General features: G+C 38.6%; 1 protein-coding gene across 1 annotated transcript; it reads left to right on the top strand.

Annotated features, from left to right (window-relative positions):
• Positions 1-16,915: 16,915 nt before the first annotated feature.
• On the top strand, positions 16,916-70,867 carry fat1b (FAT atypical cadherin 1b). The gene is made up of 30 exons (XM_037540698.1): positions 16,916-17,052; positions 17,653-20,942; positions 22,819-23,133; positions 25,666-25,727; positions 26,190-26,504; positions 27,954-28,164; positions 28,416-28,484; positions 28,745-28,884; positions 32,854-33,129; positions 33,299-33,509; positions 34,635-35,039; positions 35,217-38,693; positions 42,822-43,018; positions 43,226-43,379; positions 44,175-44,408; positions 48,918-49,307; positions 51,803-52,017; positions 52,796-52,933; positions 53,135-53,278; positions 53,438-53,635; positions 56,834-57,330; positions 58,260-58,585; positions 58,766-58,897; positions 60,370-60,524; positions 61,852-62,320; positions 64,133-64,286; positions 64,395-64,505; positions 66,287-66,873; positions 67,908-68,015; positions 69,911-70,867. Exons 2-30 carry the CDS (start codon positions 17,660-17,662, stop codon positions 70,153-70,155), a joined length of 13,218 nt encoding a protein of 4,405 aa, XP_037396595.1. The 5' UTR covers positions 16,916-17,052; positions 17,653-17,659; the 3' UTR covers positions 70,156-70,867.
• Positions 70,868-72,089: the final 1,222 nt, after the last annotated feature.

Raw genomic sequence — 72,089 nt, 5'->3', positions numbered from 1 at the left:
CTACATTAACACCCTCTCACTTTTTCATATATTTTTAACCTCCTTGTCAAAATCCATTCCTGTGTTATTTAGGACAGAAATATATACAAGTGACAGAAATTTCAAGCTATGTTTGACATGGAGAAGCTCTGCCTAAGTTGACGTACAGGCACTGGAAAAAGGATCGGCAAGCAGTTCAGATCCAGACTGATTGGACAGGTGCCCGAGGCCACACGAAACCTTGCTGCAAAAAAGAGGTACCCTTAGTCCCAATGAGGCAACAGCGGTGGAAGCTGCAGTCAGCAAGATTAAATGATAGATTGACTGCAAATCAATGGCAAACTGGTGCTTTTTTTGCCTCCCAGATAAATCTTCCCTAATCTACTCTTTGCAGGTGTCCCAGGCTACCCAGGTACTGAGTCAAAACGACATCCCAGCAAATTACATAGCAAATTACATAGGAGATAACCCAGCAATGATGCACAGCACACAGCACAGCGTCCAGTATTAAGGCTTAGGTTCATACCTTCACTGCTACACCATGGGTGGTGTTTGGAAATAAAGAGAGTTGTAAGAGGCATGAGAAAAAAAGCTTTAAGAGAGCATGAAAAAGTACGTTCACATAACAGGCACAAAAAGCGGACTGTGCAAAACTGGGTCCTGTGTATTAATCCCTAAGCGTGGCTAATGTGAAGATGACTCACGGTGTCTCCTTAATTCAAACCTAAGAAAAAATCCACCATAAATAGTTTCTCCAATGCCGTCACATTTCCAAAGCATTCACTGAAGTGTAATCATATTTTCCCCCTTTTACAGAGAAACGGAATCCGCTGAATATGTGAGTGGCACCTCATTGACTTTCAGTTTAACCCTTTTTAGCTGCTGAGATGTGATTCAGTCAGTGGCAGTGTGCATTCTCACTGCTTTCATTACTACAAATGCTGGTCTAACATTACCCAGTCATCTAACAAAGCATGTGCTGTACTAAGCCTGTGAACAGGAAAGGATACCATTAAGGCTTATTCCAGGCGTTTTTGATAGGAAATCATTGTGTCATATTCAGGACAGATAGTTTTTTTTTTTGTATTAAATGAGTTGATGTGGAGGTTTGGCACAGTAAAAGTGGGCCAGGATTGAATGACTGAAACTTATCATCTGAAAACTATGCAAGCAATGGTTAATAAAGTCAGATGGTGTAATACAACTCTTGTCTTGCCTTGCATATCATAACCTGTAAAACCCCTGTTTCAAAAGATTGAATAAATAATTGAAACTATTCATATGCTCCTCTGCAGAGTTGCCTCCGCCCACACGCTTCAATCCTCACCTTCATTCAACACCTTCACTCTCAGTCTCTGAAGATAAAACAGCCAAGCTTTCTGCAGGAACAGATAATTGACGCTTAAATCTGATACTTCAGATTTTTTTTTGGTTTCCAAGATGCTTTTCATAGATGTGCTAACATGGTGTTTAATTCATTAATGAAGAGCACATTACTGGAAATAGTTCCTCTGATTTATGCACTCTGGCTGGAACAAGCAGAGCTGCAGCTGTGCATGTTAGATCCCCCAGATGTATATCATAAAATATAAAAACATAAATGGAGCATTTCAACTGAACTAGTTCAAACTGCAGTCCCACACTAAAAAACGTATTTACAGTGAAGCTTTCAGAGCTTAGTTAATCTGTTTAACTCAGTGCATTAATGGAGATAGTAGTAAGTGAAATAGATACAAAATAATCATTTATTAGCTGCTTCTTATTAAGAAGTGTTTACCTTTTTAAAATAACACTTTTTTTCAATGTGAGTTTTGAAAAGATTTTTTAAAATGTATTTTAAAGTTAGACTGAAAGATTTTGATTTATTTTATTTCATAATTTTTTATTTAAATCATTTTTAAAATGCTGTGACACATTTTCATGTCACTACTTAATCACCAAGAATTTTACTCCATGGGTGGAGCTTTATTTTAGTGAAACCCTGGGTTTTAGAGCAGGAAAGGAGCTGCATCCTTGTCCCTCATGGCCAGACAGTGAGTACTTTGATCCTGTTTTGAAGCAAATGTGACCCAATGTCTGAAAATAAGTGCACATATTTTCTGTGGTTAAGCACGGGAGTGACAAGGATGGACAAGATTAGAAATGAGCAGATCAGAGGGACAGTGAAGGTGGAGCAGTTTGGAGATAAAGCCAGAGAGGCCAGGTTGAGATGGTTTGGACACGTGTTGAGGAGGAATAGTGGATATATTGGTCAAAGAATGTTGAAGATGGAGCTGCCGGGTAGAAGGAGAAGAGATAGACCTCAGAAGGTTTATGGATGTAGTGAAGGTGGACATGGAGATGGTTGGTGTAAAAGTAATGGAGGCAGTAGATAGGGCAAGATGGAGGCAGATGATCCGCTGTGGCGACCCCTAAAGGGAGCAGCCGAAAGAAGAAGATTTTCTGTGGTTAAGCAAACTTTTTTCTTTTTTGCATTTGAATGAAAATCATCATTTTTATGTGTGTACAAATGTTCAAAACATTGCAGACTCAGCGGTGTGGTTAGAGTTAATAAAACAGTGTACAAATTACAGTGTTTCTGATTAGGGGCTTTGATCGTGTATGCGTGTGTCTTCACAAAGACAAAAACTTTGCTGTCTTTATTAATCCACCGCCATGACCGCATCATCTAATGATATGTGTCTTTAAACAGTGTAACAGCTTCTAAACTGTACAATCTCTCTGTGCTAAGACTTCCAGTAAATATCTAAAAGTGATGCATGATCTACCCACTGGATTTTGTTCCAGACAAGCATTCAGCAACTCACCAATTAATCATATTTATTTTCTGTGTTGTAACTGATGTAAACAACATGAGACAGGTCAGTGCATTCATGCTGTATTGGAATGCTACTGGTACACCTACATCCCAATATTGTAGCAAAGCTATACAAGGCATTGTGCTAAAGAATCAGTTGCCTCTTGCTTTTAATGTAGCCGTTTAGATAATTAATATCACCTAAAGCTGCACTATGTAAGATAGAGAGACCGCTCTAGTGGAAATCAGTAATTATACACAACATTTTGTAACATTCTATGTCAGTTGTGCTTCAGTTGGTATTTATGAAAGAAATGTCCAATAATAAGTCATCAGGCTGAAAAGAAATTGGGATTCCTCATCAGTGCACCTCGCAGATCAAATAAGGGTGTAATTGTGTGCAAAATGTAAAATTGTATTTGTTTTAATATAGCAGGGTCTCAAAACAATACATTATTGATGCAGCAAAATTGAGGAGTGCCTGAACATGCGCCTTGCATTCATATGTTAGTGTTAATATGTATGTTAACATGTTATACGTATGTGCACCTGCTGCACCAGCCTCTAACAAAACGAACCTTAAAAAATGTGTAAAGTGGTTCATAAAAAGCCCATTTGACTATAATGGTGTATAACATAAGCCCCTGCCCCTCCCTGCCCATTTTACTATGTTCTAAATATGGTGTTTTAGGCATCAGGTAGATGGTAACTTGCACTTTAGCACACTTTTTTATGAAGGCCATTTCAGATGATATTTTCCATCCTCAGAGTCTCAGTTCTGCAACTCCCAGTGTCCTTCATCCTCCTTGTTGCTTTCGAGATTGGTGCTTTCATCACTCTGCTGGACAGGTGAAGAGCTTAGCTTCACCACTTAGCTGCACCAATTGCATGGCATCAGGTGGATGAACCACAGCCAACCGTTCAGCACTCTTGGCCTGCTGGCTGTTTGACTAGGACTTGGCTGAAGGATGGGAGATGGAGGAGGAGCCAGGGGGATCTGCATATCTTTCATCTCTAGTGCGACTGAAATAGACCATTGTAATGAATACATCTTGTATTTTAATGTCTGGTGAGCTCACTTGTAGTCTATACAAGTTTCCAGCTACATTCTTCATATGCTTCAAGCAGTAGTGGAAACTTTGCAGACCTTGAATGTCTTGAAAGCTTATTCTTTGGTTTGTGCTCTTTTTCCCAAATGTCAAGGATAAAAGAACCTTAGCCACACAGTAGGTTGACACACAGTCTGAATGCCATCACAACCCATCTCACCGTTAGTAGCTACAGAAAAGTCTGTTATTCCATTATTAGGAAAAATGTATAAGTTCCAAAGAAGTTGGGACAGTAGATAATATGTAAAAAGAAAGCAATGATTTATACATTTTCTTTGATCTGTCTTCGAATAAAAGTTGCACAAAGACAAGGTATGTAAGGTTAACATAATTACTTTTTATAGAAATATAAATTTTAAAGCAATTAAATTGGGGCAATTTAAGACCAGAAATATATTGTGTGTGTGGATGTATATGTCTGTCTGTCTGTCTGTCTGCCCTGCAAAGGGCTGGTGATCTGTCCAGTTTGTATCCTGACTTCTGCCCCATGACAGCTGGGATAGGCTCCAGCACCCCCTCATGACCCAGAAGGAGAAGCAGTTTAGATGATGTGTGTGTGAGACCAGAAACATTGTAAAATGCTCAAAACGTCTTTAAACAGGTGGTGCAATCATGTCGGGCTATAAAAGAATCATCCAGAAAAGATTTAGACAAGGATTTCTCAAGCTGTGGGCCACAGACCACCAAAAAGAGATCTTGAGGCCAAACCATTGCTCTTGTGAGAAAGACAGTGGAAACAGAATGGAGTTTCTATCTACATCTACCTCATACATTTCTTTCGTTTTTCTCCTTTTTTAACATTGCTGCAAATGGTTTCTGTGATTGTCAATTTTAGTTTAATCTCAAACCCTTCTCTCAGCTTTTCAGTGGCAGCACTTAAGAAATGGAAAATACATTTTTATTTTTAAATGTTGATTTGAGTTTTTCTGTGGGCTGCCATGCTTTGTAGCTATAAACAGGTGGACCTTGATTTTAGATATTTCACACTCTACAGTGCATAATATCATCAAAAGATTCATGGAACCTAAAGAAATCTTTGTGTGTAAAGCTGAAAGCCACAAATGAATACCTGAGACCTTCAACATCTCTGGTAGCACTGCATTACCAACAGGTATATTTCTGTGCTGGAAATCACTTCATGGCTGAAGGATACTTTTGAAAGAACATTAAATGTCACTAAACACTGTTCATTGCTGCATCCATAAATGCAAATAAAGACTGTACCATGCAGAGTAGAAGTCATATGTCAACACTGTCCAGAAATGCTGCCGACTTCTCTGAGCTCGTCTGAAACAGACTGAAGCACAGTGTACTGGTCTGACGAGTGAGCCTTTCAGACTTTCAGACATCCAGATTGTTACCAGCATGAAGTTTAAAAGCCTGACAGCACCTGTCATGGTGTGAGGGGCTGTTAGTAAGTAGTTTTCACATATGTGAATGCACTAATAACACTGAACATATTTAAGCAATAGAACATGAAAGAGAGAGTGTTATCGTGAAATTACATCACAAGCCGAAGACAAATGCTGTACATCATCACAGCCATGATATTATAGAGATAATACATGACCTTAAGTGTTCTATTGCTTTTATACAACAGTTAAATAAATAAAGAAATTAATAAATTGGGCCGTGATAGTGTCATTTAATATGTTTTAATATTAGCAAATTATAGTTCCTTAACGACCAAATCATAGTTCCTTAACAGTCAGTTTGTTGCTACGTCACAGTAATGAGCTCCACTCACTCCTGCACAGCCAGCAGTTCGCTCTCCTGCTCCTTATAGTAAATTCCGAAACTGTCATGACCCCTGAGCAGCTTTTTTGTTTTTTATTGCGGCAGTTTTAATGCTCAGTCCGATTTGGTCAGGCTCTGAAGATGAAACTACAGGTTTGGTGAATGGTACTTGGTTCATTTCTGGCTAATTCTGGGTTGTTTATTTGTTCTTCTGTCACAGCTGCTGACTAAATAGCTGTTCAGCAGTTTGGGAATTTAGTGTAGTCTCATCTTCAGAATCTGACCAAATCAGCTGTCAGTCAAATGTGATCTTAAAAGTATCAATTTTCTGTTTGCGCACAAAGTAAGAAGTAAAAAACGTCAAATGTTTTGAGCATCTCATACAGCTGGCAAACACGTTGCTTAGCAACGGCATCTGATACAGTGGAATGATAGAGTTTTTGTGAAAAAAACATGATGTTATGGTGAAATGTCAGTACGGTTAGAACGCCTCTCAATGAAGCAGCTTGTGAACTAACTGTTGTATAATGTGTAGCAACACATGCGATGCTTCTTGGCGTTGTCTTATTCAGAGACTTCATACTTTTTTCAACACGTCAACACTTGTATACATCCTGCACGTATTCCAACTGTGCTAGACTGGCCTACCTGAAGTCCAGAACTGCCTCTCACTGAAATGAGTGTCTTATTAAGCTCACAATACAACAACAGCCCCGTACAGTTGCACGGCTAAAGATGTGTATTACAGAAGAAAGGCAAAAAATTCTGCTTTAAGAACTGGATCAGTTTGTGCCTGTAATCTCCAAGCAATTATTAAGAGTTGTTAAAAGTAAAGGTGATTTAACACAATGGTAAACATGCTTCTGTGCCAACCTTTTGGATAATGTTGCAGGCATCAAATTTAGTGTGTGTTTTATTTCAAAATAGTTAATAAGTTAAAACATAATATAGCATATTTATGTATCTTTTCCAATTTAGTTGAAGTGTATTAAAGGTGTTTCTATTATCATTTCACATATTGCCTTCCTTTTTTGGAATATAATTTGTATTTCGATTCTAATTTTAAAAGAAGAAAAATCAGTAAAAAACAAAAACAAAATATGCAACAGAAACCAGCAACAGCTGTTCAGTCTGATGAAAATTCAAATGTACAACCCATCTAGTTGTAATCATTGACCATGATTTCAATGAAAGATGATGACGGAAAGCCTATCAAATAAGAGCAGTGGTGGACAGTAACTAAGTAAATGTAATTCGTTACTGTACTTACTGTTTTTTTAAGTATCTGTACTTTGCTGAAGTGTTTCCGTTTTGACTTTTTACTTTCACTCCATTACATTTCCAGATTACAGTATGCAGTTTGTTTTGAGCTTGTTTTGACCTGTTGGACATACCGACCTACCATACTGTTCCACGATGGCCTTTTAGGGCCACTGTTTATAAAAATAAAAATAGTTTTTATTTGAGAACTTTGAGAATAAAGTCATAATATTTAGAAAAGAAAAGTCATAGTATTTGGGGACAAAGTGGGCTAACTGTAGAGGGACTCTTTCATTTTGATCGTCATTCTCATTGTCTGTGAAACTTCATGCCCTCTTTGAATGGTGCGGAGATGTAGCCACTGATAGCTGTGTAGACGACCCTGCCTGTGGTTCTCCTTCAACAAAACAGACAGGCAGGCTCTTTATTCTGAATGAACACAGATTCCTGCACAGCCGCTTCACCCATTTCTTATATTAATAACAGGCTGGTGCTGATGTGCAGGAGAGACAGAGAGACTGAATATATGAAAGTAGAACTCCACCAACTCGACGCCCCTCATTTAACACAAGGAGGTGCTGCTTTCCCTTTGCAAAGCCTTTGGCTACAATATTGCGACCTTTCCTGATATTAATGCTACAACTTTTTTTCTCAAAATATTACAACTTTATTTTCAAAGTCTACTATTTTTATATTTATTAACAGTGGCCCTAAAACACCATCATATGGTTTAATGTCGATGCAGCAGTGTAACATTTTGGGAGTGTCTATTCCAACATACATACATGATGGAACTAACCTAACTTTGTGTAAATAGACCACAATATAGAAATATGTACACATATGCAGTTGTGATTGACATGTCTTTTTTCTGAATTTATACCAATATTATTTCATTTTGTAGTAAATTTGTTTTTTGTTAGTTTATGTTTATGAACAGAGACCTAGAGTAAAGGAAACTCATTTGTGAACCTGTATTTAAAGCAAGTTTTTCTAAAATATACATGTTTAAGTTGAGAATGAGCTGGAGGAAGTTGCGGGGGACAGGGTCATCTGGGATTCTCTGCTCTCCCAACTGCTACCACGACCCTGTTTGGACTAGCGGTCAACGATGATGGATGGATGATGGATGGAAGTTGCAAATAGATCTTAAACTGAAACTTTGCTTGTTTGCAAAAGGATATTTCATGGCCACTTAGTTCTACCTAATGGAAATTGTCAGTGTTTTGTGGTAATGATAATGATCATTTTAATAGGCATCAATGAAATATTAATTAATGACATTCTATTAAAAGATTGGCTTAACAAGAGTGACACTGGAGTATTTTAACTTAAAATGAGTTAATGATGGAAGCTTCTTGCTACAAAAATGATAATAGGACATTAGAGTCATAATTAATCTTTTAGTACTTTTACTTTTGATACTTAAGTACATTTGAAGGCAAATACTTTTGTGCTTTTACTCAAGTGGATGTCTAAATGGAGGAACTTCTACTTTACTGGAGTATTTAACTTGGGTATCTCTACTTTAACTCAAGTATATGATTTGTGTACTTTGTTCACCACTGAATAAGAGTGTTGTGTCCATGATAGTTTTAAATGTCAACACATTGTTTCAGTTTCGATGTTTTGATACGTATTGAAATCAGTACACCCTCAATGTCAGAGCATTCAGTGCTGAAACTCCTTTTTGAAGTGTTGTTAACAGGATTTGCTGGTTAAACTGCAACACTACGCATGGCACCAAAGGCCGCGACTCGATTAACAAATGAACTTTGTGTAGTGATTAATGAGACGAATCAGTCTCTTAGACACTGAATGCATCATATGGGGAGGTTTTATGTGTTTACAGGCTCAAGGCCAATCACAGCCAAATCATATTTTCAATTTAACCCTTAATGCTGTACAGAGAATACAGAGTGCTCAATTCAGCCTGAAATATAATTTGCAGGAATGGGATGAAAAGATTGAAGAGATGCTCGAATTGCCGTAATCCCCTGCGCCATCCTGCTTTGTGCTCAAAATTTTCCAGCCAAGCTTTCGGATCATCTTCAGCTGTGCTTAAGCAGAGCGGGCAGAGGTATCAGGAGAGGATATTGGATTGTGTGGAGGATGCTCAATGGCACATTTGATCTCTAAAATGAGAGGGGGGGCACACATGGAAAAGATGTGCTTTTCTGCCATCTCCCTGTGGAGATGAATGCAAATGGCATATTAGAACATGAGAGAAAGGCAACTGAGAACTCTAAATTGGGAGCATTTGCTTAGTGGCTTATTCAGCTTCATCCCACTTATATAAACAGAGAGCAAAGATCCTGCCATGTTGGCTGCATCAGTTCAGAATGCCAATGTCAACAAAATTAGAGTTCATGATATGTTAACTGCAAGTACTGATGTGTAATTCAACCAAAAACACACTACGGATAACACCCCACAATAGTTTGAAAGGTTAAATGTATTTTTCAAAATAAGTCACATAATCCTGTGACACACAACATGTCTAAAAGTATCCAGACATACAGCTTGCATAATCTCCATGGAGATGCATTGTCAACACAATAAGATGATCTTAAGCAGCTGCACATGAGTTAAAAGTCATCATTTCCAATGCCCAGCATTGGCTACAGGGGTATAAAGCCCATCACAATTGGGGTGTAGTAATGTAACTGTGTTATCTGAAGTGATGGAGCTCCATTGAAATGAGTTGGAGTTAGACTTACTCATCCAACATCAGTGCCTGACCTCACTAATGATCTTCTGGCTGAAAGCAATCAAATCTTCACAACAATGTTCCAACATCTAATGTAAAGTCGTCCTAGAAGAGTAGAGGTTGTTACTGCAGCAAAGGTTGACAAACTCTTATTAATACGTTACTCTTATTAATTCCAGAGGAAATGCTAAATGAGTACAAACATTTGGAAATACCATGAATAACATCGTAGACCACAAAATACTTTAGACCAGTACTTGGTGGAGTGAAATGTTGGCATATAATGTGCCTTTCCTACACGTTTGTTAGACCCTCTTGAAAGTAAATCTTCCTTAAATAGTGGAAAAGCCCGGTATAGATTCTTTACAGTATGTGAAGGTTCCCTACATTTCAAGAAAGTTCTTCGTGCTCATTTAAAAAAGCGATTTTGCTATGAAACTGGACCCACATGTAGAAGTACTGTTTGCACTGCTGACCATTTTTTGGAAACTGAAATGAGCAAAAAAATCAGTCCATTTTTACTCAGTATTATTTTTCAATTTCAATGAACAAATGCAATAGCATAGCATGATAAACGAATAAACCATGCATGGGTCTACTCTGGTGAGTGTGGATGCAAAAAATAATCATGAGGACACGTATTTGTCCCTTATCTGCATGTGATCTCCATTCATCTTAAATAACCATGTCAGGATGTTGTTTAGTAATATAACAGTGTTATATTATCATTACTGGTAATTGTCATGACAAATGTTATAATGATTGAATTTATTACAGCTTGTGTCGCATGCTCGTTTTTGCAAATTGTGCTCTAGGTAGTCTGATTTTTCTATAAACAGTAAAATAACATGCACGAAGCTTGGAGCCGCTCACATAACACTCACTGGCCACGCTTCAAATGACCATGCCGGTTAAAGGCTGCACCGATAACACAAGTTTGATAGTGTCAGTGTTGTAGTGCAGAAATGGCATGGTCACCACTTCAGATTTGCTATTATAAAATGTATTGCTGTTGTCGGAACAAAACCTCGAAACTCCAAAATAGTTATTTTACATAAGGTAAAAAACATACTTTACCTTTAATACACGTCAGCGGAACCAGACTATTTTCCAAGTTATTCTGAGACGTTTCTGTTGGTTCAATCACCATGAAATTTGGGATTTTAAGGGGCTTAATATGTTATTTTATAAAATGTGCACAGGCCATTTTATGTATTACATCATATGTTTAATTGTGCATTAAAATGTACAGAAATGTCTTCTCTGTTAAGCATGTGTAACTTATTTTCACATAGAAAATTGTAGCTTCCTCTTGACCAAATCGTCCCCACAAGGTGACCCACCAGTGGGTTGTGGTCCACAATTTGAAAAACAATGCTATTATGAACCGTTCTAGTGAGGCTCTTCAGGGAACCAAAAGTGGTTGTTTTGTGAAAGAACCACTGTTGGCAGAGTGTAGCTGTGCTTATTGCATTACCATATGCTGTGTTGAACACCTTAAATTACCTGGTGTCTTTCTCAAATGGCAGTAAAAGCATGCCAATTCCTGCTAAGGGACATAAAGAAATGGAGGGGTTTAGAGCAGGTGGCATGTAAGCTGCAAACAAAAAGCAATGAGCCCTTTCCAACATTATTTCCACAGAGAGGAGCTTACACACAGCAGGAATTCTGTCTCACACTGTTAACCTCACCATTCTATAATTGACAACAATGAGAAGCTCTGATCTACTATTAGGACTGTGAGGTTACATTGCATTTTCATACATTGTCATTGCATGTGAAATCATCTAGTGATGTGGAAGACAGATGGTGCATAATTTAAGGCAAACTTAAAATAAGGTCAGTCATATTCATTAACTTTACTGCTCTATGCCTGAAGAAACACCCATTTAAAACAAAGAACTGAAACAAGATCAAGAACAACAGTTAAAACTGGAATGGTTTGGGAGAGATCATGAGCTTCAAAGTTCATCTAATCAGATATGACTCTCCAAAACTTTCAAAGCAAGTTCAAAGCAAAACAAATTGGATATTCGAATGCATATTTGTTTCGATATCAGTTGTTCAGTTTTTGGGGGTAGGAGAAAATGAAAATAAAAAAAAAATCTCATCACATGAACACTATACACAAAGTGTAGGCTCCTGTATCACATTCTGAGAGATGCAAATGAGCAGACGTTTGGGCTTTGTTGTTAGGAAGGAATTGTTGAAGTTGAACAGATAGTACCTCCTTCAGCATCTGTTACCCCCAGATAGAGAGTCCAAATAGAATTTCAGAGCAGAAATATTCTGGCACGTGCACCTCGCTAAAATTGCTAAATCTCTATCTGAAATAGGATCTCCTTCTCAGATTCTTTTGACTATGCAGGCATGACTGAGCTTTTCTGCAAACACTAGTCTTTATTACATGGCTTTACAAACCTAAACATGTAAATCCCTTTTGTAAATGTAATAAAGCGTTTGCTTTCTTGCTTTTTATCTCCACTGGATTTCCAAGAGATTTACATGATCCCGTGGCAGGTAGTTTGGCCACCTAAAAACCAGTATGGCAGCCTTATGGCAGATGGTACACGCTGAAACGCAAGCGCAAAATACGCTGATAGGCTTAACTAGGATCGTATTAATTGATTTTATTGCTCTGTGCCTTAATCCACATTGAAAAACATCCATTCAACAGCAAGTTCAACACAGCATTCTTCTCCTCCCACCAGGGTCTGGTCTAAAACTGGACATTATTTAGAGCGCCTGAATTGCATTGTTTTTCCCTTTATGCATCACTAGAGCATAATTAGACATCAAACCGGCCATTAGGGGTGTACTTTGTGTACTTCTGGTGCCGGTCCCAAGCCCGGATAAATGGTGAGGGTTGCGTCAGGAAGGGCATCCGGCGTAAAACTTGTGCCAAAACTATCATGCAGATCACGAATATGATTACCATACCTGATCGGTCGAGGCCCGGGTTAACAACGACCGCCTCCGGTGTGTTGACCAGCAGGGTGCCGGTGGAAATTGGACTACTGTAGGTCGAAGACCATCAAAGAGGAGAAGAGGAAGGTGGGTTAGAAGGCAGCGAGAGAGAAGGAAAGGCAGGAGTGTGGATGTTAGAGCAGGGACTCTGAACATAGGGACAATGACTGGTAAAGGCAGAGAGCTTGCAGACATGATGGAGAGAAGGAAGGTAGATATTCTGTGTGTCCAGGAGACCAGATGGAAAGGAAGCAAGGCCAGGAACATTGGAGGTGGATTCAAACTGTTCTATCATGGTGTAGAGAGGAAGAGAAATGGAGTAGGGATAACAGCTTGGGAAAAGTGTTCTGGATGTAAAGAGAGTGTCAGACAGGATCATGAGCCTGAAGTTGGAGGTTGATGATGTGATTTTGAATGTGGTCAGTTCATATGCACCACAGGTTGGTTGTCAGTTAGAGGAGAAAGAGGAATTTTGGCGTAAGATGGATGAAGTGGTAGATGGTGTCCCTAGAGAGGAGAGATTAGTGATTGGTGCAGACTTCATTGGACATGTTGGTGAAGGGAACAGAGGGGATGAAGAGGTGCTGGGTATGTATGGTGTGAAAGACAGAAATGCAGAAGATCAGATGGTTGTAGATTTTGCAAAGAGAATGGAAATGGCTGTGGTGAACACGTATTTTCAGAAGAGGGAAGAACACAGGGTGACATACAAGAGGGGAGGGAGGTGGACACAGGTGGATTATATCCTTAGCAGGAGATGCCACTTAAAGGAGATTGGAGATTGTAAAGTGGTAGCAGGGGAAAGTGTAGCAAGGCAGCATAGGGTGGTTGTCTGTAGAATGAGATTAGAAACAAAGAAGAGGAAGAGAGTGAAGACAGAGCTAAAGATTAGATGGTGGAAGCTGAAGGAGGAGGATGCTTGCAGGCAGTTCAAAAACTGAGCTACCTGAGGACTGGGAAACTACAGCTAAGGTGGTGATAGAAATGGGCAAAAATGTGTTGGGTGTTTCGTCTGGTCAGAGGAAAGAAGATAAGGAAAGTTGGTGGTGGAATGAGGAAGTCCAGGAGAGTATTCAGAAGAAGGAGGCAGCTAAGAAAAAGTGGGACAACCAGAGAGATGAAGGAAGTAGGCAGGAGTACTGTGAGGCTAGTCGCATAGCGAAAAGAATGGTGGCAACGCAAAGGCTCAGGCCTATGATGAGCTGTATGAGAGGCTGGACAGTAAAGAAGGAGTAAAGGACTTGTATCGTTTGGCTAAACAGAGAGATAGAGCTGGAAAGGATGTACAGCAGGTTAGGCTGATAAAGGATAGAGAGGGAAACGTACTAGTGAGTGAACAGAGAGTGTTGAGTCGATGGAAGGAGTACTTTGAAGAACTAATGAATGAGGAAAACGAGAGAGAGAGGAGGACAACGGGGGGAGAGATAGTGGATCAGGAAGTGCAGAGAATTGGTAAGGTGGAAGTGAGGGCAGCTTTAAAAAGGATGAAGAATGGAAAGGCAGTTGGTCCAGATGACATACCTGTGGAGGTATGGAGATGTTTAGGAGAGAAGGCAAAGTGAACTTTTTAACCAGGTTGTTTAACAAAATCCTGGAGAGTGAGAGGATGCCTGATGAGTGGAGAAGCAGTGTACTGGTCCCCATTTTTAGGAACAAGGGTGATGTGCAGAGCTGCAGTAACTACAGAGGTATAAAGTTGATGAGCCACACCATGAAGGTATGGGAAAGAGTTGTTGAAGCAAGGCTAAGGCGAGAGCTCCAGATTGGAGTGACAAATGGTTTCAAGGTGAAGGTAGGGTTACATCAGGGATCAGCTTTGAGCCCCTTCTTGTTTGCAATGGTGATGGACAGGTTGGCAGGTGAGGTCAGGCAGGAGGCTCCATGGACCATGATGTTTGCAGATGACATTGTAATCTGTGGTGAGAGTAGAGAGCAGGTGGAAGAGAATCTGGAGAGGTGGAGGTTTGCACTGGAGAGGAGAGGAATAAAGGTCAGTAGAGACAAGATGGAATACATGTGTGTGAATGAGAGGGAGGCAGGTGGAAAGGTGAAGATGCAAGGAGTAGAGGTCGTAAAGGTGGATGACTTCAAATATCTTGGGTCAACCATCCAGAGCAATGGACAGTGCAAAAAAGAGGTGAGGAAGAGGGTGCAGGCAGGATGGAGTGGGTGGAGACGGATGTCAGGGCTGATGTGTGACAGAAGGATAGCAGCAAGAGTGAAAGGGAAGGTTTACAAAACAGTAGTGCATCCTGCTATGATGTACGGTTTGGAGACTGTGGCTCTGTCTAAAAGACAGGAGGCTGAGCTGGAGGTGGCGGAGATGAAGATGGGAGTGACAAGGATGGACAAGATTAGAAATGAGCAGATCAGAGGGACAGTGAAGGTGGAGCAGTTTGGAGATAAAGCCAGAGAGGCCAGGTTGAGATGGTTTGGACATGTGTTGAGGAGGAATAGTGGATATATTGGGCAAAGAATGTTGGAGATGGAGCTGCCGGGTAGAAGGAGAAGAGGTAGACCTCAGAGAAGGTTTATGGATGTAGTGAAGGTGGACATGGAGATGGTTGGTGTGAAAGTAGAGGAGGCAATGGATAGGGCAAGATGGAGGCAGATGATCCACTGTGGCGACCCCTAAAGGGAACAGCCAAAAGAAGAAGAAGAGCATAATTAGACATCATTCACTTTACTACAGAATACCCTTATTAAGGTAAAGAGTAAAATCCAGTTAAAGTAAAACCAGAGATTCTCTCATTACCTATATGTATAAGTAAGAGTATAGATATTCCAAGAATAATATGCATGCTTTAAAGGCTGAATTTACATATCAACATTAAAATTGATAAGGTATAAAAATTCTTAGGCTTTTTGTTCTTGTTCAATGTACAGTGTACACTTGACTTGCACAATGCTATGTTGTATGAGAAATCTGCCTCATAAACTTTTGTTGAATGTCTGATTAAAATAGTCATTTTTATGCAAACATTTATATATATATATATATATATATATATATATATATATATATATATATATATATATACTTAAATCCCTTTCAATAAACCTGCCAAATTAAAAATAGAGACCTCCAAAACTCCAATATATATATAAAGCCTGAGTAGACTGATTAATTTCAGTGTTACTGAGCTATTTTAAAAGAATGATAACTAATAATCTCCTCAGCAGTGGACATGCAAATGATAGGTTCAGCATCTGTGTTGTACTGGACTTCTGCTATGGGATTGTGGGAGTAGCAGTGGAAAGTTAACAGTTTTCATGAAATGTTTTAACAGAAGAATTACATGAAAAAAACTGCCAAGCAGCAACAGCATGGAACAGTGTGAATTAAATAAAAAGAAAATCTTATTTTTTTAAATCTGCCTTATTAATATGTATTGTATGTGTGTTGTAAATATATTGTGAACATGTTACTTTATTAAATATGATTTTTGAAAAACACAAAAAGCGTTTCTGAGTTCTGCTCAAAATCAGCTAAAACTGTCACTAATAATCACTACTGAAACATGTGGTAAAGTTTTGGTAGTGTTCTGACTGTGTTGTTAGTGACACCATGGAATGTTCATAGTTTAATAAAATAATCATAATTAAGGTAGTCACTCAAAGCCAAAGAATTTCAGTCTATAATCTAAGTCAGTTGAAAGTCTAGTGTGGTTTGAACTCGCTAGAACTCAGTGGAATGATCCAAGAACTGTGGCAATTCAAAGAACCAATTGAATGTTTGCATGGTTTAACGGCTATAGAATCATTTTTGCTGAGAGTGTATTAGCAGAGTAATGTTTTGCATTAGACTTGATTATTTAATGTGCAAATTGCTGATGCTTCTTTAGAAAAACGTATAAATTCTGTAGATCTGCAAGGTTTGCAGTAGACCTGCGCATACAGTATGCAGACTAACCAGTTTGGTCGTGCACTAGTTTAGTTAATCTCGCTCTTCCATCAGCAGAATCTTTCCAAAAGGTACAGGAATCAACAGGAATAACAGTCGTTTTTCTAGATATTCGTCGCTTCTTTCTTCAATGGAATGTTAAGGTTCAGGATTTACAAGAGCTTCAGAGATTGATCACATCACATAACTGCAGTCGGCGTGATTTCCTTTCCCACCTGTATTCCGACAAGACCTGCCTCCAGCGCGAGTTTCGTTACTTCTGCGCCAGGATTGGCTAACGTGGCTTACTCTTGCGATGGGATTGGCTGGAAGGATTTACTCCTGCGCTCGGATTGGCTGGTGGTTCTCACTCTCAAACAACGGATTATTCATTAGCCAGTCCCAGCGCAAGAGGCAGGTACTGTCGGAATATGGGTGCAGAAAAAAATAACGTTGTGAGTCCACTAGTCCACGGAGAAACAGTGCACGGGAGTGAAGACAGAGGAAAGACAGCAAAGCACTTGCAGGGAATTTATACGCTGGAACTACTGGCTGTTTTGTGTCCTGAGTGAAAGTCTGGGCGGAATACAGTGTTGTTTCGCCTGATAAGGTGAGTAAGTTTAAATTAAAACAAAATCCCTGAAGTACGCTTCAGTACAGCATTTTCAAATTGAGCTTTTTTTTTAAGAGTGCACCCGTGTCTACTTCATATTTTATGCGTGTTATTCCAACGTAAAGCACACTGTGTGATGGGAATGTCTTGTAAATTGCCACAGCTGATTGTGAGACGGTCCCACCTGCACCTTCTTCTCATTATACCAGCTTTAAAGTTGTTCAGTTCAGAAAATGCTTTGGGAGCATGGGGGTGTCAGATCATTAATGTTGCATAACCCACATCTGTGGAGTGAGTCACTGAAGATTTAAACTAGAAACAGATAAACTTAGGAGTCTATCATTGCTCATCTGCATCAGTGCAGTGATCTAAGTGGAGGTGCTTGGACCCACTGCAATACAGAATGGCTATTGCTGGAAAACTCTGACTCTGACAAATATATGTTATTCAAATCAATGAATACCTTTATAAACATCTGATTCACAAAATAAATGAACTTATCTGTGACAATAGAACGCACATAGGAGAACAGTATGTTCTGTGTAATTGATTGTGTCTTGGATATTTCTTTCACATTCCTTGTTTTTTTTTTTTCAGTGCATTCATGTCTTCCTGTGCCACAATGGGTAAATGCTGGAGTCAGCATCTCCACATCATGCTCCTTATTTGGACTTGTGTAGTAAGCCAGCAAAAGATGGACATGATCCCCTTAAAGTTTACGCACTCACTCTACAATGCAACAATATACGAGAATTCTGCTGCAAGAACCTTTGTTGAATGCCCAGTTAAAATGGGCATTTTCATACAGGACAGATCTTGGGATATATGGTACAGAATAGAAGCTGGGGACCATGAAAAAATATTCAAAGCAGAAAAGTATGCTTTGGGTGACTTCAGTTTCCTGCGAATAAGAACCAAAGGGGGCAGCTCAGCCACACTGAACAGGGAGGTAAAAGATAAGTATTTGTTCACTGTACAAGCAATTGAAAGACACTCAGGAGCAGAGGCACAAACCCAAGTTCAGCTTGAAGTTTTGGATGCAAATGATCTCAGACCGCTTTTTTCACCAACCTCCTATAGCATCTCCATTCCTGAAAACACTCCCATAAGAGCCAGCATTGGAAGAGTCTCAGCAACAGATGCTGACACTGGCACCAATGGAGAGGTCTACTTCAGCTTCAAAGAGTGGACTGCTATGTTCTCCATCCATCCAACAAGCGGTGTCATAACTCTCACAGGCAAACTGGATTACCCCGAGATGCCACAGTATGAGATTGATGTGCTAGCTGTGGACAGAGGCTTGAAGCTCTCTGGAAGAAGTGATGTCAGTAGTACAGCAAAACTGACAGTGCAGATACTGCAGTCCAATGACCATGCACCTGTTGTCAAAGCAGTTCCATTAACTCCAAGGAACACCACCAAGGATCCTACTTATGCATTGGTATCTGTGGAGGATGATGATGAAGGGCAAAATGGGGAGATAGCCTCTCTGAGCATAGTGGCTGGAGATCCGCTCCAGCAGTTTAAGGCAATTAGAACAAGTCCTGGAAGCAAAGAGTATAAGATCAAGGCAAACAAAGAGGTGGTCTGGGAGGGACATGACTTTGGCTATAACCTTACCTTGCAGGCCAAAGATAAGGGAAACCCACCAAAGTTTTCTTCAGCAGTAGTAGTGAGGGTGAAACCTCCATATGAAAAAATGGAGGCTCTGCAATTTGAAAAAAGTATCTACAGAGTTACGCTCAGTGAGTTTGCACCACCACACTCTCCAGTAGTCATGGTCAGAGCTGTAACAAAACTTCCAAATTTGAAGTATTTATTACAGTATAAGATGCAACAGCACAGGAACCCATTCACTATTAATGAAAACACTGGCCTCATAACCACTGTGGAATCTGTTCAGGCAGAACATGTTAGCCAGTATGAGTTTGATGTAACTACTAGCAATGGACAATCTTCAACTAAGGTAGTTGTTAATGTCATTGACATGAACAACAATGCTCCAAAGTTTCAACAGTCTAAATATGAAGCTAGCATTGATGAGCATGTGCCTGTAGGGACTAGCATTTTAACAGTCAGTGCTAGCGATGATGATGAAGGAGAGAATGGCTATGTTACCTACAGTATTGTTAGCATGAACAAAAAGCCTTTTGCTATTGACTATTTTACTGGCATCATAAGCACATCTGAAGGGTTGGACTATGAAATGATGCCAAGCAAATTCTACCTAAGGGTTCGAGCTTCTGATTGGGGGTCCCCTTTCCGCCGTGAAGCAGAAGCTGTGGTCTTAATATCTCTCAACAACCTGAATGATAACCAGCCACTCTTTGAGAATATTGACTGTGAGGTAGCCTTACCAAGATCCTTTGGAGTTGGTGAGCAGATAATAGTGGTTTCTGCAATTGATGCAGATGATTTAGGAGTTGTGAGGTATCACATAAGTGCAGGTAATGAGAGGGATTTCTTTGAATTAGATCCACCGTCTGGTGTGCTAACACTTAAAAAGCCTTTAATTGATGGTGATGGCAAAGAACATCCTTTCCATGCTTTACACATAGAAGCAAATGATGGGGAGATATCCAGTTCACCCATGCTTTTGAATATCACAGTTGTTAGCAGTTTGAAAGAAATACGCTCAAAGTGTGTGGAAACTGAAGCCCTAAGACGTTTAGCTGAGATGCTTCTCTTTGGCTCTAAACTGCACACTGAAACGGAAATGGTGGGGGAATTTGGAGACATGCATTCTGTCAACAACAGTGTACCACAGTTTGCAGAATCCATTCCTAGTCAGATAGAGGTTAGAGAGGACCTTCCAGTGGGGAATAGTGTAGTGCTTCTCAAAGCAACAGATGCAGATAATGGCTTCAATGGGAAATTGCTTTATGTGATATCAGGAGGAAATGTTGACAGTTGTTTCATGATAGAAACAGATACTGGATGGCTTAAAGTTCTTGAACCTCTTGATAGAGAAACAACTGACCACTACACACTTAACATAACCGTATATGACCTTGGTTTACCTCAGAAGTCCTCATCACACATTTTAGAGATCAGTGTGTTGGATGTCAATGACAATGGCCCAGAGTTCCTAGAGCATGAGTATTCAGTGGACATTAGAGAAGACAGTGCTGCAGGAACAGATATCATTCAGCTTGAAGCTACGGATAAGGATTTAGGGATCAATGGAGAGGTCAGCTACTCCTTTCTGACCAAAACAGACAAATTTGACATAAATGAAGAGACAGGGATTGTAACAGTTAAAAGCCCATTGGACAGAGAAGTGAACCCATGCTTTGCTTTGAAGGTTGCTGCTTATGATAAGGCAACACATGATCCTCAGTTGATGTCAACAGTGATTCTGAATGTCATGTTAGAGGATGTAAATGACAATGCTCCTACTTTTTTTCCTTTGCACTACCGGGTGAGAGTGTGGGAGGATATACCAGTGGGTACCTTGATATTATGGCTGGAGGCCCATGACCCTGACTTGGGTCAGTCTGGACAAGTGAGGTACAGCTTGACCGATGATGCAGATGGAAGCTTTCAGGTGGATAAAGTGAGTGGAGCAGTGTACCTCTCTCAGCCCCTTGACTTTGAGAGGAAACAAGCATATAATCTGACAGCAAAAGCTAAAGACAGAGGAAAACCAATCTCTTTGTCCTCAGTGTGCTTCATTGAAGTGGAGATAGTGGACATCAATGAGAATTTGTATCGCCCTTCTTTTCCCTTTTTTGTGGACTGGGGAAGTGTGAGTGAGGACGCCCCAGTTGGATCTTCTGTAATGGAAGTTACTGCACATGACGAGGATGAGGGAAGAGATGGAGAGATACGCTATGCCATACATGATGGCTCAGGCCTTGGGGTTTTTACTATTGATGAAGTGACCGGTAAGTGGGTTGTTAGCTCACCCTGAGAACTCAAAAATTATGAAAATGAATCACACATTATAAAATGTGTGAGCTGACTATCATACCGTATTTTATATATCGTCACTGTTATAATAAAGCGTGTACCTGTGGAATCGAAACATTTTAGGAGAAGACATTTTATTCCAAGTAATTCTGCACTATTTCTGTTGGTTCATTCATTAGTAAATATTAACAAAATATAAAAAGGACAGCTGGCACATTAAAGTTTTGATATTATAGTGATGAAAATATGTGATAATGTATTGCTGCTGTTGTAACAAAACCATTACTGTTGTATGGTCACTTAATATGAGAAGCAAAAAAGTTCTCTTTAACATGTATTTATATAATGATATGATTTTTCAAAAACTTTTGGACCATTTCTATTGGTCTATTCATCATTAATTGTGAATTAAAAAGCAGGTACAACATTTTGATATGGCAATGACTATATGTTATGCTCCATTAATTACGGAATTTCATACAATGCTATGAAAAAGTCAGAGACCACCCTTCATTTATATAATTCCATTAATGTAAAGCCAGTCAAAACAGCTATTAAGAGCAAATTATTAATTTTTCAGCTTTAGATAATGCTGAAAACTTGTATATAACACATATTTACACAAAAGTCTGGTCAACAAAACATAATATCAGTGTTTTCAGTATTTATTGTGTCCACCCTTTGCCTTTATTACAGTCTCCATTCTTTTCAGGATATTTGCTTTTAGTGTGTCAAAGAAATCTGAAGAGATATTTTTCCACACCTGCAAAGTTCAGTCTTAGAAATTAGTTACATTTCCTGCTTCTCACTATCCAGGTAATCCCAAACACATTCAGTGATGTTGAGTTTTGGACTCTGGGGTGTAGTCTGTCCATTGATTTGCAAATGTTCTTTTTGTCTTTTTTTTTTTTCCAGAACAGCTTTTTGACAGCTACACATCCTTTCAGACTCATAGTGTTGAGTTGTCTTCTCACAACAGAAGGATGGACAGAAACACCTGTGGATTTTTTCAGATTTGAAGCAAGAGTAGAGCTGATTTTCTCCTCTCTCTCAAAGATGAAAGCTTTAAGTACTGTTTATATGATAATGACAGTACTGGTGGTCTACCAGGTCTTGCATGCTTCTTTTTCTTTTTTTTTTCTTTGACATTCCCCTTCCTAATGCAAATGGATTATCTTTTATCTAATCTTCTGAGATATAACTCCTGAAAATGAGTAACTTGATGCTGTTTTGACTGGAAATAGGAGTGGTCTCTGACTTTTGCGTAATACAGTATAGACTGATCAGATATGAAGTATCACAGGAAAGAAGCTCATTTTTGATGTCTTCTAAGACTGCGTATTTAGGACATGATAATGTTTCTCCCTGAGATAAAGAATGATCACTCAAAGGCTTGCATGAGAGGTACTGTAACACCAGAACAATAGCAAAGCCCAATCTCCCTGTAAGCAGACACTGCAGTGAGACATAGCCAACTAAAGAGTAATCTTCTCTTCAGCCTCTTAGACATGAGAACTGTCCGTTTACCTTTTTACTCTTGTGCAAATTCTGCTGATGCCAATTTTCAGTTTCTCAGCAAGATACAGTTGCCCTCCCCTGTACATTAGTACTGGTTGAAGCTGAAGGAATGTTCTCTGTGCAAGTCTCTCCATGTTCCTGCACCAGTTCTTCAGCAGTTAGCCGTATCTCATCTGCCAAGTTTGCTATGTAAAAGACTCATGGTCATGTGATCAAGTTTATGACTGGGGAGTCAGCACAGTCTCTGGCTTAGTGCTTGATGAGCATTTGCTAGCAGTACTTGAACAATGCCTAACATGTAGTTCAATATGTTTCTTTTTGTCTTCGTCATAGGTGTCATAAGGACACAGGAAATACTGGACCGCGAGACCACCAGTCATTACTGGTTGACGGTCTATGCCACTGACCAGGGGGTAGTACCACTCTCGTCTTCTGTGGAGGTCTACATAAATGTTCAGGATGTCAATGACAATGCTCCGCAGACTTCAGAACCTGTCTATTACTCCTCTGTGCCAGAAAATTCTCCAAAAGATATGTCCATCATGCAGATCCAAGCCTTTGATCCTGACTCCAAAACCAGTGACAAACTGACCTACACGATCACCAGCGGGAATCCACAGGGATTTTTTAACATTGATTCTCAAACAGGTAGGTTCATTTTTCCATCCACTGGATCTTAGACACAGGGTTAGTTTAAATGTATAGGACATTTATCTATACATTTAAGTGATGTTCACAGATGTTAAGTTTTAAGCATACAAATCTCCACTTATAAGGTAAGAGCAGAACAACCAAGCAACAATAAACACAACTGTCTGATTACTGGGACAATTTAGAACGTTCTCTCTCCATTCGCTCTGGTTCATTTGGCTCGTCAGTCCTTTTTTGTGTCATTGTAAAAACAACTGCAAACATTAGAACTTTGGTGTTTATTGCAGAATGTTCGGTCGGTCGGCCTTAACCTTTCTAATTTGATTGCAAGGTACAAACCTATACACTACATTAGACCACTTAATTGTCAATGTTCTGCTTTCAAAAACTCTTTCCTGTTTTGTGGAGCGTTTTCATTATGCAAATTTACGTCCAGTCTTTTAAAGCCCAGAAACCTGGGAGAGTTGATAAAGTGAGGCAGCAGCTTCCAGCACTATTTTACTATCAGCATCTGCATTTTCATAAGCTGTAACTACAGAAACAAGCAGTTAGCGCTAAAACAAATGAGAAATGTTACTGATCCGACACAAAGGAGAGTACTTATTTAGGGCTTTTCAAACTTCACTGCCCTTTTAATTTTCCACAAAGAGGTAAAAATGAGACCTTAATTGAATTTACTTCAGCACTGGTACAGTTCACTGAGACCGCAGCTGGGTGATTAGCATTCTCTGAACAATATATAAAATAAATGCAGCTAATTAATTGGACTTGTACAGGCATTCTCAAAACTTCAAATTCAGTTGACAGAAAATTCACAGCCTGTGAAGTATGCTTTAACTTTCCCTGACAGCTTGTTTTGAGATGCTGATACAGATCAGTTTATGGCTAGAAAAGTGAGGAATTGCAGCCCAGACTAGATAATACAACTGTGGAATACAGTATTAATGTACTGTGAGAGACCACTCTTCATTTATTTAAGTTCTGGGAGGGGAACATCCAAGGAAAAGAAGTGAAAAAGCAAGTTCCCAGATCGGAATTCAAAAAACTATTTAGGGGTCTATGAGCTTGCTATACAATTTGGTGTTTTGTATATGTTTCTCTAACTTTGTGATAATACAGTGCAGAAATACTGTTCATACATTTCCTGAATCTGTAGAGTCGCCCTTTTCATTCCATCATTTCACAAGATTGTACATGACTCAAATCTAGAGTTATAAGGCTGTGAAGAGAGGTTTAGATACACGTTATCAGCCTCTCCCAATGTGTAATTGGTGGATTTGAGTGTCCATCTACATTTTGTGTGAAGCTGGCCAACAGACACTGAGGAAATCACAACGGACTGACTCTTCACATCGGAAACCCTTCATATTTTATTCAGTCAACATTGGAGACACATGTGAAATGGTGTGCAAAGAGTTCACAGCTGCAGAAGATAATGGAGGATTTTGGTATGAAGCATATAAGTATTAAGTTACAGTGCCTCTAAAGGGGAATTTAAAAAGATATGCAAATGGTCAAGAAAGGTTGCTTCCTCAGAGGGTTAAAACTAAAAGTGAAAACAGGACTCCTAACAACAGTGCAAGACCTGGTAGACCACCTTCACCTTCAGATAAACAGTACTTAAAGCTTTCATCTTTGAGAGACACTCAAGCTCTGCTCTTGTTTCAGACCTGAAAGAATGTTTTTATGTTCATCCTTTCACTGTGAGTAGACACTCAGCACTATAAGTGTGACAGGATGTATAGCTGTCAAGAAGCCCTTGCTGAGAAAAGACAATAGACCAAAAAAGAACATTTCCAAAAAAGAAAAAAAGCAAATGGTGCTGTGAGAACGATGGACTATCAGACCTCATCACTGAGTGTGTTTGGGATTACCTGAGTCGTGAGAGGGAGAACATGCAACCTTTGGAGGTGTGGAAGGATATCCCTGCAGATTTCTTTGCAAAAAAAAAGCCTAAAAGAAAGAAAGCTGTGATAAAAGCATAGGGTGGACACACAAAATATCGGAAATGCTGATTTTTATTTGCTGCAAAATGGATAACTTGTACTTGAACGGGAGGCAGTCTCTGATTTTTGCACAGTGCTGTATGACACATATTTATACATTTGCTATGTGCACTTGTATGTTCCTTACAAGGATTTTTACAGCTGTATTTATGTAGAAAATATTTATGTCCTCATACAAAGGCATATAAACATGAACTTCCAACACAGCTCCCAATAGGAGAACCATTATTTTATAATCATTATAGTATTTTCATTCACAACATGAACACAATCGAATATTGATTAGTAAAATACAAAAGCTAACAAAAAGTAATGTGTAGACTAAATGAATATACCCTTGGTCTGTAGATATGGGCCTTTTCAACACATATTTCAAGTTTTTATCAGTTGATGCAACCATGCTGCTTTCTTATTACTGATTTACTTTGCTTTACCTATGTTACTTGTTTCTTAATTCAACTTACCTATAGGTCAGAAGAAGTGAAGCACTAAAATTAATGTAAACCTTTCTCTTCGTGCACAGGTTTGATAATGACCACTTCTCGAAAATTGGACCGGGAAAAGCAAGAAGAGCATATACTTGAGGTAAGCCATTAAACTGGAGATGTTTAAAAGTCTATTCACACCAGAGCCAATGTGTTCCCCACTGAATCCCATTTCTCTCTTACCAAGCTGTATTAAGTGTTCTGCAGGATATGCATAAGAAATAGCTGTTTTAAAAGGCACTTTTCTGCATTAAATCCAGTTCTGCTGATGTACTGCTGGGGTGTAAATACAAGAGCTGTAATTATGGGATGTCTTAGGCTGTGTTGATTGATTAAAGTTTTTGAACATCACATTTGATGTTCAGCCACATTTGTACTATGCTGAGATGAAAGGCAGGTAGAACTTAGAAAATTCAGGTAACATAATTATATGACTAGCACTTTTACTGGGAACATTCTCCAGATATTTGCTTGGTTTATACTGATGGACTAAACTAAAGATCGTATTTGGAGTCTCTGAGACACATCTCAGCTTTTTCATGTCTTCTTTTCCTCCAAAAAGGTCACCATTTCTGACGATGGCATTCCGAGCATGTATACAGTCATTCGTGTGGTAATGAAGGTACAGGATGAAAATGACAACTCTCCTCAGTTCCTCGAGAAGGTCTATAAAATCAAGCTAGTGGAGCGGCCAAAGGCGATCAGATGGAAGCCGGTTTATCGCGTCATTGCCCACGATAGAGATGAGAGTCCTCACTCTGAAATCTCATACAGCATAGAGGAGGGGGACGAGCACAGGAAATTCTTCATTGAGCCCAAAACTGGGCTGATCTCATCCAAAGAGGCTTTCTCAGCAGGAGACTATCACATTCTCACGGTATATTTCTTTCCTTCAGCTCTCCATTTTGAAGAGGTGCTGTTGGGGCCAATATCTTTGAGACCTGCAATACTGTGCAATATAGTCTTAGGCATCTGAGAAAATTATATGTAAAATAATTTATTTGGGCAAGAAGCATTCCTTTATTCAGAAAAAACCTCTAACATTAGAACCACCATCTAATACCTAGTTTATCTAATTAATTCTTCATTTAATCAGTCAGGTGCTGCTGATGGAATTGAACAGATTGAATGTTTTGAGAGAAGTGAGGTCAGGAAGCAGACCTGTGTTCTTCTAACAATGATAGTACTTTTTAAAAAAACAACAAATCTTGCTACATTTTACTGGTTTTTCTTTATTTGTGTTTATTTTGATGTTATATAGTGTTTTTACTGGCAAATGTTTTGATAGCTTTTGCACAGTACTGAAAGTTCTCAAAAATAAAGCTGCAAAAAGCATTCTTTATAGTCATGCCACAAAAGATTTGCTATCTATCTATCTATCTATCTATCTATCTATCTATCTATCTATCTATCTATCTATCTATCTATCTATCTATCTATCTATCTATCTATCTATCTATCTATCTATCTATCTATATATACTTGGTTCTATATAGAACATTTTTTAAACAAACCACATACAACATGTTCTCCAGCATATAGAACAACCTTTTAACTGTGCAAAGAGCTAAGCATTCACATGGTTCTTGAGTTGTCATGGTTCTACTTATATATCACTGCTGTTGGAACTAAACCTCATATTTCCTTTTTTGTGGTTTTTCAGTTTTTGGCATCATTTGAAAATGCTTGTTGCCCTTTGTGTGTAAATTTCATCATGAACTGACATGTTTTTTCTTTACGCTGTAAAGTCATTAATCATGAGATACAAGGTTTTGATCTGACAATAGTGATATATATATACATACATATACCACCAATTCCCAATCCCACCCCAGTCAAAACACAGTGTAGAATCAATGGTGCCCAGTGTCAAGTTTATTTAGAGCTTGCATTACCTGCCATTGCCATGACTTCAGGTTCTAGCAATGAGGTCAGATGTTTACTAAGGGTAAGTTTGTTTTCTTAGCCATGCATACAGATATGGGGGTTGAGTAATGTGGTGTAGGGGACGGTCTTCTAAAATGACTGACAAGAGGTCAGTGTAAAAAGAGATGATTTTATTTGTTCAAAGCAGCTACAAAAGAGGCTATATGCCAGATTAATAAAATGCAACAACCATTTCACAGTCTATGTTTTTTATTTGTAATTTATGTCAGACATGAAACACAAGGATGTGAAATCCAGTAAACAACTTCAAAGTTCTGCTCAGTTTGCACTTGAAAGCATCTTTTTATTTTTAAGAGTGATTAACCAGTGATTGCAAACACACCATCTCCCACATTCAAACACAACAACGCACACCCTCACACACACTCCTCTCTCGCAGATTAAGGCCCTGGACAATGGCTGGCCTCAGAAGTGGTCCATCTGCCGGTTGCACATTGAGTGGATTGCAAAGCCTGAGCCGCCTAAACAGGCACTGGTGTTTGAGGAGACCTCACTCCAATTCTCTGCCATGGAGAGTGATCCAGTGGGCCATATGGTGGGAGTCATCAGCACTCAGCCTCTAGACTCTCCTGTCTGGTTCGATATCAAAGGTAATCAATATCATTTTCTCCACTCCTTTTAAAAAGACGAAGGATAGGATGTAGAAGAACTTACTAATTCTAAATTCTCCACTGCTGCAATTGATATGGGTCTTTAGTAGCATAAATGGACTTAACTGCTTGCTTCATTACCTTCATCTCTATCCTGCACTAATCAGCTTTCTTTAACTAAATCTCTCCTCTCTATAATCTCTGCTTTGCTGCTTCGTTTTTTTCCCCCCTCTCTTGGCTTTACATACAAGAAGACACACACGCTAAAGAAGTGTTTCACATCGTTCAGATGGCTTGTGACCTGAGCTGCAGAACAGAAGGTATTTGCTGATAAGTGAATGTCTCTCCTCTGGTCTTTTGAATGCTGTAATATCATTGCTTGTCGCACATCCTTTGAAACAATAGTTCAACCTTTGCCCTGTAAAAATATGAAAATGAATTCCACAAGAGTACTGTGTTGTTATGGCCTTCATTTATTGACCCAGTAACAGAATCCATATATCATATTATGCAAAAACGCCTCCTGTTTGTGAAGAGTACTAATTTTAGGTGGTGAATTTGTCCATATTGTGAATAACAGGTGGAAACGTTGACAGCCGCTACAATGTGGAGAAGGGCAGTGGCACTATCATCATTGCCAAAGCGCTGGACGCAGAGCAGCAGTTAAATTATAACCTAACGGTGGAAGCAACAGATGGAACCAGATCCATCAGCACCCAGGTATTTTAAAAGGCGGTAATAATGTGTGCAGGTTTTTATCAGCTGAATAAATGACAACGACACATGGAAATGTTTATAATGAATAGCTGGTTTTTAATCTCTATGCTTATGCAATCCTAGTGCACTTTGGGCCTTTCACTGAGCTGGTTGAGTGTACTCAGAGTACAGCAGGTACAAATCAGCCATTGCAATGCGGAGCAGACACCTGGCAGCAGAGATTGGGGCAGGCATTGCTTAAATCTTTAAAGCATAAGGCATTCCAGTGCACAGAGATCAAATATACCAGAAATCAATCTCATTTTACAGAGAGAGCTTCTGATTTTATTTACACAGCAGTTTAATGTAGTATTATGTGCTTTTTTCACACCTGTGCCCAGCTATATTCCTGGAAGGCCACAAACATCTGCATACATATTCTCTGCAGTGTTTCTCAGTCCCAGTCATGGTGTCCCTGTGCACATATATGTGTATTTACTTTTTTAACATTACCTGATTTACTTAATCAGGTAATTATTGAGTCAGACGTGCTAGAGTAGGGGTCGGCTTTTTGTCCTGCTGTGGCTTCAAAGCAGAATGAGGTTTTTAGGCAAAAATAAAATAATCCCTTTTCTCAGTAAAATAATGCTCTGCTGAGTGTTCCTATACAGTTTTAACAATAAATGGTCTTAAATGCTGGCATTAATGCAGCCTATCACTGCTAATTCATCGACTCATCCTGAAGCTTGGTGCGCAGACTTCTGGTCACCATAGCAACACAGACATAGCTAGCTAGTAGCTAACAAAAAGGCAAAGAGAAAAATTTAAGACGAACATTGATAATTGGAGACAAATGGACTTATTTGCATTTGTAAGCGCTTCAGGTGGTTTCCTCATACATTTAATCTGCAGCAACAGACTGCCAAACACTAAAAAGTCACAAAGTTAAAGTCAACTTCTTGTTCGAACTTAACATACATCTTAAACGGGAACGGGAAAATTCAAACCAGATGCTGGCAAATGGGAAGCTCACTTAAACCTTGTGAAAATTCCAACAGTGAGAGATATTTTACCAGAAACTGTATCACTTTCTGGTATGAATTTCCAGCTAGTGATGTGAGAAAAGCAGCTAAAGCCGAAAGCAGAGTAAGTGGATTTTAGTTTATGTTATACTTTCTAGCCTATACTAAGACATTACCACATACTGAGGCATATTTACAGCCACAATGGTAAAATGTTTCTTGAGTAAAATGGACATAAAATGTTGAGGCTCACATGGTTTGATTTTTGTTGAAAGGACAAAATGGCTCTTATTAACATTTGGGTTGCCGACAACTGTGCTAGAGCAAGGAAAGCTTAGAAATGTGTATGACATGTTGGCTCCAGCACTGAGATTAAGGACAATTTGAATACTTTAAATTCATCTCATTTTCTAAAGGAAAAGGTTCAGTGATGACTGCTAATTATAAGTGAAAGCAAATGATTATTTATACGACCTCATACTAGTTTACTGGCTACTGGCTTCTGGTCATTGTTAACCAGATTGCCATGTATTGTTGAAATATTCTTTTAACGTCCCGAACTGCAAAGGCCTGGGTTCATCTGAGATCAGTGAAGATGTTAACAGAATCGTTCAGTCAGTAAAGCTAATGATGGTAAAAATGGAAAATATAGTCTTCAGTTCAACCCTTGAACAGGCATGATGTCCTCCTACAGCACTGATCGTGTTTAACCAGCTGTGAAAGCAGTCCTAGCCTTAACGCCACATTACAGACTAGACTGAAAAATGCTGGAGCAAAAATTAGTAACTAACAAACCTGTAGTTTAAGGGGTTAATAATGATCTCATGAGTTGAACACCTTGTTCAAACAGCAAAAACTAAACTTTGAAGTGTTCTGGCCCTCCAGCCTTGATGTTCTGCTTTGCTCTGCTCTAGTTTCACCTCATACGGAGACTATTGTATCACACTGGCTTTGTGTTGTGGTACTCCAGCGATGTAGGCCCTCTTTGTCCTTTAGTGTCACGGTGCGGAGGTAGTTCTCCTAGGGCTATACCTGTATATGTCAGCCGAGGCAGTCAGCCTTATCAGGTCACGGTGCGAGACTCATCTATCAGTGGAAGCAGGCTTGCCTGAGGGCACGAGAGTAATGCGAAGAGGAGTAATGTTTTCGAGGAGCTCGATGTTTGGGCTCTCAGCCTGCCTTTCCCCTTTCAGAGAGCTATACCCTCCCAGGATCAGCCACTGCAGTTTGTCATATTGTAATGGGCTCCTTACACTTGGGCGTTTTCTAGGCCTATGTAAATCTTATCTGCAATGTGCAGCTCAGCACAGACAATATTCACTTGGTACTGTTGCTTATCATAAGCAGCCATGCTTTATTTAGTATAATGGTGGATTTTTACAGTGTGCCTAAGGAGCTAAAACAACACAGCACAGTTTATGTCTCTCTTAAGCAGGGCGCCATGGGTTTTGCCACAATTATTCGTGTGAAGAAAGAAAAACCGAGCATTGTATTGTTGATATGATTCTGCAGTACTATACACTCGTCTCATGTATAACACAATGTCACATCCAAACCTTGTAATGTTATTTTTTACTTTACATTGAACATGAATAGTCTAATAGATATGATCCGAATTGGTCATATGAGATTGTGTTACAATAATGACAATATAGTTGCCAAAACTATAGTACTGTGCAGAAATCAGAGGCCACTTTTTGTTAATTTAAAATCTAATCAAAATGGCTGTTAAGTACAAGTTCTTCATTTTTCAGCATCAGAAAAAAACTGAAAAGTACACAAAAGCTTCAAAACCTAAATATAATATCATTTATTCAGTGTTTAGTGCAGAAAACCTCCACTTTTACTTCAAATCCACAGATGTTTCTGTCCATTTGTCCATTGTAAGAAGACATCTCAACATTATGGGTCTGAAGGGAAGTGTAGCTGGACCTCTGAGATCTGAGTTTTATGGACTGATGAGTCTAAAATTGGAATAGAAATTACTTCAGTCAGGAAATGCAACCACCTTCTAAGACTAAACTTCGGAGGTGTGGAAAAATATCCCTGCAGTGTCACGATTGGCCCCTCCCAGTCCTGTCCATGTGTTCGAGTTGTTTTGGTTTAGCCCATGTGTGTTTGTTTTGGTCCTTCCCCCTCGTTTCATGACTCCACCCCTGATTGTCTCCATCTGTTTCCCGCCTGTCCCTTTGTTCTGTTTGCATTGTTATTCTAGTTTGTCTGTCGTGTCTGCCCCCCAATCAATCCGTGTTGGATCTATGACCCTGGACCGTTTAAACGATGACCCTGGATTTGCCCATAATAAACGTCGCTTATCTCCACATCGTCTGCCTCCTCACTCCCCGTTACATGCAGATTTCTTTGATAAACTGAAAGCAAGTCTCTTGAAAAGACTGCAAGCTGTAATAAAGGCAGAGTGGGCAGAGTAATCACTGAAAATTTATTTGTTGACGCTTCTCTGTAATTGTCTGTTAAATATATGTGTTATTTTTTTTTTCCTGACACTGAAAAATGAATAACTCATACTTAATGGCCATTTTTACTTTAAATTAAACAAATGAAAGGGTCTCAGACTTTTGCTCATGTATCTTAACACTAACATTAACTTAACATTGTGTAAGTAAGTAAACCTTATTTATATAGCACTTTTCCAGAGTGACTCACAAAGTGCTTTACAAAATGCTTAAATATAATACAGTACAAGACAATTAAGATCATTATAATCATGTACTGAAATAAGTAATACACACAATTAAATACTCAAATGCACACCGATTATAAATGCACACCGATTATAAAGCACATCGATCAAAAGCTGTTAAAAGCAAGAGAATAAAATAAGTCTTTAAACGTTTTTAAAAAACCTGGATTGAATCAGAGAGTTTGACATCAGTAGGAAGATTATTCCACAATTTCGGTGCATGGACTGCGAAAGTGTACTCAGTACTGTTCATTCTGCTCTTCTAAATAGGTCTTAATCCAAGTTATTGACACCAATGAGCATCGACCCAAGTTTGGCCAAGCCAAGTATGAAATCAGTATTCCAGAGGAGACCCAGCCAGGGATGAAGATACTGGAGATCAGTGCTACAGATAAAGATGAGAAGAATAAACTATTCTACACACTATTGAGCAGCACAGACCCACATAGCCTGAAGAAGTTTCGTCTGGACCCCGGAACGGGTTTTCTGTACACTACTGAGGAACTGGATCATGAGACCATGCATAGACACATCCTCACTGTAATGGTAAGGCAAGAATTCTGCTTGTTTTTTTGTTTTTTTTGTTTATCAAAATAACACTTTTTTCCACATTTCTGTTGGTTACATTACCCATCTTGATAGGTTAACCTCTAACAACGCACAGTGGTTCAATCTTATTGAGTAAATGGCATATTTGAATATCATATCTAAACAGGTCCGAGATCAGGACGTCCCAGTCAAGCGTAACTTGGTGCGAGTGATCATCAATGTTGAGGATGGCAATGACAATGCACCTTGGTTTACCAGCTCTTGGTACACTGGACGCGTGTTTGAGACAGCTGCAGTTGGCTCAGCTGTATTACAGGTCACTGCTCTGGACAAAGACAAAGGTCAAAATGCAGAGATCCTCTACAGCATAGAGTCTGGTAAGAGCCAGTTCTCATTCAAAGGCAAATATGTCATCTTGATGCAATAATAAACAAATATCTACTTCGAAGCAGCACCTGAGCAGATTAAGACCTTCCAGACTGTTTTGTGTTGGATGTGTGACAAGGAATTATGAGCAGGAAATGGCCTAATGATTGCAAACAATGAGGGCAGTAACTACTGCCAAAAACTAATTATGCAGATGAATTACCAGCATTGACTGTCCTCTCTGGAATATCTAATATAATTTGCTCATGACACAAGGCAGAAATAGGCAATATGTAGGGGTGTAAAAATGCATAAATGCACTGTGATGCATTGATCTGAAGGTGGCTATTTGACTACATTAATTGGTTTATTATGATTGATTATGACTGATTACAGCAATACTCAAAATGTGCTCAGAGACATATTTACTCTCTTGCTGTGCCATAAAGCACAGTGCAAAAGTTTGAGACCATCCTTTGTTTATTTTATTTCAAGTCAAATGGCTATTAAGTTCAAGTTATTTATTTTTCAGCATCTAGAGAAAAGCTGGGTAATGTTGTTTGAAGGCTACTTACATAGGGACTACTTAACACGTGCATAAGCACTGAATAACATTTTTATGAAGCAATATTTGAGTATTTATAACCAGCTTATGCTAGTAACTACAAGATGTTATGATACGTTATATAATGTAAATGACGCTGCAGTGACATAAGTGACATTTGTTCTATTCAAAGTTTCAAATGTTTCCATGCTTCCATGCTTCAAAATTGGGAAGCATGGAAAGGTAAGAGGCAGTAGGGTGCACAAACACAGAGTGGACATATGTATATGTACTTACAATTATCCTTTTAAATATATGTTGGCTGTTTTTTCCTGAAACTGAAAAATAATAAAAGATGGTTTTGACTGGAATTCAATAAATTAAATTATTGGGCATTTTCAGACATAAAAAAGCTTGGAATATGTTTTTTATTGTCAAAATTCCATCACAATGTAAATAGTTCCTGTAGTTGCATCCTGTAGTTCAGGTCAGAGATTTATTTTTCCATCTGTGTTTTCAACCCAGTAAATGAAATGTGTTTGTGTATGCCAGTTCACTAATTTACCATTGATTTCTCTTTGATGTGTCACAGGAAATCATGGAAATTCCTTCAGTATAGATCCCTTCTTGGGCATAATAAAGGTTGCAGCAGAGCTCAGCAGTGACCAGAAAAGTCAGTATGAGCTGGAGGTGAAAGCATCAGATAAAGGAGAACCTCCTTTAAGCGCTTTTACAACTATCTCTATAACAGTCACCATTTCTGATAATGCCGAGCCGAAGTTTCATCGCAGCCCGATCACAGCTGAGATCAGTGAGGCGGCTCCAGTTGGGAGTTTCGTGACCATGGTTGCAGCCTCGAGTCAGTCATCTGTCTTTTATCAAATCAAAGAAGGAAATGTGAATGGCACCTTTGACATCAATCCAAACTCCGGTGCCATTGTCACCCAAAGGAAGTTGGACTATGAGACTCTATCTTCATATAAATTGACTGTGCAAGGTACGAACATGGCTGGAATGGCAAGCCAAGTCGCTGTGCTCGTTCTCATAAAAGATGAGAACGACAATGCCCCTGTCTTCACTCAGACTGAATTTGTGGGGTTTGTCAGTGAGGGAGCCGCACCTAGGAGCATGGTTCTGACTAATAAAAATACTCCGCTTGTTATTCATGCAACAGATGCTGATGAGGATGCGAATGCCAGGCTTGTCTATCAGATTGTGGAGCCATTTGCTCACAACTACTTTACCATTGATTCTGGCACAGGAGCAATTCAGACAATCAGTGGTCTTGATTATGAGCAGCAGAGTATGTTCCACTTCACAGTGCAGGCCCATGATACTGGCTTACCACGCTTATTTACGCGGCACATTGCCAATGTGACAGTCCACGTCACTGATGTCAACGACTGTGAGCCAAAATTCAGCCAGGACTCCTTTGAAACAACCCTGCTGTTGCCAACCTACAAGGGAGTGAAAGTGATTTTGCTAAATGCCACAGATGATGACTCCCCACCCAATGCCAAACTGCTGTTCTCCATTTTAGATGGCAACATTCACAACAAGTTCAGGATTGACCACATTTCGGGCGAGATCTTTGTTCAGAATGCCACAGAACTGCACAGCAGATACATTTTGACTGTCAGGGTTTCTGATGGAAGGTTTATGAGCACAGCAACTGTAAAAATAAAGGTTCGAGACAACAAAAACCATGGATTGAAATTCACTCAGGAAATATTCACTGCCTCCATACAGGAGAACTCATCAGAAAGGGAAACTCTGGCTATTATTGCTACAGTCGGAAATAAAATGAACGAACCTTTATTTTACTCCATTCTCAATCCAGACGATAGATTTGATATAGGTTGTACATCTGGTGTTCTCTTTACTACTGGAGTACCATTTGATCGTGAGGAGCAGGATACATTTGATGTGATTGTGAAGGTTACAAACGAGCATGAAGATGCTGTAACTGCCCATGTCCTTGTAAAAGTCATTGTCAAAGATGTGAATGACAACGCACCCTTGTTTGTAGACCTACCCTACAATTCTGTTGCTCAGATGGATGCTGAAGTGGGAACAGTCTTGAGGCAGGTCACTGCAGTGGACATTGATGTTGACAGAAATTCAGTGATTAAATACCATTTGAAGGGGCATGATGAATATTTTCAGATAAATCCCTCTGGTGAAATCTCTCTGAAGAGGCCATTTGAGCAGGAAAGTCTCAACACAAAATATGTGCTAAATATTATTGCTGAAGATGGAGGTGATCAGGCCCTCTCCTCAACAGCACAAGTGATGATTACTGTGGTCAACAAACCCACTCCTGTGTTTGAACGACCTTTTTATAAGATTGAAGTTCCAGAGGATGTGCAGTTACATGCTTCTGTATTGCAGGTTCTGGCTAATGAGTCTGTTGGACCTCGCACTGTCTACAGGATCTATGAGGGAGACCCATTTGGTCACTTTTCTATTGATTTCAACACTGGAGTCATACAAGTTATCCAGCCACTGGACTATGAGACTCACCCTGCCCACAGGTTAAGCATACAAGCAATGGACTCTCTAACTGGGGTCTACTCTGAAGTTTTTGTTGATATCATTTTAGAGGACGTCAATGACAATGCACCTATATTTCATATGAAGTATTATAACGTCAGTGTTCCTGAGTCTGCTATGATTGGTACATCTGTATTACAAGTGTCAGCTAGAGACTTGGATAGTGGCAGCAACAAAGAAATATCCTATCAACTGTATGCAAAAAATGGGACCATTTCAGATCACTTCAGAATAGACGGTCAAAGTGGAGTCATCTGGACTACTGCTCTTTTGGACTATGAAACAGAACCAATGCATGAGTTAACTGTGAGGGCTTTGGATGGAGGAGCTTTCCAGCTGTACAGTGAGGTCATGGTGGTAGTACTTGTTGCTGATGTAAACGATAACCCACCTGTATTTGCACAGCAACTTTACAACACCACTATTAGTGAGCATTCTCCTCCAGGTCATTTTGTTGCCTGTGTTCAAGCATCTGATGCTGATAGCACTGATACTGGAAAGCTAGAGTTCTCTTTTTTGTCAGGAAATGAGGACAACATTTTTGGCATTGATAAGAGCAGTGGGGAAATTGTCATCTCAAGCTATCAAAAGCCAATTGTGGCACAATATAACTTAATTGTGTTCACCACTGATGGCGTTTTCACAGCTTTTTCTGAAGTAAAAGTCAAGGTGATCAGCGCAAATCTGCACAGCCCATCATTTACACAGGATGAATACGTTGTTGAACTTCTAGAGAACTCTGCTGTAGGCACACTCGTGACTCAGGTGGAGGTACATGACAGAGATTCTGGGATATATGGTGAAGTTACACTGTTCATTGTAAACGATGTAGCCAGAGACAAATTCACTTTGAATGCTGAGGGTCAGATTCATACCACTGAAAGTTTTGATCGAGAGAACCCAACAGAAAAAGTGATCCATATAAACATACTGGCTAAGGATGGTGGTGGAAAAGTGGGTTTTTGCACAGTCACTGTGATTCTCTCAGATGTCAATGACAATGCACCTCAGTTCAGGCTTTCTGAATACAAAGCTGCAGTTCAGAGGGATGTTCCAAGAGGAACTACTGTGATCAAAATATCAGCTGTAGATGAAGATGAGGGGAGTAATGCTGACATAATTTATGCGATCGACTCAGATATTGGACACTTTAAAATCCATCCCCTTAGTGGGGCAGTTGTCACAAAGGGAAATCTAATGGAACTAGAAAATGGACTGTGCTCTTTCTATGTGAAGGCTAAAGATTCTGGAAGCCCTCCAAGACAGTCTGTTATCCCTGTTTCAATTAAAGTGCTTCCTTCTGATTTGCCCATGCTGAAGTTTGCTGAAGAATTACTTCGGCTGGAACTTGCGGAGGACCTCCCTGTCGGGACTGAGATAAATGTCATCCAGTCTGAAAGAACACAGCCTGTGATCTATAACCTTGTAAGAGGAAACACTCCTGAGAGCAACAAAGATGATGTCTTTGTCATCAACAGCAACACTGGAAAGCTGAAACTGGCCAAACGACTGGACTATGAAGCTATCAAATGGTTTCAGCTAACCATCCAGGTCCAGGGCACTGAAGGGAGCATGGAAGTAATGTCAGTCATAGATGTGAACATACATTTGAAGGATGTAAATGATAATAGCCCACAGTTTGACTCCTTCCCCTACCAGTCCTTTCTTGTTGAGAACTTATCAGGAGGGACCTCAGTGGTCCAAGTGACAGCTACTGATCTGGACTCTGGGGTGAATGGTCTCGTCACTTACAGCCTAGATGAGAATCAAGAGAACCCTGAGGTTCTGGAGTTGTTTGCTGTGGACAGTGAGACAGGCTGGGTCACGACTGTCACAGAGATAGACAGAGAAAAGAGAAACATGTACAGAATAGCAATCATTGCAAAAGACAGAGCACCAGAGATACACATGACTGGCACCACCGTGGTGGAGGTAACAGTGGTGGATTTAAATGACAACCCTCCAGTCTTCACTCAGGCAGTGTATAAAGCCAGAGTGAGGGAGGATGAATCTACACCAGGCACCATCATAACTGTTTTAAGCACTACTGACTCTGACAGTGAGGAGGTCAACAGGAGGTTCAGCTGCTTCATCACAGGTAAGGCTTCACTGCTATGAAATATTGAGTCACAACTTATTTTAGGGTGGTGTTCATAAGCCTTTCATGACAACTGAGCTAGATCTACATAAACGTTTATCAGCACTTATTCCAATAGATCATTAAGGTTGCATGTTTTTTTTTTTTTTTTTTACATTAGGTTGTGTCATGTCACCTTCTGGGGTGAAATAACACCCAGCACTGTCTATGTCACAGTGACACAGACTTGATAATGAGCTTGTTGAGTCAGGCTGGTAGCACAAACGTGAATGTTTTCTATGGACTGAGCTTCATTATACTATTTACCCCATTGGACAATTTCATGTTTTGTTATCATAGAATATTGAGAAAAAGTGGATTTAATTAAAAAAAGCCTCTTCCATGCTAATATGAAAACAGATCTCTGTAAAGTGATTTACATTGATTACAAATTTAAAACACTAAACCTAATTGCATTCACCCCCTTTAATATCACTCTCCTAAAGCATCACTGGTGCAGCCAGTTGGTGTTAAAAGTCTCATAATTAGTTAAATGAAGATCACCTGTGTTCAGTCTTGAGATTGCAATATAAACACACCTATATCTGGAAGGTTGGGCCTCTAGAAAGTTAGTATTATGGCTAAACCTTACACCACGAACAGAAAAGAGCATTGCAAGAAATTATGTGACAAGGTGAATGACAAACACAAGTCAGAGGAAGGATATAACAACATTTCTGAGTCCCTGAAAATCCCTTGGACACTTAAATCCATCTTTAAGAAATGGACAGAGTGTGCCACATCTGCAAATCTGCCAAGCACAGGTCATCCACAGAAACTGAGGGCTGTGCAGAAGGAGACTAGTGCAAATAACTGAAGTGTCCAAATGAGCAAAGCTGAAAGGAACCTTGCCACTCAAACTCAAGGCTGTGATTGCTGCCAAAAGGCACATCTGCTACCTACTATCTACTTGATGGGGTGACTACTTATGCAGGCATATACCTTGTGTTTCATATTTGTAATTAATTAAACCACTTTGCAGAGATCTTTTTTCACTCTAACATCAGTCTGTTTGTGTTGTTCAGTGTAAAAACAAACTAATTAAATAAACTGTGATTCAACGTTGTGCAATAATAAGTTAGGAAAACTTCCAAGGGGGTGAATACTTTTCATAGGCGCTGTATAGCAAGCTTCAAAGTCAGTTGTTATAACGTGTTATGTCACTGTATTAAAAAATTCATCATGACAAAAATCAGTGTGACCTGCTGTATGTGCTACATCAGCTTGACATGAAAGTTGACAATAGCAGCTTTTATGATATGACTCCAATTACAACAAACATTTCTAAATGTTTCAATAGGTTTATGTCAGGATGAGCTTATATGGACCGTTCGAATGAATTAGTTCAAACTACTAAAAAAAAAATAATTCAGAATTTATATGTTTAAAATATGGTGTGGTGATCTATTTAAACCCAAGGCATGACTTGAGATAGTAATAAGTTAAATATAAGTCATCATTGATTGGGTACTTTCTACTGGGAGGTGTTTGTCCCAAACCCTAGCCTCTAAATTTCAACCTGTGAAAATGTTACTTTTTTTTTTTACTTTGTTCTTTTTTAAAGAATCTTTTTGATTTCTTTTGAAGTGCAGTTGAAATTTTTATGTAAAAAAAAATGTCAAAAAATGCAGTCACACATTTTCATGTGACTACCAAAACACAGAGTTTTAGTCCACAGGCAGCGACTTATTTTAGCCACACCCCTGCATTTTAGAGCAGGAAGTGAGACTGCATCCCTATACCTGATGGCCACATGGTGACCATTGTTTTAAAGTAAATGTGTCCCAAGATCTGAAAATAAGTGTCTAACATTAAAATTTCACATTTACACAACTAAGTAAACTTTTTTTCTTCTAATGAAAAACATGATATTCTCTGCTTATAACTGTGCAAAGCTGTGTCTGCTTGTCATGTATTTACTAGTGTTTTGGAGTTTGCTCAACATGAGCTAAAATTGTCACTACTAAAACAGTCACTTCTGAAACATTTGGTAAAGTTTGGTGGTGTTATGATTGTTTTATTAGTGGAAGGTTCAATCATTTGTTTAAAAAAATAAACATAATTAATATAGAGGGTCCTTCAAAGCAACAGGATTTCAGTCTATAGTCCAAGTCAGTTAAATATCTGAAATGTGTTTTGAAATCTGACCTTTTGACAGTTTGGTAGAATGATCCATATAGATGATCCACATGTAGCTTCATGGATATTGCTCTACAGTAAAGTCAAATCAAATCACGTTTATTGTCACATCAAATTTACACAGGTGAAAAGTGAGTTAAAAACTTATATATATGGAACGAACTGGGTCGAACGTGAGGTGTAGTGAAGCGGCCTCGCTGCGTAACAGGGAGCGGGGCCCAGGCAGCAGAGCTCGGGAATCGCTCCTCCCTCTGGTGCCTCTCGTGGTGTCCTCGTCCTCCTTCTCCCGCCCCGCCGTCACTCTCGCGTCCGTCGGGGAAGCTCAAAGTTAATTGTATATATATCAATGTTCATTCTATATATATCAAAGTTCATTAAATATTTCCTGTTCGGCTTGCCATGATATATATATATATATATATATATATATATATATATATATATCGATATACACATATACACAATATACACTAGTATTGCACTATTCCAATGTGCAGTTGTACAGTGATAAGTTATGAAATAAAAGTATGAAATGTGCTGCTGTACCCGTTCCATATGTTCAGTTAGCCTGAGGTAGACAATAAATGACATGCAGGCACACAGGGATAGAGGATAGAATACTGATATAGAAATCTTCCAGATTGTACAGGATATGGATTGAAGATGTACAAGATGTCAGTCTATATGTGTAAGTACAGATTTGCTAGATTGAAGGTGCAGAGGATCAGAGTGAGTCTGATGAGATGTGGATGAGGTTATGATTGTCAATGGAGATGATGACTTAGAGGTGCAGTGACAGGCCTATAGACCAATACACCAGCACTGCTGGCTGTTCAGCAGCCTGATGGCCCGGGGGAAGAAACTGTCTCGGAACCGGCTGGTTCTGGACTTTATGCTTCTGTACCTCCTCCTGCTTAGCAGCTGTGAGAAAAGACAGTGGCTTGGGTGGGTGGAGTCCTTTAGAACCCCTCTGGTCTTCCTCAGGCAGTGTTAGCAAATATTGTTATTATGTATAGTATTATTATGGATGTAATAATGTATCAGTGCATTCTGATGCATCAGTTTAAGGGTGTATCGACTTATTGAATTTGGAATGTTTGAATTGATTATAATACATCAGCTCTATTCATATTGTTGCTGTTTGAATTCCAAAATAGTAATGTTTCGAAAATAAAATATTTTTTATGGTCTGTTCACTATAAGAGCTTCTCATGATGTAAAAAGGTGCTGATGTAAATGAAGTAAATTAATAAAAACAAATAAATGAGTACACTTAAGAGAGAGGATAATATATGTTATATTGTACAAAGTAAGTTCTCAATTTTTGGCCAAAATAAAATTCTTAAATTCTTGGGCTATTTTCAAATATAAAAATGCATAAGCAGTTTGGTGATTTGACTGATTGTGTAGATGTGTCATCCTGTATATAAAAAGCTAAAACAAAAACAAGTAAATCACATGAAATATAATTGAATTGTGATGAAATTTGGGATTTCATTGTGTATTGAATCATTTTGCAAAGAATCACAGTTGAATCGAATGAGGTCAGAAATTTAAACCTGTCTTTAGGAAGACTTTAAGAAGACTGAAAAGCACTTGACTTTGAGGTGGTCCACAGGGAAATAATTCACCATGCCAAACACCTTGCATTGTTGCTGCAAGTTTGATGCTGGACATGATGAACAGTAATAAAAGATGTGTATTTTTGGGGCTGAAGTTCAGTAGAGAGAACTTGATTAGAGAAATTCCACTGAGGAACGCTTCATTTCATTACTTTGCCCGTTGATAACTGTTTATCTTGTTGGCTGCAAGAAAAAAGAGCTGTGTCCCAGACCTATTTAGAGCAGTGGTAAATGTTATGCTGTTAGACTTTTAATATCTCTCATTTTCATTTCCCTTTAGCCTGAGCTACTACAAATGTTAAACCTCCTTTTTTCTGTGTGTGTTCAGGTGGAGACCCTCGGGGCCAGTTTAATCTGGAATATGAAGATGGTGCTTGCATAGTCATGACTGCCAAGACACTGGACAGAGAGGACAGAGGGCACTACCTCTTAAACATTACAGCCACAGATGGAACCTATATGGCCAGGACTGCTGTAGAGCTCACAGTTCTTGATGCAAATGACAACAGCCCTGTGTGTGAGAAGGTATCATTTATAGTCCTCACTATGAAAATGATCCTATGTTGGGCCTGCTGCCCAGACAGCTGTGAGTCATAGCCAAATAAGATAGCATTTCAATTGAACAACATGCAAAACGTAGCCTACCACATGCAGCTGTCTGTGGAGGAGTATTATTTTTCATGCGTTTTCTGATATGTCTCTGGTATTAGCCTCAGCTGTATTGTATCATAGGGTCTGTACACTGGAACAGTTCCAGAAAATTCCCCGGCAGGAAAATTCATCCTACTCGTTTCAGCCTCTGATCCAGATATCCAGTCAAATGCTGAAATTACATACCGACTTGCAGGAGATGGGGCTGAATCATTCAGAATGGACTCTGCCACAGGTAAAAAAGCCTCTTCGCATGCATGATATATTCTGAAGTACACTGTCAAAAGTCAAAGAGTAGTGCTGTCAAACGCTGAAGTGCGACATGAAGTGCCTTGAAATATGCTAGTATGCTACTGGAATACAAATGTAGAGCCACATGGTTTGATGTTACCTGTACAATTTTCCTGTAACTTTGGTTTAATGGCGTAGGATAACCTTCATTATCACATCTTTCAGCAATGAATAACTTTAACATTAACAAACTACATATTTTTCAACAGTTACTTCTACTAGTGTTTCTATAGGATTCTAGTAGTTTTGTTAATGCTAAGCTAGTTCACATGAACACTTTCTGACCTAATTTTCCGTTCCACCTTAAACAGTGCAGCAGTTACACTCTGGTACATTTACATAAGGTGGAACAGAAAAGATACTTCAGAGAAAAACTATTTCTAATTCACCATTTTCTAATTAATTAACCAGTAATGCATTTCCACTTTCAAGTGACATTTCAAGAATTCAACCTTTTTGTTTCCATCCAAAACCTAATGCTTGCAGAGTTTAAATACACACATTATTCTATGGAATAAAAATTAACTGAAAGTTACAGGCATATGCATTTTTTTAAATCCCAGAAGTCATTAGGCCTTCTCTGCTGGCCTAGTAGGCCCAGGGGTTCCTCTCCCCTTTACAAACTTTATTTATGACCAATATTGTCAAGTTCCAGCTATTTTTTTTTCTGTTGTGCATGTATTAACTATTTTTATATGATCTATAATGAATTTGACATATTTTCATATTTCTCTACTAGGCACTCTAAAGACACTGCTGCCTCTTGACCGAGAGGAGAAAGACGTATATAACCTTACAGTGCAAGCAGTGGATGGGGGCAATCGCTTCTGTCAGGTTGACGTTGTCATCACTGTAGAAGATGTTAATGACAATGCTCCTGTGTTCACCTCTGACCTGTACTACATTAGTGTATTTGATAACACACAACCTGGGGCATATTTGGCACGTCTACAGGCATCCGATGCTGATACTGGTAAGAATGCATGTTTCACATGATGAACCTCTCTTCTTAGGAAGCCCTCGTCTTACTTTTTGTTTCATTATTTCTCACTTATATAAACAAGCAGAGAAATGTATTTTTAGAAATGTACTATTTTCAAAAATGTACTTTTTATGCAAAGTTGATAAAAGGTTAATGCTATGCATGCAGTCTTTTGAGAAAAGAAAATCCATCCCATAGATTTTTGCCATTTTGCCCTGTTGATAAGGAAATAGATAAAAGACAGAAGTGTCTACTGAAGCTTAAACAGAAATCAAATGGAAAAGTACAGTTGTATGTGGATGTTTCACACCATAACGATAACACACTTACTGCATGGAACTAACTTAAATAACTTAACATTTTCTTTTTGAATTTAATATACTGAAAAGAAAATTAAATGTGCAAAAGTTTGACCACTCTTTCAGACAGTGACTAGTGTTCTTCTTCTGCAAGCTCTCAGAGCTTATTTGACTCATTAGGCCTTTAATCAAGACAGGTGTAGACAATTCCAGACTGTAATAATTATGTGACTCTTCAAACCGCTTTGGATGCTGTGCTTATACTCAACAGCCATGGGCTCATCTAAGTAGCTGACTGAGAGTCTGAATTGATCCTTACAAAGCAGGAGGCGGCTATACAATAAATCTAAACATTTCCTGCTTGAAATTTTCAGTGCCCAAATGTCAAACACTGAAGATTAAGTAGAACTGCTAAAGTCAAGACAAGATTTAGAAGACTAAAAAACAAAAAACAGAAACACACATACTGTGAAAGCTCACATACTTGTCAGGGATGCAAAGCATCACCCCACACTGCCAACGAGAGGAGGATTTGGCTGGTGCAGGATTATATGAATAGGTATACACTGGCAGTTTTGTTGCACAGACATGATCTATGTGGAGGAATCATCCAAATCTTAATTGTGATCTTATCACAAAAGTCAACATCTGAAGTAGGCAACAGTTAGATGATATATAGGCATTTTGGGAACTAGTGCTATGGATTGCTGAAGAAAAAATGGAACTCTTTGGCCATGCTCATGAAAGGTATGTTTAATTGAAAAAAGAACAGCATTTGATGAAAAGAACACCTTGCCAACTGTTGAATACGTGAGTGGATCTGTTAAGCTTTGAGATTATGTGGCAGCCAGAGGTGCAGAAACTGTGAGAATAGAGGGGAAAAGGTATTTTACTAAAATTGAACACAGCCAATCAGTGAAGAAACTGAAGAAGAAAATAGATTATTGTATCAAGGCACTGATGCAGAGGATACATTGAAATCAACCTTGATAAATTTCAAGAAACTCCCTTCTGCAAGATGATCTATGATCATTTCTTAACTAAGTGCTGTGATTTCAACCAAATAGGGACTTGCTAAGCACTGATTGAAAGAGTGCCCAAACTTTTGCACATGCCCCATTTACTTAAAATATTAACAAAATGTGACCTGGGGTCCCCAACCATTTTCATACAATTGCAATTCTTTACCATTGATTATGCAATTATATAATTAGATTTAAATAATACAACAAAATAATGGTAAGAACTATAGACTATATCTGTGTTTTTTGGAAGTGGAATTTGTTCTGTTGGTTTCTTCTGATGGTAGAGAATGAGAAATTGCTGTGCTTGTGGTGCACATATTTGCTTGCTGTGGAGGGTGATTGATTGGAGCAGTTTCTGCTCATATGGTGCTTGTTCTGTGCTCTCTTTTGTTAGGAGAGACACTCTGCTCACAACAGCATTCCCGTCCAGCCTCGTCCTGAAAATAATCTCTTACTGTGTTTGCTTGTTTCCTGCATAGTGAACAATTATGCTCTTATTGCAGTTCAGGTTCAAGCTGAGTTTGAGAGGATCACGCAAACAGCTCTTTGTCATTTAAATCTGACATCAGTGTCCAATCTTACTTGTTTAGTCTGTCAAGCACTGCAATCACACCTGGTATCGGTATCAGACCGACAGCAGCAGAAAATATTAAAATATCAGGGAGAAATAAAAGGAATGTATCAGATCCAATTCTGTAACAAATCTATCAGAAAAAGCCACACTCACATTATGTAATGTGATGTTGTATGATCATACAATATAGTTTAATATATTCTTTAATATTTTCCTTAAGGTCCACTTATGACATTAGTGTTGCATGTTGGTTCAAAAACAGTCATAATTAAATGTTACTTGACCATTTTCTAGTCTCTCTTTATCCCTTATAATTAAACAAGGATTTTGTTGCCATTGAAGCTAGAATCAGCGCCACTATGGACAGTGAGTGAGCTAGCGGCCAGCCAACATGACACCCCCACACTGCTTTAAGTGAAGTGCATCAATTGGTGCAAACCACCAGTCTTATTAAGAACCAAAAGCTACTGGAGTGCTAATAACTCCCTCTTTGGAGAATCTTCAGCCTGCTAAATGTGAATGAGTGAATGATTGAGCTACAAGCCAAGTCAGTGATTTACTTTGCACCTAAAAATAACACATTTTTTTAAGCTTAGTAGTTTTTAAAGAAAATATAGGTAGATAAGTTTCAATATTGGGATTGGTATAAAAATGGTAAATGGATTGATATGTGTTGTCTGTGCTAAGAGGAAGTTATAGGCTCACATTCCATCCCCCATTACATACATTCTCTTCAAAGCCCGCAATCATTTTGTCTTTCAAAAACACTATTGTGTGCACTAATCACTGGTGTAAACAACTGCCCGGGCGGATATCTCTAATCACGGCCTTATTCTTCGTGCTCATATATACCAGTGTAGAGTGGATTAAAATGAACAGCATTTATTTATGAATGTTGCTTGATGAAACTGGAGAATGCTAAGTGATTAGGCTCAATTCATTCAGCTGTCAACAGAGAAATTTCAACAGGAAAAATCAGTCAGACAAAATAGAGCTGGACAGCTGAGCAACACTAACAACTTGGACTGCAGTGAAGTAATGAACATATGGCCAGAAGTGTGTACTTGACCATAAACTGTTAATTAGAAGAAAACAAACCACGTTTCTATGTTTTATCCCAACTAACTGGCTACTTCATTATAAACTCCTTCCTTCACTGGTATACAGTTAGAAACTAGCTTATCTGTTGAGGCACAATTTGTGTTAGCCAACCTCTAGTCCTGTAGTCTAGTTTCTGACCACAGAGGCCTTCTTTGGTGGCTATTTGTGAGTGCTGGACCACCCTCAAACTAGCAGTGTCACTGATATGTTTAAAGAACAGCTGCGCAGAAGAAAAGCAGGGGTCCATAAATGTTTTGGGGAAGCGACCTATGAAAAAAAGATTTTTCATATAAGTGGTCTGTAAATGCCTTTTAAAGGGGAATTCCACCAGCTTTTCAGCATTTCTGTATAACTCAATCATTGAAAGTAATTTAGAGTGCTTTGACACAAAATGCTGCTTTATATGGAAATATACTGATGATTTCTTTATAGTGGTGGTAATAGGAACCAGGGGTTGCAATGCTGCAACACTAATATAAGCATACATGTGACTTTGTCTCATGACTTTGACTCTACATGAGTTTTGAAAATGATAAAATAAGGAAAAAAACCCAGGAGAATCTCAGTTTCTCCCATGACACCATTTGTAAAAATAGTGATCCCTAGTTTGGGAACCCCTGCAGTGCCATGTCAGTGTCACTACTCTGCTGAGAATGATCCACCACCCAAATAATAAGTGAAAACAAAGTCCTGTGGTCAGAAACTGACTAATGATGGATGGAGTTGACAAATTGTGCATGGCAACAGGGCTACAGTATGTGATTGTCTGCATATATAGTCGACCAATAAAGTTATTCCTAATGAAGTGGCCAGTGAGTTTAGTGAGCAAAAATAATAGCAGTGTGATCTGTTTGCATCTAATTAGGTTTATGGTAAAGTGCACATTTTGGCCATATGTTGTTATTGTTGTTAGTGCTGGTCAGCTGTCCAGCCCAATTTCTGATTTGTCCTGCTGAAATTTCTCAGTTGACAGCTGAGTGAATTGAAGCAAATGACTTTGCAATCAAGGTAGATGTTTCTAAAAGTGTGGATACTATTACATTAACTCCAGCATAAATATTACAGGCCATTAATTATAGTACTATTTTAAGATAAGATAACATAGACCTTAATTAGTCCCACAACGGGGAAATTCTTTTATCCTGGTAAGATGTGAGTTATTACTTTTTTTCAAGGGTACAGTGAATTACATTCATATTTGATTCAGATTCTGTATAGACAGGTTTGAGCCTGCACTTTTTTATTTTTCCTGTATGTTTTGACTGCAAGCAAAAAAAATCCAGGAAAAATTGAAAAATGCTTTTTTACAAATAACTTTTCATGAAATTCAAATCAGCATAAAATATCTCCTCACCTACACAAACGTATGAATTGAAAGTTGACAATCTGCACTTTCATCAATGAGCTACAAGTGACAAATTGATGTCATATAACATTATGCTGTTATAAATGACGATACCTGCAACTTCTTATAAAGATTCTCATTGACATTTGTTTTTAGGCTTGAACAGTAAGATCAGTTATTTGCTTGAGGACTCTGCTGGAGGTCTGTTTTCTATTGAGGAGCAGTCTGGAATCATCAGCTTGGTGAAGCCTTTGAGCAGGCAGGTGATGGCTGGGTATAGGCTGAAAGTGCGTGCTGCAGATCATGGCTCCCTACGGACGCTCTCCACTCTTAGCTCTGTGGAGGTGACAGTACTGGACGCTAATCACCACCCTCCGGTGTTTGAGCACAGGGACTATGTTTCCATTGTTCCTGAAGATGTTGCCGTGGGGACCCTGCTTCTGAGTGTCTTTGCTGCTAGCAGCAATGCACAGGCTAATGCCCAGACCAGCTACTCCATCACCAGTGGCAACAAGCAGGGAGCCTTCAGCATCGATTCCCAAACAGGTACCAACACACTGGTTTAAACATGCACATACAGTGGCCCCAAAAGGTATTTGAGTATTTGTGCCATACTTGTATGGAGTTTTTTGTGTTAGGAAGAAAAAAAATCAAAGAAAGTGGCATTTATTTTAAATAGACTGTTCTAGGACTGTCAATGTCATTTTGGCAAAGTGTTCTTTAAAAAGGCAGCTAGTGTGTCTCTGTCATTATTGTTAGGGTTGAATCTTTTTAGACCTCTGCAGGTTTGCATCCAAAATGCCTTTATACACCTCTGAGGTTATGATCCCATCAATGAACACAAGCTCACCGACATTACTGTAAGAAAAACAGCTCCAGACCTTTAGTGTTTCTGTGAGCTTTACAGTGATCTTAGGGCAGTCTGGTTGGAATTCTTTTCCAATTTTACCAATTGTTAAATCATTGAATTGTCCAAATACTTTTTGGGGCAACTGTATGTACTGCTGGTCACAAGCTTAGAAACACTGAGGCATTTTAAGAAATGATTTCTTTGTCAGTTTACAATAATTTATTACAACCCTATTTCCAAAAAAATATATGATACTGTGCAAAATGTAGATAAAAATTGAATGCAGTGATGTACAAATCATTTAAACCCTATATTTAATTGAAAATAGAACACAGTTTGAGTATTGAGCCAGGAACATGTTTTAAAATGGGTCTTAAAGCAAAAGACCCAAACGTTTTGGGTCACCATTTATTTATGCTCTTTAGATGATCTACAGATACTTATGTCATTAACTAACTTTCTGGTGATAGTTGATTATCAACAACATTAAGGTTAGGGTTAGGTCTAGGAGTAGGTGTAGGTTTTGCTTTGAGGTTAGGTTTAGGGTGAGGATTAGATTTAATATACTCTTTCACACACAACTTCAAGTTCAGTCTCATTCAATAGATATGTAACTGAGTGTTAAAGAAGGACTCAACATCTTCAAAGCATCTACAGTGGACCATCCAAATGAACTGTTACCAAGCTTTGTAATGCTAAAAAACACCTGGAATCTCACAATTAGGTTAATTGTCAACAGGTTAGTAACAGGCTGAGTATAAAAGAGCATCCCAGAGAATCTTTCAGAAGTAAAGATGGGGAGGGGTTGACCACACTGGGAAAGGCCGTGTGGGCAAGTAGTGGAACGATTCAAGAATGTTGTTCCTTAACATTAGAAATAATCCATACCCCACACATGTTATCCCCTTGTTGTGATGTCAGCACTCATCAGCATTCAAACTGTCAAAAGAAAAGAAAACTGTCCAATTAGAAAACTTCTAAAATGTGATTGCTGTGCTGTTGAAGACAGTAATGCATTTAATGACAAATTTCTCCCAGCCATGAGAGCACATGAATTTTACTCCTTAAAAACAGCTCCATGACACAAAATGTATGCCTTTTCAGAAAATGTTTTGGAAAAGTTAGTGAACATGTAAGTTTTTTTTTTTTTTAATGGGAATCTTCAGGGCTTACTGATGTAATGATGCAAATGCTGCATGTTGTCTTGTTGGGTCTTCATACTCAAGCATGTGCACCAGTCTGTGACTGTTCACATATTTGGATTGTCTGTGAGCATGTTGTAAATGTGGAAGTACAGTCTTATTAAAATAACAATAATAGACCCTTTGAAGATTGCATGTATCAAATATGGTGTTTTTACCTGTGTTACAGCAAGTTTAACTTTACTTTGTGGAGCTCCAGTGCAGATATTATCGTTCTGAAGTGCACGCTTCAAGTACATGACTCTGGTCACTGGACTAGTACCAAACACACCTTAAAATTATCATGTGAAATCAAATCAATCAACAACTGAATTTATAGTTTATTGTTCAGTAGAAAACACATCAACTTTTTAGAGCTTTGCAGACTCAGAAGTAAATTTGAGTCAGTTTTGAACAGTGGGATTAAATGAATTGGAGCCAAATTAGACAAAATCTACAGAAACCAAAGACCAAATGTTCATCTTGGCCAGCTTTTAATTGAAATTTAGCTGAACTAAGGACATTTAGCCAGAGTTACAAAACAATAATCGTGATGCTTAGGACTGAAAAATATAAGTATGAGTAAACAGCTAAAGTAATTGTTGTTTTATATCAATAACACCTTTACTGGTGCAAAGTGCCAGAAAACACTCAAACATTAAAATTGCAGACAGAGAAAGGGTGCACCCAAACTTTTGATGCACATGCTAAATACTGCGATTACAACTAAAGTTAAACCTAAACTTAACCTAAGTACTGAAAAGGAAAGGATGGCTTTTTTGTTGAATAATTGATAGAATTTTTTTTTAATGAGGACTAGACAGTCCTCACAGTGTCGTTTTTTTTTTTTTTCATGTTTCTCTGTTATTGTGGGGACATTTTGTGGGGAAATCATTGCTCACATGCCCACATCCTCCTGCCTGTCCCAGAAACTTCACACACTCATGTTTATATGCACAGGAGGAGTCAAGTCTCTGGAATTATAGCCAGTACCCTCTCTCTGTCTCCAGGCAACATCTTTGTGATTGCTCCGCTGGATTATGAGGCAGCACGAGAGCACTACCTGACAGTGAAGGCCACTGCTGGAGGCCAGGAGACTCTGAGCGACACAGCCACTGTTACCGTCCACCTCACAGACGTCAATGACAACAGTCCTGTATTCAGCCAGGAGCTCTACTCAGCTGTAGTCAGTGAAGACTCACTACCTGGCTGGTCTGTGCTAACTGTGAGTGCTCTTAACTCATCGTGTGACAGTGATATAATAGGACCTAATAGGGGTGCTGGTGTTACAATGTGCATATTAACACCTCAGTGTGTCACTACTATTTCTCATTATTCATATTTCTTTTTTATGAGCCATACAGGTTTGTGTTACTTTTAACAGTTGAATCTCTTTAATTTTTACTTTTTACTGTTATGATTTCCTTCTATACACCTTGTAAAGTAAGTGAATGAAAACTACATGTGACACAGCACAATTAAAAATGTGTCACTGTGTTGTGATGAGGCAAAATTGTGAATTATGATTTAATTATTAGCTTTTAAATATGACAACAGTTTATTGATTATGTTAAAAGAAAGACAAACACACACACACACACACAAACATTATTTACAGATTTTGCATCAAATTATTTTACTGTCTTGTTGTAATGAAAACTTGGTAATATAAACTGGAAAATGTTACTAAACATCAGTTTACATGAGTTCAGATGTATAATTCAGATTTATTTGATTCAACCAGACATCGAATTTTTCAAGTTAGGTCCTAGAATTTGTTATGTTTGTGAAGATTCCCCTTTTTCCCTTCTGTATTGGAAATATATTGTGTCATGAATCATAAACCAAAATACATACAGTACTGTATTGTGAAATTGGTGCAGTTAAACTGATTTGTTCTGCACTTCTGAACAGTTAAAATGTGTGGTCAGAACTACATAATTATAACAGCATTACACAGTGCTGTTTATATGTGCTATAATGATGTTCACTAATCTTTTTAGGTAATGGCGAATGACTTTGATGGGCCTTCAAACAACCTCATCCATTATTCCATTGTGGATGGAAACCAAGACAGTCCATTCATCATAGACGCAGTCAGTGGTGTACTGAAAGTGGCGCGTCAATTAGACAGAGAAAAGGTAAAGCTTCCCAAACTCACTGTAGAGTAACTTTCCTCTCTCCTTGCCTTCTAATAAAGACAAGTGCTGACTCACTTTGAGACAGGCTAGACTTTGAACTGTTTGAAGTCTTAACTGTGTTCTACCTGCTGTGTTTTAATTGCTCACACCAGCTGAGGATGAGTTCAGTTAAGTTCTTTTTTCCGTCTTTGTTTAAATTAGGTTGGTGGGTACAAACTCACTGTTCTGGCCTCCGACAGCGGAAATCCCCCCAAATCCAGCAGTGCAGCAATCAACATGACAGTGGCTGATGTGAACGATAATCCCCCTGTCTTCTCGCAGGCTAACTACAGCCTCATCATCCAGGTACAGCCATGCTATCATAGCGAATGGGTCAAATTGAAGCTGACAAACTGCTCTATTCTCTACATCCATGAGTGACTGAGCTTTCAGCAAGAGCGGATGTGATGATCCCTCCTGGCTTGTTTGAATGAGTTTTTCTTTCTTTCTATCTCTCTTTCTCAGGAGAGCCTGCCTGCAGGGGCCTCTGTCCTCCAGCTGAGTGTGAGCGACAGAGATGCCCCACAAAATGGCCCCCCTTTCTCCTACAACATCTTGAAGGGCAACGAGGGAAAATCCTTCAGCATAGACCAGCAGGGAGTCATTAGGACCACAACATCTCTGAGGAGTTCAGAAAAGGATCAGTATGTTCTCCACATCCAGGTGAGGACACATCTGTTTGCTGTTTAACAGTGCAGAATGTGATTTTTGGGGGGTGAGATTTTTAGCCTGAAATTCTTATTTGAGATTACATATTAAAACAAGCGCAGAATCATATGGAGTTACACAAATCTCTTGTAAGTGGCAAAAAATACCTAACATATCATTCTAGCCCTTAATCTTTTGTCCAAACCACCACCAACAACAATGCCATTTATTAGACCAAGGGAGTATTTCACAAAGCATTGAGCCAGATAACTTAAGCCCAAAGTTGAGGATTGTCCAATAAGAATTTCTCTCAGCTCAGACAGACTTGCCTTTAGGCTCAAAGGGGAATTCCACTGATTTTCTGAATTTCTGCAGTGTAAACAAAGTGATTCAGAGAAACTCCATTCTAGAGAAAATCAGCAAGTCAGAATTGTTTACAGTGGTTATGACCAGAAGTCAAAGAGTTTAATTGAGTGTTGAAAGCTACCACACTGTCATAACCTATTGTTTTAAAGCAGAACAATAACATAAAAAAAGCCTGGAGACAAGACGGGGTATGTGGAGTCAATACAAATTTATAAATTATGATCCCTAGATTCAGGTACTGAAAATGTAACCTTGACGGGACCACCCCAGTGAGAAATTTAGTACCTTTTTTGTGAGAGTTCACACAGAAAGTTATGAATACATTGCCTGAGCCCTGAGACATTTTTATGATGTTTTTGAGACAATTTTCACCTAAATTATACCAGTAGGACATTCCAGTGCAAAATACCACCCAAGGAAAACTTTAAAACTATTTTACAATCATCAACATTAGATATAAGAACTCTGATGACGTGTGGTAAGCTCACTGGTTGTTTTGTCTAGCAAATAAAATGGCAGCCTTTGTTTTATGACTGTATTAGATGTTGTGACCCCTCCTTCCTACCCCCTCCATTAGAAAGAAATCCATGCTGATAAGCTGCCATGCAGTATGGCATTTCATATCAAACCACTCTGAATGATTTTGTTTACATCTCAATAATTGAAAGATGTGGAATTCTCTGTGATGTTATCATGAAAATGGAAAAATCCAGCTTTATAAAATGCAGAGTGGGTTTCTTTTCAAACTAAGATTTACATCTCCAGAGCGCCCTCTCCTGTTGAAAAGCTAAAATGACCTGCTAGTTTAAGAATCTCAACATGACTTTTAAATAATATGTTAAAAAAACAGTAATGCATTAACTTTACTTGAGTCAAATGTGTGCATAATTTCCACATATGAAATATAATACATCAGCACTTTTATTACAACTTTTAGATAACTCACTTTTATACAGTGTTTAAATTACACTTTTGAGGGTGTCTCATTAAAACAGTCTGTTTTAATGTACAAACACATACACAGAGTCTTAAATTACAGTGCATTGTTTTGTGTTTTAAAGTGTATTTGAAACATACAGTACAGTTTTAGGTGGGGTGGAGGGTTCAAACTCAAACAATGCTTCAAGGTTGGAAAACACTGAAAAAAAGGTGAGCCATTCTAATGCTAACGTGCACTGGTGCCTATAAATACATTGTTTCGTTTGCTGTACTACTGAACTGGACTTTCCTAATCTTTAATTTACCCTTAGCCAATCTAATCAATGACTTTCATTTAATTTTCACAAAATAACTGAATCTCTCTCTGTCAGACAGATTATGTAATGTGAACTTTTAGCTAACTTGCGCCTCACAATAGCCACAAGGGTCCAGCTAAAACACACATACAGTGGGGGAGACCACTTGTGAAAATGTGGAAATATAATGTTCTTCATTGCAAGTGATATTGTCAGCATAACAATATGAAAGTACAATCTTGGAAATTTACATGCATTTCAAATTTTCTCAGGATTTGATACTTCCCTATTTTGCTTGAGCTGGCATGGACAAGTCCACACTTCCACAAGTTTTTGTAAAAGATCTAATCCACCTGAGAAGAAACCGAATATGTAGCGAACAGTCTGACCTTTTTGTGCAAAGGCCTTTCATTTAAATTTGAATTGTGACCTACAAATAGTGCAGAATCCTAAATATTTCTTCAATTACCTGTCATGTATTTTTTTTATTACAAATTTTTGGACTTTTGGACGCTATGTGTGCTTATAGTGGCACAAACACGTAAACACAGAACAACCCCCACCACCCCCCACCCACCGCACACCACCACTCATACATATATGCACACTTGTTCTGAAATTAAATTCAAAGTCAACAACCAAAACTTTAGGACTGAACACCGAGCAACAACAAACAACATGTACAAACTATTACACCATACAAACACAACCGTGATAAAAGCTAATGGCTTCCTACCCACTTTTCCTCAGATATAAACACAGCACAAAAAACAAATCAGCAAAACTCACAGCAAAACTTCAAATCATGTGTATTTTATTATACATTTTTGATAGTGCAACACTTAAGCCTTGCTGGAAAAAAAGCCTGGATGTTACTGTTTTTTAGGGGAACTCAAAGCGCATTACTTTTTTCAGTGTAGCTTTAACATGTAGCTATCAGTCCCAGTTTAGCAATTTAAAGCTAAATTAATTAGTTCATGTTAAATCTATTACTATTTAAAATAGACATAATAACAATTAAATTACCATTTTAAAGTCGAGAGTTAAAACATGCTTTTCTACTCCGGTGTTTATAAATGTTCTAGGCATGTAGGGTGGTCATAGATCTATGTCATATTTGTATTTACCCTGTATGTTGATGTTATCAATTACAGTCATATGCGAAACTACATGAAATTATGTTTTGTTACTTTTCTAAGAGAAAATAATACATCCCCACTTAAATACAACTTTTTTCTGGAGATCTTAGAGCACAGTTCCTATTTATTTTATGCACTTTTTTCACATATTTAAATCAAGTTTTTTAATTATTTAAATATGTGCGTAATTTCCACATGAATAAAATATATTACATCAACACAATATATTTCCTTCAGATTACTTTTATACAGTGTTTGAATTACATTCTGGCATTTTTTGTGTTTTATTTTTTCCAATGTGTCAAATTCACCAATTAAACAGTAAATGTGCTTTCAAAAAGCATGAAATGTGAACAGGGGTGTCCATATCTTTGCTTGTGACTGTATGTAGAGCACTTTGCTCTACATACAGTCACTGTTTTTTTTTTCTCATTAATAAAATGTCCATACCTGTATTTTCTGTTTATTGTCAGGTCTCCGACAGTGGGAAACCTCCTCTCCAGTCATCTGCCCTTCTCAACATTTGTGTGGCACAGACCAGTCTGTATCCTCCATCTGTTCTTCCTCAGGATGTGTTCATTCTGGTCCAAGGAGAGGAGTACCCTGCAGGAGGCATTCTGGGAAGAGTCAACGCCACTGATCTTGACAAGCATGATACGCTCACATACACCCTGCAGCCTCCAGGCCATGACCTGATCTCTGTATCTGGCTCTGATGGCCGGCTGCTGGCCCGGCGGGGGCTGGATGTGGGCCGCTACCCACTCAATGTGTCGGTCAGCGATGGCCGCTTCTCTTCCTTAGCCAGCATCACGGTGCATGTGCGGCAGGTCACTCAGCAGATGCTAGATGGTTCCGTGTCTGTGCGTTTTGCTGCCATCACTGCTGAGGACTTCATCCAGGAGCACTGGAGGAACTTCCAGAGAGCAATCCGAAGCATCCACAGCAGGGCTGGACTTTACACTAAACAGAGGTAAGCAGCCACCTAGGTCCATAGTCAAGGAGCCAACATGAACAGATTGGGGAACAGACATGATAAACAGCGAAACAGACTAGAACACAGAAAATAATACATCCAACATGTCAAACATACATACGCTTTAAACAATACATACAACAGAAAGACCAACAACCACAAGTGGCAAACACAAGGCTTAAATACAAGAGGGCTAACAAGGGATAACAGGATACAGGTTGAAACACAGGTGGGAACAGTCAGAGGCGGGGTCTGAAAACAAGGGGCCTGAACTGGGAGGATAAATACAACAAATGCACATGGAAAATCAAAACACAACACGAACACATGGACAGGACAGGAGGGGCCAATCGTGACAAACCTTTACATCATATGGATTTTAAATTACATTTTAAAGATTTTTAAAATGTAATTCATATTCACATCTGTCTTCCAAAAATGGCTCTCCAAAGAACATAAAATGGTTCTTCAATGACTTTGCACTAAGATGACTACAGTGAATATTTTCAGTACTGTTAAAGATGTGACAAACTAATATTCTGGGACTAATATTCTGACAACTAATATATAAAATAAACTAATATTCTGTAAGTACATTAAAGGCACTGCATTACCTTAATAGCCACCACTACAGTGTAGTGCACTACATAAAACAATAGTTTCTTTAAATAAAATTAAAGGGTTGACTGAGACAAAAGGCATTGTCTGGTACCTGTGGTACCAGACACCCAAACCCTACTTGGTCTGAGGATCCTGCAGAATTAGACTACGGTTGGCATTGTCTCACTGAAGGCTTTCATACCATCTACAACTCTACTGATTAAGAAGCAAATTATTTTTCATCTTATATGTATGTGCATTACTGTAGCAGTTGTTCTTGTTCTTATCTTTGCCTTGAGCCTCAAAATGATGAAATTTGCCCACAGAAGCGACATGCAGATCCTCAGCCTGCAACCCGTTGAGCCTGAGGGTGATCTGGATGTGCTGATGTTCTTGGAGAAGTCTGGAGGTGCTGGCTCTTCCCTGGAGCCCCTCCTGCAGAACCTCAACACCTCCAGCGTAGCTCTACAGGAGCTGAGTGGCCTGAGAGTGGTGAGGGTTGTGACCCGCTACTGCTCTAACGCTGAATGTCCAGACCACATGTGCAGGAAGGTGGTGACCCTGGATTCCAGCAGCATGGCAGTGTACAGCACGGCCAGAGTGAGCTACATCACTCCTCATCACCACATCACTCCCAGCTGTCTCTGCAAAGGTACAAACTGAATCCTCAGATGGCATTCTGAGTTAGAATGGGCTTCTAAATGAGTCTTCATCCCATCTTCATCTTTTCAAGCTTTTTTATCTTATTGTATCTGTATTGGGGTACAGAAATTCGACCTCACCTATGCTGTGTCTGTATTGCTGTGTTTTCTTTCTCTCTTGTTTGTTTTAGATGGAAAATGTGCAGATCAGATTCAAGGCTGTGCTAGTAACCAGTGTCCAGAGGGTTATCGTTGTGTGGCTCTTCAAGGAGAGAACAAATATCGCTGTGTTTGTCCATGGGGCAAAAAAGCAAAATGCTCAGGTAAATGAAAGCATCTTCAGTCATGATCAAATACTGCAGGTGCAGAGTTATAGAGAGAAATTAACTCATGTAATCAATAACAATTAGCAGACACTTATGAAGTAAGTGCAGTGTCCCAGTGACTCATTAAGTGAAATAATACGCCAGTCATTTGATCATGCATGAATTGCAGCTTTACTTGTTAGGCAGTGCAGCTCTTACATGAGTAATTAAGCTAAGTAGGTATTTAAATAATGGGTGACAAACATGACAGCTTTTGCTTAAATAGAATGCATGAGGTGTTTAAGTGTTAATCACTGAGGAGATGACTGAAGTTCATTCAGTAAGCTCATTCAGTCTTTCACTCACCTACAGCTGTCATTTGAATCTCTATGGCAGGATGTGTGCATGCCCTCTACAACAGGGTGCACAAACTTTCTGTCTCAGGTGGCCAAAGTGTTATGATAATGTTGGGCTGAGGGCCAAACAGACAAAAGCTTGTTAGCCTTATATTTTCACACTTGGTCAGTAGTCCAATACCCTGTTAGAAATAAACGTACTGTGCAGGTACATTTTTCATTTATCAAAGTACAAACAATGTAAATGTACCTTTAAATGTACAGCAGTGGTTTTAAGGTCCAATTGTGCACCTTAAATAAGTTCATACCAGGCAAAAAGTACATATTTGTACCTTTTCATAAACTAATGTTTCAAAACAGAATAAAAAGCCTGGAGACGAGTCATGGTGTGTGGAGGCAATACAACTTAGAAAATATAATTTCAGTGGATTATGGGACAATAATGTTCCCTGTCTAAAGGTATTGAGATGTACCCTTGTGGATACCATCCCAGTGACAAGAGAGGTACTGACCCAATGATAGACTCATGCCTTTTTTCTGAATGTATGTGGAAACATCAGACTGCTGATGAATGTTGTATTCTTTAAATACTGTGATGACTTCTTTATAATCATCTATTTCTGCCATTAGCATAAAACTGGCAGCAACATGTGTGTTGTTACATCTGCATTGTGGTTAGTGATGCGTGGTGTTAAACTGTGGTGTTAAGAGTCATAGACTCTTTTCTATATAATAGAAAGTTTTGTTTTATAACATTGATCTGTATGTTTTGTTGTGAAATGGATTTGGAAAGCAAATCTTGAGAGAAAAAAAACAAGTGTTTATTCTCTGAATGTGTGAAGGGGTAGGGGGAGTTAAGGCAACCTTTTGGCCTTCTCCAAATCAAACTTTCTTGAAGACCATCTCTGGCACACTGTTCTCACTTGGGGCAAAGCTGATTTAACTTAAACCAGTTGTTTTCACTGCCATGCCTAAAAAAAGACAACAGAAAAGAGACATTTTTCCAACTTTTTCACTGACATATGAAAGCATGTATGTACTTTTTAAAGTAGTTGTATTAGTAGAGGTTTTGGACAAGCTTACTGATGATACAGAGTGTCACTCCACTGATGTTCCTTTTGGTTTGTGTTGTAGGAGGAGCAATAATGACATTCAGTGAGAACAGCTATATCAAGTATCATCTGAGGAAGAGCACTAGAGCAGAAATGAAGTTTTCTTTGAGGTTAAAAACTTTTTCTAGCCATGGAACAGTGATGTTTGTGAAAGGAAGAGGTTACAGCCTTCTGGAGGTACGAAAACAAAAAAAACCAACACATTCTGCTTTCTAGACATCAACAACAGACAAAGCCTGCTTTCTCTACATCAACAACAGACAAGGCCTGCTTTCTAGACATCAACAACAGACAAAGTCTTTTATCTAGACATCAACAACAGACACAGTCTGCTTTATAGACGTTGACAACAGACAAGGCCTGCTTTCTAGACATCAACAACAGACAAAGTCTGCTTTCTAGACATCAACAATAGACAAAGCCTGCTCTCTAAACATCAACAATAGACACAGTCTTTTATCTAGACATCAACAACAGACAAAGTCTGCTTTCTAGACATCAACAATAGACAACGCCTGCTCTCTAAACATCAACAATAGACACAGTCTTTTATCTAGACATCAACAACAGACACAGTCTGCTTTATAGACGTTGACAACAGACAAGGCCTGCTTTCTAGACATCAACAACAGACAAAGCCTGCTTTCTAAGTATCAACAACAGACATAGTCTGCTTTCTAGACATCAACAACAGACAAAGCCTGCTCTCTAAACATCAACAATAGACACAGTCTTTTATCTCGACATCAACAACAGACACAGTCTGCTTTCTAGACATCGACAACAGACAAAGCCTGCTTTCTAGACATATAGTATGTAGTAAACAGCTCCTATCACAAATAAACTTACCATGCTTTTTTAACAAAAAATATGACCTTCCAGTTCATATGGTCTATATAAAGTGAACTCGAAAAGATTCTGTTTTTAATTCACCACAACAATGAGCACAGTTACATAAAACAGAGCATTCAGCCGACAGCAGTTTAGCCAGTTATTCATGGTGGAATGATAAAAAGTATCTGTAGCAGTTATTGGAGTAAAAGATGTGGGTTCCTGTTCCTGGTTTTCAGGAAACAAATTTACAGTCTTCAAGGGGATCCACGCGTCCAAGAATTTTTCCGGTGTCCCTGAAAATTTCAATTTAATACTAAATTCAAACTGAATTTAATATGTTTTTCTGTGCATTTCAGCCTGGATTACTTTTTGAATAAGGCATTATACAGGGCACACAATCAGAACCATGCTTGTTTGCAAAGGTTGAAAAGCCTGTGGTCAGATTACATGTTTTCTTCATCCTTTACAGGGCACAAACTTACATATGACATTTTTCTTCAAATTGTCATGCAGTTTCTATTTGTTTGCTGACAAACATATAATTTCAACCTATTGGTAAAAAATACATACACAAATGTATAAAAATGTGCTGTATTTCACTTCTTATGTTTTATTTTTCCCTGTATTTCCCAAAATGCCCATGCTTTGCTGATTTCTTTCTGGCCTGCAGGTGGTAGGAGGCAGGCTGCAGTGTCAGTTTGACTGTGGGAGCGGGCCTGTCACCATGTCTGTCCACAGTGTTGAGGTGAATGATGGTCTGTGGCACTCAGTGGAACTGGAGGTAAAGGGTAACCGTGCCAGGCTGGTCCTGGACCACCTCCATTCTGCATCAGGTATTTCGTCTGGTGCATTGCCCTGCCTTGGCCTGGACAAGCAGGTGATCCTGGGCGGACATGCAGGCCTGTTGGGCTCCAGGCCGAGGCGCAGTCTGCCCCTCTCTGGCAGCCTGCAGGGTTGTGTGGACACAGTGCTGTTTAATGGACAGAGTTTGTTCCTGCAGTCAGAAAGCCTCTCAGGGGTTGTGGTTGAGGACACAGTAGGAGTGACTCCAGGCTGTGGCATGAGTTTAACACCAGACCAGGACTGCACAAGCAACCCCTGCCTCAATGGAGGAAGCTGCTCTCAGAGGCTCAATGGAGGTAGACTGAGCTCCACAAACACTGATCAAAATAGTCGTTTAAGAGTAAACCACAACATTGAACTCTCAAATACATCTAGGAGAATTAATAATCAAACTTTTCACATCTCCCATCTTTAAAAAGACAAGATTAAAAAAATCTTGTTGCTTTTTTATTGTTTAAGTGTTTATTTCTATTTATTTCAATGTTACAGTAAACCCATCTATTCAATATAGTATTGTATAATTTAATACTGTGCAAAGAGTGTCTTATATGTATTTATTTTCCAGCCAAAAAGCAAACAAAAAACAAAAACAACATGAAAACATACATGGAAATTACACAGAATAAAACAGATTAAATATAATATCACAAAATATAATAGCAATTTTTTCAATATTTTTTGTGTCCACTCTTTTTCCTTTGATGACAGGACTCTGGGTTGGTCAGTCCATTTGCAGATTTACTTCTTTACAGCTACACATTATTTTAGATTCATGGCATTGAGTTCTTCACACAGTAGAAGGATGGACAGAAACACCTGTGGATTTTTTTTTGAAGCAAGAATGGAGCTTAATTTTCTCATTTCTCTCAGAGACGAATGTTTTAAGTGCTGTTCATCAGTGTTTTGGTGGTCTACCAGCTAGTGTTGTAGTACTTGAATCCAGTCTCAGTCTTGAGTGGTTTTGGTCTTGTCTCAGTCTCGACCTCATTTACACCCAGTCTTGTCTCAGTCTCAGAGTAAATTGGACTCAGAAATTTGTGTCAAGACCAGTCCAGTGCGAAGTCTCTATTTGAAATAACTGGAAGATGAATTATGATTGAATACCAACAAGACCAGATTAAACAGAATAAAACTGTCCTTTCTTGGCATCAGGGATTCACAAACTTTTGCAGTTCACAGCCCACAAACATTTTTTTGATCGATTTAATCAATCAGATTGTCTTTTTCTGATTTACTTTATGAGATGGCTGATTTGGCAGCTACCAAATGCTGAATGTGAGGCTGAGGAAAGCTGCAAACACAGTTCTGCCTTAAATCTCCAGGTTCAGATTGCTATGTTGTAAATTGGTGTAAGTTGTTGGTTTTCAAAGTTTCATTTGAAAAGGCCCCTGAGCAAGCAGGTGTAGTTACTTGTTTTCAGTTCTCATGCAGGTGAAGCTCAGTACTACATATTCACTGCTGTATTTCTTTTGTTTCACTTTGTACACCTAAAAATATCAATATAACTTGCTAACATTTTTCCAGAATATTCAGTGAGCTTGATATAATGTTTAATTTTTGCAAATATAATCAACAATATTTATTGTATTTATGATGTTTGGTTAAATGTTAGTTTTGTGATTAATTGTTGCATTAAACAAATGCAGTACCCTCACAGCACACTGGGGGCTGTAGGCCACAGGCTGAAATCCACTGTTGTATATGTTAAAATAAATCTATTGTTTAAGGACCTAATAGATCCTTTCCAGATTGACTTGGTCTTGGTCTTGACACAGAGTCACATTTTCTCTTCTCTTTATTATTATATTTTTAGAAACAAATGTATTTTTCACTTATTTTCTTTCAACTTTCCTTCTCCTTATGCAAGTTGATTATCTTTTATCTAATCCTCAGAAACATCTCTTGAAAAACGAATAACTTACAACTTCCTGGCTGTAGTCACTGGAAATTAAATAAATGAAGCATGGTCTCTGGACGTTTGGCAGTGCTCATATGAACTCACATATTAGTCATAAACAATGTTGAACAGTTTTCTTTGCCTGAGACTCTTCATGTATACTGTCTGTTGAAGCCATTGCTAAGACGATTAAATGCTTCTCTTTTCGCAGGCTATTATTGCAGATGTAATAGTTTATTTGTGGGAGATCACTGTGAGCTAAGTATCAGCCCCTGTGTTTCCAACCCCTGCCTGTATGGAGGAACATGTATACAGAATAATGAGGACTACTACTGCCGCTGCCGAGGACAGTACACTGGTCAGAGGTACAGTACATTTAGCTGTTTTTGAATAAATAATTTATACTCACTGAGCATCATTGGGTGCTTCATTACACTATTGAGTTTTGATCAATAATGTCTGTGTCACTAAAGATGTGAGGTAGGTCCATACTGCAAGGAAAACCCCTGCAGAAATGGTGGACATTGTATTGACAGCTTGGATGGGCCTGTCTGTGAATGTGAACCCGGGTTCAAAGGAGAAAGGTCTGTATCAATATCTCATTTACATTTCATTACATTCCTCTTTCAGTGTCTTTAGATTTTTGGATCTTAGGTGTTATTTAACTGTTTGGAAATGATGTGTTTGATAGAATCAGATCTGTTGTATTTTGAAATTAAAGCCCCAGGGGACTTATATCAGTTTTAATTCTAATTATATTATCTTGTATACAGTATACATGTGTCACTTTCTGTGAATAGAGTTCATGTGAGGCCTCGAAAATCTTGAAAAAATAAAGCGTATAAAACATAGAGCAGTAGAGAAAGTTGAAAAATTGTTTAATCAAAATGTTTTCATTGAAATATTAATTTCAAGTCATTTTTGTTTTATTTTCATTTAAAATATTTGAAAAAAGTCTGATTTAAAATTTAATAGCTAACAAGATTGCAAGTAACAGGGTTGGTCATTTAGGTGGTTAGCATCACAGGGTGCACATGTTGCATGCTAATAACCATATAGTTTATAGTACATTAAAAGATTAAAATATGTCCTTTTTTCTAAGAATAATTTTGCTAACAAGTTTGAATGATCCAGCTTTAACCATGGAGATGAAACGTTTTTTGTGTGTAAATTGAGAAATAAGACGGAGTATATTTATTTGTTTCATGGTTGTTCTGCAGTAAACAAAAAGATGATGTAACTTGTCGAATATATCACAATAAATAGAATGTTTATTAAATAAAATACATTAACAGAGAAAATGTTTGTTTCAACATTAAATTGCTTGGAAATGAACCAAATAACATTGTAATTATTATGTTCCTGGAAGATATTGATGAATATTTCATATCTCATATATTTCATAATTCAATGTCAGTGAGGTTGGATAGCCCAAAATCACCATATTAAAGCTAAATGTGTTTTATGGGTTTTTGTGATGTTTTAAGGGCAAATTTTATTTTTTATTTTTGTTAAAGATAAAGTTCAGAGCCCTTTACTCTTTACAGAAATGAAAAAACACCAGTCACTTTATTCCTTTTAAAAAAGGAAATGGGGCATAAATTGAACTCTATTCATGGAAGTATTCACCAGTTAGCATTGGGCAAACTGCATGCCTAAATCATGATACACCTGCTAAAACTGTATCGATTGGTTAGGTACTTGCAAACAGATTTGCTTCTATGGTTTCTGACAGTGAATGCCATTCTGTTATATATAAAAATGGACAAAATGGACACTGTGCAAAATGAAAATAAAAATAATTTTTGCGCATTTTGAATTTGATGCTAACAACACGTTCCAAAAAAGTTGGGACGGGGGGAAAAAAAGGCAGGCACAGTTGTGTAATGCTAAAAAAAATCTGGTGGTTAATTGGCAACAGGTCACATCTTATGGAATGAAAAATATGACAAAAAAACTGTTGAGCGGCTAAAATCCTATATGAAACAAGAATGGGAAAATATTTCACAAACTACAGCAATTGGTCTCCTTAGTTCCTAGACGCTTACAGTGTTGTTAATAGAAGAGATGATGGAACACAGTGGTAAACATGTCCCCGGCCCCTACTTTTGCGGAACGTGTGGTTGGCATCAAATTCAAAATGGCCATTTATTTTTCATAAAACAATAAAATTTCTTGGTTCCAATGTTTGATATGTTGTCTTTGTAGTACTCTCCTTTAAAATACATGGTTTACATGATTTTCATATCATTGCATTCTAGTTCTACTTACATTCTTCACAGCGTCCCAACTTTTTTGGAAATGGGGTTGTAAATACTGAATTAGTTTTGTCCAACGATTTCTTTAAATGTATTGTCTTGATCAGGTGCCAGACTGATGTAGATGAATGCCTACGTCTGCCTTGCTTAAACGGCGGCTGGTGTGTGAACACCTACGGCTCCTTCAACTGCAGTTGCAGTCCGGGCTTCAGTGGGAGGCTGTGTGAGATGGAGAATGAGGTCCACAATGTGTTTATCTCCACTTCTTGGAACATGGGCTGGGCCGAGCTGGTGGGGATTCTCATTTTTTTGGCGGCCATCTTTGTTTTGGCCTTGCTGTTTGTCCTCATCCGTACAGGATTGTGTGATCCTAGTAAAGATGAGCAAGAGAAAGAAAAGTACAGAGCTGTAGATGCTTATATCCAGAGGACATATCTGGACTGCCGGCCCCGCAGGGACACTTTTCCAGATACTCCACCACAGGTCCCTGTGAAACCCCTCTCTTATAATCCCAGCATCCGTACAGACTCCCATAAGGACATAGATGGGAGCTCCTTTACTCCAGATGTGACATTTGGACTAAAAAAGTCTGTGGCTGTATGCAGTGTAGCACCCAACCTGCCCCAGCGCAGAGCCTCACGGCCCCCTACAAACAGTGACTCCACACAAAAGCCAGACTGGGATGAAGAAGGTGGTAAGCCAATGTTGATTCAGGCCAAAACAACAAAAAAAAGAGTTTATTTAAAGGGGAATTCCAAATATTTTTCAAAATTTCTTTTTAATTAAGTGGAGAGGCATTTAGAGTGGTTTAATGTGAAATGTTTAAATTTGCTGACTCAGATTTCTGTACAGTAGTGGTGATAGAAACCATCAAAAACCACCAGTGAACCTGCATGTGTCTTCTGAGTTTTTGTATTTAATGCTGATGATAGTAAAATAATAGTAAATATTTTTTATTTATCTTTTTTTATTATATAGTTTTATTTTTTACTATTTTGCCTTACGTTGTTCTGCTTGTACCCCTCCGCCATGAATGGATTAAAAAACTGTTTTGGGTCAAAATTGTATCAAAAAATTATCATAAAACAGTGTCTGAGGCATCAGGCAGCATATTTTGTACCCGTTTTGTGTAATAACTTTCTCTTGAGATGTCCGGTTCCAATCATCACCACTGTAATCAATTATGATTTAGTAAGAGTCTTTAGAACAGGATATTTCACCTCAAACCACTCTGAATATCTTTGTTTATATCTTAACCATTTTATTTTGCAGAAATTAAAAAAAAATATGGAATTGCCCTTTAGGCCTTTAACCTTCATAGAGAGCCACATTATTAGGTTTATTATACAGTAACTACAAAAAAAACAGTGCAAAGTTATTAGCAACTATTTTAAGCTATAAAATGTGAGTAATAGAAGCAGTTAGTGTTGTGTAGTGGGCCTCACCACCACCAAACGCATGACAAACTGAGGTTTGATTCCCTCCCTGGTCAAGTACACCATGCTTTACCAATAGGAGTCCTTGGGTAAGATTCCTAATGCTACATTTGCCTCCCTCTGTAACACTTCCATTTTAAGTTGCCCTAGATCAGGGAATTTGTCAGATGACATAAATGTAAAAGTAAGTCTCCATTTTTTGGTGAGTCTGTGAAGGTGTACTAAGTTTTTTTTTAAAAAGTCTAGTGTTATATAAAGCTCTCAGTTCTAAACGTTCTCCTTTCTTCCCCAGAAAATACAAGGGACACAAACTCTTCCTTGTCAAAAGACGAAGACATGGCCAATGACAGAGGAAGTAACCAAGGCCTTGCTTATTCTTTCCAATATATGGATGATAACAGTAAGTAGCCATCCTAGTTCTTTTCTTTGCACTCAGACTGTTTTTTAAATAATGATTTGAATAGAGAAGAAAAGCAAGTGATGCTTAGTGTGAGAAATAAAAATGGTTCTGTTGAAGTGAAAAGTTTTACAAGACTGCAGGATGTACAGAGGAATTATTGTAAGATACATTTCTTGCTCTTTTGGTGATCACTTCAGCTCCCATATGGATTAAACCTGGGCACAAGCCCAGATCACACTCGGACAAAGGTCGAATGTAAGTGTGTTTAATAGACACGAGAAAAGAAGTGGTGAAAAGTTCGCAGAGATTCGTGCCATAAAGATCCTCTAGTTAAATAGTTTGTAATGTGTATGTGAAATTTGTGGCCTCGTGACCTCAATGACGTGAGCAAGTCACTTCTCTTTGTCTTGTGTTCTGTAGAACTATTCATGTGCACAGTCATTGTTTAAATGTTACAATATATACAGAAGCAGCGTTGCAGTGGTCCCTTACAGTAGCTTTCTTTTTATTAGGGATGCACTGATATCTCTTTTTCCCTTCCAATATTGATACTTGATGATCAAGTATCTGCCAATACTGAGTACCAATACCAATACTCTGACTACTCAATTGGTGCCTATAAATCCGAATTTTTTGAAAAATATTTTATTTTAGTGAAATCAGTGCTCAGTGTTAACGAATAAAAACCACTGAGCCTGAATGAATGACATTGGGAAATAAACTGAAGTGGAATTTCAACTGTCATATTGCTGCCAGTACGTCTCCTTAGAATATGGTTACAGCACTCCTACACCACCCCCATGTTGCTTCATTCAGTAGCGTGGGTGAGTGTTAGGAATTGTTTCATTTTATCAGTATTCTCTGTTGCCAACACTGTATTTAAGTGCCAGTATTGCTGCCAATATGGTATCAGTGCAAACAATTTAGTTGCAATGCCACATGTATTTCAACATCACAACCATTTAATATCCATTTTGTACACAGCAGACAGTTTTTTTCTGTTGTTCTTAATAAAACATTCATTCTAATTTCTTCGTTTCTTACTTTTACAAGCTTCCACAAGGATGGACTTTGTTAATAAGTAGGTTGAGAAGTTATTCATTTCATATCATGGGTAATACATTAGGCATGAGCATAAAAAGTATGTTTACTGGCTTTTTCTGTTCGTAAGTGGTTTCAAATCCTACGCTGTAAAAAATGAATCTTTTTTCCTATCTTTTCCTTCCTCTGTCTTAAGACTATTATAAGGCTTGTGACCTCCAGAATCCCAGAGGTGATTTCTGCACGAGTTCTAATTTCCTTGCATGCTTCATTGGCTTAGCACAGCAAGCTCACTAAGCCTTGACAACAAAAATTAAATGGTTCCTTGTGAATGAACTCCACTGTTCCACATTGACTTCTAACTACCCCAGACCCCAAGAGTGCCTTGATGTCTAAACATGGGATTTAACAAGATTTTAAATTGCATGGAAATGTCAGAGCAGTCTCCATAGTCCATAGGCAATAAGCACTAACTATCAAGACCCTATTGGTTTTCTTAAACATCAGATAATTAATTTATCAACATTTTCAAGAAGAATATGTACGTATTTTGTTGTTTACCCCTTAAGAATCAAGGTTTATTTTTCAGTAGCTACAGGGACTTTAAGGCAAACTAATGGAGCTATTGTTAAGCTATGGAAGTGCGTACTTTGGGCTCTCCGACGGAGCCCTGGCTTATTAACGGGTTAAAACGATGCATTCATTTTCTTGAATCATTTAAACATGGCATGCATACCTTAACTACTAGTTAAATACTCCTAACTGTTCATGATTTCACATTTCAATATTCACTGCATATTACTTGTTTCATAATGTGATATTTTGCCTTAATTCTGTTTCATACCTTTGAACAGACTACCACTGGGACACCTCAGACTGGATGCATAGTGTTCAGGTTCCTGGATTTCAGAGCCTTCTTCAGTATGAATTTGTGCAAATGCCCTCCATGTACCCTGACATTAATGACATGTACCCTAGAACTCATGTTCCTGATTTGGATTACCTTGCTGAAGGTGATGATGTTGAGGCCAACATTCTACCACCTCCAGGACATTTTCCTCATGATGAGCCTCTTTCCAGTCTACACTGCAGGGACTAATCCGCCTGGCCATAGGCCCACACAGCCATCGCTCGGACATCAGGGCCATGCTTGACCACATGCAGTCTGCAGCAGCACAGCCTGGGTCATTGGCAGCCTAATCAGACAGTCCAAGTAGTGCCTCAGGATTCAGTTGAAGGACCATTTGAACTTATGCCAGGCAGTATTTACTCTGGAAGTGCCAGGCAAGAGGGCCAGGGCACCTTTCCCAGTTTGTTGCATACCTCCGCTCACCTGTCAAATAATGGTGAGGATCTGGATCCAATGATGTGTGACTTAAAGAGTTTGGACAAAAGTGTTTCAAGTGGCATCTCAACACCAATGATGAAGAAAAACGTTGCACACTGAAGGCTGTAATGTGTTTAGCGTGTATGGTTTTGTGTGTGCTCAAATGTGTTTGTAGTCTCTCTCTATTTTTTACTTACGTTTAGAGAAATAATAAGTTATTGGATTGTATCACTCAAACTGGTCAGTGCAGGCTATGGATAACATGCTGTTGTCTTTGTGTTTAGATGGAAAATTACATCCACTATGTGCCATTTTCGTGACTACTTTTTGCGAGAAGTAAAGCATACACAAAAAAATGAATGTAAACTTATTATAAGGTTGTAAATGTTTGCTGAAGTCCTGTGAAAAGTGTTTCATTTGTGCAGATTAAATTAAGATTATCCATTTGCTATTATTTAGTTATTACTTATCACTTTCTTATATAAGAGGCGATTTCTTATTGCCAATAAATAGTTGAAATAAATTGTCCTGTTTTTTGACTCACAAGCCAAATGTTTTGATAATACAAGGAATGCCAAAATGTGGAATATATCTGTTCAATTTAAGCTTAATAACATGAAGGGAAAGAAATATTCAGACACTCTTGTTCCTGTTATATCATATACCTCCAGTGCATAATGTCTTTAGACCTCATACTTGAAAATAAAAACAAAACAATTTGTATTTATAGGCATAAACAGAGATTTTTATTTAAATTGATAGTGTGGGAAAAAAAAAAGATTCAGACGCCACAAACTGATTAGGTTAGGTTTTTGTTGCAAAGCCATCATTGGCAAGTACAGCTGCTTTGAGATATCTATGCTAACTAAGAGATAACAAGAGTTATCTACTACTGCCTTGTGGTTATGAGGGTCCCTCTGATGAACTTGCAATTTCATCATTGTTCCATAAATTTTAAAGGGGACTCAAGTCAGGAGATTGGCTAGGCTATTCACAAACACCTTCACCCTTTTTTAGAAACCAGTGCTGAGTTATTTTGGCTATATGTTTGGGGTCATTATCTTCTCCACCGATTCAGTTTCTCAGCTGATGAGACTAAATTCACCTCTATTGTGGTGCATCACACCACTCATGTTTGCTTTGATGAAATGTAATTCCTTGTATTGTTAACAAAGAAGCAGCTCCATATCATGATGCTCCCACCTCCACACTTCACTGCACCCTCAGTAAAAAGGTACTAAATTGTCACTGTGGTACCTACAAGGGTACATCTTCAGTACCCTTAATCAGAGGACATAATCGTCTAATATTCCATTACATACAGTTTTAACTCCTTAAAATCCCACGCTTATTACATACTAAGGCTTATTATTCAGTAACAACAGGTACCTCAATGCAAATTGGCTGAGCTTATAAAAGTGTGTGATAAAGCTGGACCACTGGTGGGCCCTCGCCATTTAAGGGCTTAAGTTGATTCCACCATTCCTTCCATTTCAGATCTCTATATAAACTGTATTATATAACAAAAATAAAATGGTCTAAATACTTTTCCTTCCTTGCTGTGTACCTATACACATACATAGTTTAAAACGATGTATTGTGATCTCCAGTGTCTTTTGTCTGGTATTAGAACCTTTGAGAAAAGTGTTTATGACTCGATCTTATCAGATATATGCTGTAAGAAGCTTTCTTGGTGTTTTCAAGTG

This window comes from Pygocentrus nattereri, chromosome 8, assembly GCF_015220715.1.
Source record: "Pygocentrus nattereri isolate fPygNat1 chromosome 8, fPygNat1.pri, whole genome shotgun sequence".
In the NCBI taxonomy this organism is placed as follows: domain Eukaryota; kingdom Metazoa; phylum Chordata; class Actinopteri; order Characiformes; family Serrasalmidae; genus Pygocentrus; species Pygocentrus nattereri.
This window is presented reverse-complemented; position numbering and strand designations above follow the sequence as displayed.

Coding starts and splice junctions, on each gene's coding strand:
- fat1b (XM_037540698.1), top strand. CDS start 17,660: ATGTCTTCCTGTGCCACAATGGGTAAATGCTGGAGTCAGCATCTCCAC. Junction 35,040..35,216: donor ATATAAATTGACTGTGCAAG/GTACGAACATGG, acceptor TTCATGCAACAG/ATGCTGATGAGGATGCGAAT. Junction 43,019..43,225: donor ACAGCCCTGTGTGTGAGAAG/GTATCATTTATA, acceptor ATTGTATCATAG/GGTCTGTACACTGGAACAGT.